Consider the following 72,089-nt stretch of genomic DNA (forward strand, 5'->3'; position numbering starts at 1 on the left):
TTTTTATTTTTAAAATTATAAATTTAATAAAATAATTTTATAAATTTAAAATAAGTAATATTTAAAATTAAATATAAAAATTTATAAATTATTTAAATTTTGGAACATATAAAATTTATAAATTTAAATTAAATAAAATATTAAAAAATTTATTATATTATTATTATGTGTAACAAAATTAAAATAAATATTTATAAAATAATTATTTATAAATATTATATAAATTTATTTACTTATTTTTTTAATAATTAAGATTGAGACTCCAATTCAAAACATTGAGTTTTATTTATTTTTGTTTAGCTTTATTTTTAGACTTTATTTATTTATTTTTTTAACAATAAACTATAATTCAAATGCATAACCTCTTCATACATAGATCGTGGATTCGAGTCTCCCAATTTTTGGTAAAAAAAAATGTGTAACAAAAAATCTCACGTTGGCCCATAAATAAGTACTTATTCTACTATTTCCCACAATTTTTAACAATTTGTGGACGGACCCCTCTAAAAAACTGAAACTCACAAAACTCCCCATTGCAAAAATATTTATTTTTATTTTTATTTTCCTTTATTTTTTTTATACAATTCTACAATGACCAAAGCTTTCTAATGAAAATATAAATTTACGAAAATGGCCAAACCTCCAAATAAAGAGCAAAGACCTTTCTCCCTCTATACTCACACACCCTTCTGGTGATCTCGTTTTCTCTCACACTGCGCTCTCTTTCTTTCTCTCTCTTCTTTCTCTCTCCTCCATTGTTGTGCAGCGCGAGGTTCAATTGGCACTATCCACCATGACCGTGATGACTCCCGCTCCCATTGACGTGCGTTTTTTCATTCCTAACCTCTCTCATCACTCTTTTACGCACGCACTCACGCGCGCAACACACACAAAACACAACACTATTTTCTTCTCGAACTTTCGTGACCTTGCTCGTGTTCGCGGTTCAATCACTCGCGAGTTTCTAAGTTTTCTCTTGCGTCTGCATGATTTAGTTTTAAATTTTGTCGTTTTGTTTTTGCGTGCTGAATGGTTGTGTTTTGGGTGGGTAGGGAAGTGATTGGGGGTTTCGTCTAGGTCGTGGGTTTCTGATCTGGCAAGGTTGAATTCGCTTCGATTGTTGTGGCTAGGGTGCATTCCACGTTCGGAATTTTAGGGCTTTGTTAGGGGATTTTAATTGGTCTTTGGTTCTCCGGGGATCCGAAGTAAGGTGACGATTTCTTTGTTTGGATTTTTGGTTTTTGCAGCAGCAGGACGACGAGGAGATGCTTGTTCCGCACACTGATTTGGCTGAGAACAATCACCAACCTATGGAAGGTAGCTGAACTAGTTATTTTTGCTTTTGCCCTCTTTTTGATCCGTAGTGAAAGCCGACTTGTTTTGTTTCTTTAGCTTCATTTATTGCCATATATATGATCTAATCGAATTGCACTAGTAGTTCAGGGAACCTGCTTAAGCATTGTTTGGTTGCCAGAGAGAGAGAGAGAGAGAGAGGGAGTAAGGGAAAAAGATAGAAGAACTTTTAAGTGATTAACGTGTTTAGACTTGCTTTTTATTCAAATCAGTATACTTATCTAAAACTTTGCTAGGCAGATTTGATCAAAATTGATCCCCCTCCTTAAATTAATCAATTCCAAACATGTAAGAATTCTAGGTTTCCTGTAGTAACTAATAACTTTCCTGATAAAAATGTGATTTCTTGTTAGTTTGCATTTTGGAAATTCTTTATGTTCAATGTCTTTGTTGATTGTGCATTTATATCACTCCCTGAGCTATATTTGTGTTTCTTGATCTATTTCGGTTATCAGTTGTCCGGCTTATTTAAGGTGTAACACTTAATTGTTTCCTCATTTATTTGATGATCACTAGTTGTAGCTCAACCTGAAGCTGCTAACACTGTGGAGAGTCAGCCTGTTGAGGACCCTCAATCATCGAGATTCACCTGGAAAATTCCTGAATTTTCTAGGATGAATACAAAAAAGCTCTATTCAGATGTATTTATTGTTGGTGGTTATAAATGGTATCATGCTTGCACGTTCGCTGATTGGATTCATGACGTTAATGCTTTTTAAATGTTTGTTTCTGAAGTTTGTTTTGTACTGGCAGGCGTGTGCTCATCTTCCCTAAAGGGAACAACGTGGACTATTTGTCCATGTATTTGGATGTTGCAGATTCATCTAATTTGCCGTATGGTTGGAGTAGATATGCACAATTTAGCTTGGCAGTTATTAATCAAGTCCATAATAAGTACTCTGTGAGAAAAGGTGGTCTACTTGTACCTTGTATTGCTTTCCTTTAACACGTCAAAATTCACAGTTTTTTGGGCCTAGGGATGGGCCTTATCATGAACTTTTTTTTTAATTTTTTATTTATTCAATGGTATAAATTTGTAACCTCATCTTATTCATGCTATACAGACACGCAGCACCAATTCAATGCACGAGAAAGTGATTGGGGTTTCACGTCCTTCATGCCACTTGGTGAATTGTATGATGCCAGTAGAGGCTATCTTGTGAATGATACTCTCGTAGTTGAAGCTGAGGTTCTTGTTCGTAGAATCGTTGATTATTGGACTTACGATTCAAAGAAAGAGACAGGTTATGTTGGGCTTAAGAACCAGGGAGCCACATGTTATATGAATTCTCTTCTCCAAACACTCTACCATATTCCTTACTTTCGAAAGGTTAGCCACCATCTCTTATTTTTTAACTCATCTTGCCTGAAGCTCACTTGCTTGATTGGAAAGTGATGAGAAAGCTCGATCTTTAATTTCATTTTCAGGCAGTGTACCATATGCCAACAACAGAAAATGATATGCCGTCTGGAAGCATCCCTTTGGCTCTGCAGAGTCTATTCTACAAGCTCCAGTATAGTGATACCAGTGTTGCAACAAAGGAACTGACAAAATCTTTTGGATGGGATACCTATGATTCTTTCATGCAGCATGATGTTCAAGAACTAAATAGAGTCCTTTGTGAAAAACTTGAAGACAAAATGAAGGTAACAGAAAGATCTTTCCTGGGTTTGTTAATGATGTCTGATGTCTCTGCAGTGAATCTGGAATCTCAAATGCCCATTATGGATTTGTTTTATTTGATCTTTAGGGAACTGTTGTGGAGGGAACTATCCAGAAGTTATTTGAAGGGCATCATATGAACTATATTGAGTGCATCAACGTGGACTATAAATCAACTAGAAAGGAGTCATTTTATGGTACTACGTTATGCACTCAGAAAGTTTTGTTTACTGTATGTTGTCACTTGATGCTAATTTAGTTTTACATATGCATGGCAGACCTTCAGCTTGATGTCAAGGGCTGTCGTGACGTTTATGCTTCCTTTGATAAGTATGTTGAAGTTGAACCTCTTGAGGGTGACAACAAATACCATGCTGAACAATTTGGTTTGCAGGTTGGTTGTATTTTTATTTCTGAATATACTTGGAATAAATACATTTTGGAGGAGCTAACCTCCCTTGAAGATAAAGTACTCTTCTGTTTCTCATGTATTCAAGTTTTGTGACTTATTGTTACTTGTTCTGTGAATGTTGCCTTAACTAAAAAACGGAATGAGGCAGTTTAGTCCTAGATTTCATTTTTTCAAGCTGCATACCATATAGCAACTACAGAGAATCATTTCCCTCAGGTTTTGTGTTGGCTGCAATATGATACAGCGATGTAAATGAAGTGCGCTGATATATGCATGCTTAATTAAGTTGTGGGTCTCCAGGAGTGATTATAAATTGACTGTTTTCTCCCAACTCTCTTTCATTTACAGCTGTAGGATGTCAAATTGTTAGACCTCATTGGAAATTCGTAGTTATTGCACCTTTTTCTAAGCACGACAGTATCGGTTTCATGATTTTATTGACTTTAATATTCGTTTTATTATATTATTTTAAAACAATGTGTTTCTAATTATTTGAATTTTTCTTGGGAGAATTTATTGAAATTTCCTTAAATTTCTCTGATTTACTAATTAATGCCAGAGTGGTATCATATAAGCATTTTATTAATTTCTTAGTTGGTGTGTACACTGATTTATTTTTTACAATATTTTCAGGATGCTAAGAAGGGTGTCCTATTTATTGATTTCCCTCCTGTTCTTCAGCTTCAGCTGAAAAGATTTGAATACGACTTTATGAGGGACACTATGGTAAAGGTTGGTACTTGAGTACACATTACTTTTTATCATATTGCCTTTTGTTGGCATTATATTTCTTGGCATGTGGAAAGTTAATAGTTACTTCTATTTAGAATTTCTATTACTTTGTGTATTGACATTTAGTTGCAATAGGTCCCACTATTTTATTGGGTTACAAGTGTAAGAGTTATATGATTTCCTGTACTACTTAAAACTGCCTTTGAAATTTGCATTCAGTCAAAGTAAGATTGTCCTCGCAAGTAATTTTGACTGCATATTCTCTTTTGAGGATGATAGTGTCTTCTGGTATTGAGAACCACAGGATTTAAACTGGGAACATAATATTTTTATTTAAAAATTGCTTTTTGTTGATTTCTTCCCCTTCAGTTCAACTTACTAGGGAGGCTTGTTCTTTTTAATTTATATGTATTTTTAAAATGTTCTGCATAATTTGCAATGAAGATTGTCTGCTACATGGAGCAATGGCATCAGCTATCAACATGAGATAATATTTCTGTTTAATGCTATCATCAGATATAGGAGTGAACCTTTTTTGCCCATATACATACACACAGAATTTTAATCTCTCTCTCTCTCTCTCAGATTAATGACCGTTATGAGTTTCCTTTGCAACTTGACCTTGATCGTGAGGATGGGAAGTATTTATCACCTGAGGCTGATAGGACAGTTCGCAATCTTTACACACTCCACAGGTAAATGTAATGGTAGAGCAAGCGTGTTTCCAATATTTATGTTTCCCTTGCCTTTATTTCTTTGGATCGATCTGTTAGTTATTGTTCTGCTTTGTGTGATCTCTTCATGACTTCTTAAGCAGTTATGTCTGTTTTTGATATTTTATCTGGCACGAATTGGTGCATGAACTTCAACTGTAATTGATTTGTTTAAAGGATGGCTTCATTTGCTGAACTGTGGAAATTTTATAAGCCTTTATTGCTATATATGCTTGTTTGTGTTCTGTCACCTCGTGCTTTGCTGTATTGCAATCAATTAAAGCCTTCTATATCTGCATGAAACAAGAAGTCTGTATTTATTGTCTTCGTATTGCGAAATAATTTCATATATCTGTAACTATATATTGTCTTTGGAAATTGTAATCCAATCAAGGTCATGTTAAACATTCATTGGTAAGCTTCCTGTGGAGTGTTCTCAACTACAGTATTAGAAAAAGGATGGTTAGAGGAAGAGTGTGTGTAGCAAAATAGTGAGAAAGTGGCGCACGGGGATAGATAATGCAAAGAAAAAGATTTAATTTCTGTTTCTCCAAGTGCAGCTAGTTTATTTATTTATCTTTTAGTTTTTTGTTATTATTAATCTTAAATAATCCAGATTTTAAATGATGTTTGGTATTTGACAGTGTTGGATTTCTTTTTCAGTGTTTTGGTTCACAGTGGTGGTGTGCATGGCGGACATTATTATGCGTTTATAAGGCCAACTCTGTCTGAGCAATGGTATGTATCATGTTGTTTAGAGCTCTGAATTCATTGCCTTTTGAGCTACATGAATGAGAATGCAAAGTGCTACATAATATCAACACTCCCCCCCTTTCTCGCCGGGGCTCTTGAATTATTTTGAGACAATAATAATATATATAATTAGCTAAGCAACACTTTCGGTGAGAGTTGTTTACTTGTTTCAAGTTTGATGTTCAAGATAATATAGATGACCTAAGAGTGGCCTTTGCGTTTTAGCCATGTTGAATTGCTTTTCTTGCTGACTGTCTGGCTCTTTGACTATATGATTGGTTTTCTATCTGTCTGTTCCTAAGGTACAAATTTGATGATGAGAGAGTGACAAAAGAAGATACTAAGCGGGCATTAGAGGAGCAATATGGTGGTGAGGAGGAGGTAATTGTTTTATTGCTCTAGCCCGTGGTATTTGATGATTTGATCCCTTCAAACACTAGAATGTACGTGTTAATGCTTCAACCACTTGTATTTTTGCAGTTACCTCAGACAAATCCTGGATTCAATAATACTCCGTTCAAATTCACCAAATATTCAAATGCTTACATGCTGGTGTACATACGTGAATCCGACAAGGACAAAATAATATGCAATGTTGATGAGAAAGACATTGCTGAACATTTAAGGGTAAACTCTGGCCGTGTACTACTTGATCCCAAAGTAACACAAGCCAAGTCAATAACTTCTTTTCTGCTTGCAAGTTTTAACTTCTGAAAAGCAATCAGATGGACAGTTATTTTTATGATGGATATGAGAATATTATGTCATAATTAGCCTTTGCATCCGATGTGAATGGTCCCAATTGAGCCTTCTTTACAAGTCTCGTTCTTTCCAGCTAATAAATGTTTCTTTTTTTTCTCTTGGAAAGTTCCTTATGACAAGTATGTGGAGTCAAATGTGAACTCAAACTCAGTTTGTTGCTGTTGGTTAAGCTTCTATTGTGTAATCTTAGTTACTCTATTCTTGAAAAATTTGCACTGAGCATGTAAAATGGATAATTTGCAGGAGAGGTTGAAGAAAGAGCAGGAGGAAAAAGAACACAAAAAGAAAGAAAAGGCTGAGGCCCACCTTTATACTATTATAAAGGTTCTTTGTTGTTAACTTATTGTGTGTCCTTTTAAGTTTGCTATGAGTTGCTACATTAAATTGCACGTAGCTATTACTTAATAGAATACGATGCTTCTTAGGTGGCACGGGATGAAGATCTTTCTGAGCAGATTGGAAAGGACATATATTTTGATCTTGTAGACCATGACAAAGTTAGGAGTTTCCGTGTCCAAAAGCAGTTGTCTTTTAACACATTTAAGGTATCGCATCCATGAGTTTTAGCTATCCTGCAAGAAGTGTTTTTTTGACTTTTGAGCTGACATTTGCCAGCTATTTGGTACTCTCACTAGTAAATGTTTTCTCTGTTCTTCCATAGATGATTGTTAGTTTAATTCTTGTCTGTTGACTTATCTTTGATGTTCAGGAAGAGGTCGCTAAAGAGTTTGGTATACCAGTTCAATTTCAGCGATTTTGGCTATGGGCGAAGCGACAGAACCATACCTATCGTCCTAACCGGCCATTGACACACATCGAGGAAGCACAGTCTGTAAGTAGTCATGTTTATGTTTCCTGAAGAATCTGTTTTTTACTTGCCATTTCAAATGGCAACCTGCTTGTTTGATGATTCTTTTGTCTGGTTGATCTTCTATGTTTCATTTTTTGGTCTTCAGCAGTAGTTAATTTCTTGTGATGGCTTTGCTGTTGTTTATTTTATTTATGCTATTGCTTATTTAAGCAAGATAAAGTTGCAACTTAGATAAACGCTTTCATTTTTTCCATTGTGTTTTTAGTTGTGCTGTTAGAGGTTATCAGTTTGGTGTTCTTAATTCACACATTAGCTTGTCTATGATCTGAAGTAGTTCATTATTTTTTCTCTATCTGTTTCATATTGCAGGTTGGACAATTGAGAGAGGTGTCAAACAAGGTTCACAATGCAGAATTAAAATTATTTTTGGAAGTGGAGCTTGGACCGGTGAGATTTGTAGTATGACAGTTGTATTACTGTTTTATAGCATTGAACACTACAGTCTATTAACAATTCTCATTATTGTCTAGGATTTACGTCCCATAGCACCACCTGAAAAGACAAAGGATGATATATTACTTTTCTTCAAGTTATATGATCCTGAAAAAGAGGAGCTACGGTAATATCTTTATCTTAATTTTAATATATTTTGGGGCTGTAAAATGCACTGTGGTTGACATTGGGATATTTTTACCCATGATGGCAGTTATGTTGGAAGGTTATTTGTGAAGAGTACTGGCAAGCCGTCAGAAATCTTAACAAAGTTGAATGAAATGGCTGGTTATGATCCTGATGAAGATATTGGACTTTATGAGGTTAGTCTATGGTGTCTCCTCTGTTATACATAAGTTGTAACTTATTGGAAGTCTCAGAATTGTACCTTTTCTTGTGAGGCCTAAAGTATGCGCTTCTTTACCTGCTAAGCTTGAGTCAAAGTAGTCATGCTGTCATTTAGTGTCTAAGTTTGTTGGTGGGTTAACAACAAATAAGGTGCATTATGCTCCACAAACTATCTTTACTGCATATGCCTTACTCCATAAGCCTGACCAAAAGGGCTAGGACTTTTAATTGTCTTTACATTTTGCTGGTTCTAATATCAAGAAATGGCTTTAATAATGCAGAATTAGTTAATTGATTGGTGTTTGCTTTTTTGGCAGGAAATCAAGTTTGAACCAAATGTCATGTGTGAGCCTATTGATAAGAAATTAACATTTCGAGCAAGCCAGGTAGATTGTATGCATAATTGATGCGCATATATTTACTGTATCTGGGTTGGCCTATTAAGTTGTTTTTCGACATTTGCAGCTAGAGGATGGAGATATTGTATGCTTTCAAAAAGGTCCTGTAACTGTAATGGATAGCGAGGATCATATCCGCTATCCAGATGTGCCTTCGTACTTGGAATATGTGCACAACCGCCAGGTAATTGACTTTTGTTCATCAGCTAATTTTGTGTTTAATTTGATATGATGCAAACGTCTTGCCTACTACCTACCCAACTATTCCATGGTGTTTTGTCTGAACTATTCTACTCATCTTTTCCAATGTGCACATGCATGCATGTCTTTTTAATGTAAAAACAGCCTAAGCCTAGTTCCATTATGTTTGTTTTACAATATTAGCTGAGGTTTTTCTTTAATGTTGTGTTTTTAGGTTGTTCACTTTCGATCTCTTGATAAACCTAAAGAAGATGACTTCTGCCTGGAGATGTAAGCAATGTGGAATTTCTTGCAGTATATCAATATTTATATTAATTAAGTATTTAACTTGAGAGATGACGAAAATATTTATGTATTACTATGGTTAGAATTGCATTCTTATTAATAACCATGTATACTAATTTCTAGGTCAAGGCTTTATACATATGATGATGTGGTGGAAAAAGTTGCTCAACAGCTTGGTTTGGAAGATCCATCCAAGATTAGGCTTACTCCACACAACTGCTACTCTCAGCAACCAAAACCCCAACCCATTAAGTATAGAGGAGTTGAACATTTGTCTGACATGCTGGTACACTACAACCAGGTAGTTATTTTCTAGTCGATCATGATAAATCTCATTGTGAAAAGAAAACAGCTTATGTCTTTCCTGAATGCCAGACGTCAGATATATTGTACTATGAAGTACTTGACATCCCTCTGCCGGAATTACAAGGTTTGAAAACTCTGAAAGTTGCATTTCACCATGCAACCAAGGATGAAGTGAGTATGATGCTGATTCTGAAGATTTTGACTTCGTTTTGTTTATTTGTATGTATCATTGTTTTTGATTGTGGATGGCTGCTCATGGCGGTAAGCCAAAAGTCTGCCATAAAATTATGGCGGATGGCATTGTGGGAAATGGCAGAAATGACGGACTACCTAAAAGATACATGTATATGTACAAAAAAGCATGTAGAAAAACTCCGAAGGTAATAAATTATAAAATCTAATCAATTTAAGCAACTTTCTACTCATAAGGCATCCAATTAATTCAGCAAATGCAGTAGCAAATGAAACAAATAAACATAACATCAAGTCATAATACCCCATAGAATATAAGGGGCAGGGGCAGGGACAATAGAGTCGGGGGCTGTGTTGAACCTATGTAAATTGGAAAAAAAATGGAAATAGAGAGGTTTATAATATAATTTATAGCATCAAACCTATGTAAATAAAGGGAAACGGGTAAGTAAAAAAGGGGTAGGAAGGCCAGAAGTCTGAAACAGAAACTAAGTTACAAAGCACATAGAGAGAACCTGTGGCTTGCAGCAGTAGCGAGCGGCGAGGGTGACGAGCGGCAGCGAGCGGCGAGTCAATGGCGGCTTGCAACGGCTTCGCCAGAACGCAGAGAGAACGACAGAAAGGGAAGACAGAGAAGGAGGAACTGGAGCTGGACGGTGTTGCCTGGCGTGCCGCTGGTGGTTCTTCCGGAGAGAGGAGAGATAGAAGAGTTTTTGGAAAGGAGGCTGAGCAAGGCGAGTTGTAGCATTTTAGGGTTTCTTAAATGACCCTAATAACCCTCATTTTTTTAAATGGTGAATGCTATAGTGCCTATATATAGTTGCCTAGTTTACTAAAGAGATAGAAATTAATATTTAATTTACAAAATATAAAACTTAATAATTTTTAAATATTTAAAACTTACCATAAAAGGAGGCCGAGGAAGGCGAATTGTAGCATTTTAGGGTTTTCTAAATGACCATAATAATCCTCATTTTTTTTAAATGGTGCATGCTATGGTGCCTATATATAGTTGCCTAATTTACTAAAAAGTGATGGAAATTAATATTTAATTTAAAAATATAAGAATAAATAATTTTTAAATATTTAAAACTTACCATAAAAGGTAAGTTTGGCAAATTCGGCACCAAAGAATTGCCTTTTAAAAATCCAAAAAACCCGCAATTTCTGCCATTTCTATTGCGGTCCGCCATGGCGCAGCCACAATTGCAGCCGCCATTTGGCCCTCCATGAAAATCTCATTGCGGCGACCACTGTATGGCGGCAAGGAAGAGATCCGCCACGCCATAATGTTATGGCGCCGCCATAACCGCTTTTGTTAGAACACAGTAATTTTCAGGCTTTTCTAAACATTTAATTGCTTACTCAGGTTGTTATTCATACCATCAGACTTCCAAAGCAGAGCACTGTGGGGGATGTCCTCGATGACCTCAAAACTAAGGTGGCCTTGGGTGATTTATTCTTTTGGTTTATCAGTTTGTCCGTGTTATTTGACGTTTATCTATACAACACTATAATGTCTTCCCACTATTAGCACACGTGGCTTCATCCGAGTTTCACAGGGAAACAAAAAGTACAACTGCAGTGTTGTAAGCTGCAGTTTTTTCAGAAAAAAGTTGCTTATTGTTTATCCGTGCATGTATAATTTTTCACATTAGTTAGTTACTGTTTTATTGTTATTACAGGTGGAACTGTCTCATCCTAATGCTGAGCTTAGGTTGCTTGAAGTCTTCTATCACAAGATATACAAGGTTTGGATTTATTATTATTCTCTGTAATTTTTAATGTAATGTTGAAAGGTGATTATGCGTACTAAATTTGGTGTTGATTATAATCCCCTAATTTCTTGTTACTGAGAATGCTGTTTAACTATTGGATGAAAGCATTATTTTAACCGAAATATGTGTATTTCATTGTGTCTCTGCTTGTGCAGGTCTTCCCTCCCAATGAAAAGATTGAAAACATTAATGACCAATATTGGACATTACGAGCCGAGGAGGTAGCAATCTCTCCCTGTGACTAGGGCTGGAAGGACTGTGAAATCTTCCTGATTTTATTCATTAAAATAGTAGCATATGTAGATGTTTTTATGTATCATATAATTTCCTTTTATAAAAATGTTACAGATTCCAGAAGAAGAGAAAAATCTTGGTCCGCATGACCGCCTAATTCATGTCTATCATTTTACAAAAGACACAGCTCAGAATCAAATGGTAAATTTTTTGATTGATTTGTTCTGTTGATGCGCTTAATACTTTGTGCTGACAATTAATTGTTTATCTAACCTTTGTGGTTTTGTTTTGATATATGTATACAGCAAATTCAGAACTTTGGGGAACCTTTTTTCTTGGTCATTCATGAAGGTGAGACTTTGACTGAAATTAAGGACAGAATAAAAAAGAAACTTCAAGTTCCTGATGATGAGTTTGCGAAGGTATTTTTCTTTCCTCTTTTTATTTTATCTTATGTTCTCAGTTTCAGCAAGGCTTGTGTGTTATCACTAATTTAGTTTTGAGTGATGTATATGTTGTCCAATATCGGTTAGTATATTTGATGTCTAGTTTATCTGACTTGTTTTTTGTTTCTTGTTTGGCCAGTGGAAGTTTGCATTTTTCTCATTAGGGCGTCCTGAGTATCTTCAAGACTCTGACATTGTATCCAGTCGTTTTCAGGTGATTTTCATTTATAGTTCAACTCTTCCTTCTGTTCTGTTAATTCAGTTTTTTAGTACCCTCTTCATACGTTTGAATTTATGTTTACCTTATCCCGTTATTTTATAATAGAGAAGAGATGTTTATGGTGCATGGGAGCAGTATCTTGGATTGGAGCATACTGACAATGCTCCTAAAAGAGCATATGCAGTTAACCAGGTTGGTTTCTTTGATGGCAAGAATAGATTTGTAAAACACATTTTGTTATTTGATTGTTGCTCAGAGGCTGAGAAAGCTTGGTTGGTTATACAGTTCCAAATTATGCGGGTTTGTTTTGCAGAATCGCCACACGTTTGAGAAGCCAGTAAAGATCTACAATTAGAAAACTGGTATTTGAGGCGGTATCTCTCGACATTGGGTGAATTTGGCATTCTTCTACTACATCTATGGGATTGTAAAAACAGGGAAAATAGCGAAAGGCTGCTCTGTATAGGCAACTAGTGAAATCAGCAAATTGAGGTGGTGTCTGCAGGTTTTAAATTAGAATTGTGGTTATGTAATTCTTTATGTCGACGGAGTGACATTGCTCTCAGCACTTTGTATCTGCCGACCACAGCCCCTTGAGCGTTTTTACAACTTCCATTTTTGTATGGAGGTTCTTCAAGTTGAGGTCATTGATCATCATCACTGCACTGTATCAGTACATAAGATTTTTGGATTAGTGAGTGTATACAGGGTATAGTTGGTTGACTCTTTTTATTTGGTCATTTTCTTGATTGCTTCCAGATTTTGTTCAGTCAGTCTAGAAATGTTAATTGAGGGCTGCAAAATGGTGTAGCAGAATTTATGTAATGTTGTACAAGAGACATCTCAGCCTCCTCCATATAACTCTCCTTATTAGCATAAAAATTAGTATTCTGCTGCACCACCATTCGGTCCTTCTATTTTCCTGTTTTAACCCCCCACCTCCTTTTTTGTCTGTCATCTAATGTCTAGGATGATGATATCATAGGAAACCAATGTCCATTACCACGTTTTCTGATTAATTATAACGATGGCTTTGTATTTTGTTTGGCCAGCTTTTTTCATTCTCTTTTCTACTTTCTTCTCAATGATCTAACTTGGGAGCCAGCCTGCGCCAGAAGAAGATAAAAAAGAAAGATGCTGCTTGCTTGTGTAGTGTGGCAGAGAAATAGAAATTTAGTGAAGAAACATCAATTACTGCCAAGAAAACAAGAAACTACACGAGAGCATCATCTCATGTGGAAGCACTAATTAATTCGCCATGGCAGTGTAGATAGCTGCTATTGCGTTTAAAGGATAAAACTCAAAATAGATTAAAGCTAGATGACAAAAAAAAGAGACTTGAATTTCCGAAGTTACAGAATTTTTATTCTGTTCGAGGTCACATGTATCAAGTGCATTTTACGGGAGATTTCTTAAATGCAAGGATTAGTGTAAAAAGTAACTAATTTGAATTTAGCTTTAAATGTCTCTCATACAACTATAATATATTTTTTTAAAGGATGAATTGAAAACATTTACATTTCTTTTATATGATATGTACAGAAGTCAATGTTCAAATAACATAATTTTTCTATATTTATTAAAAAGGTTGCGAATTTGAATTTTCCTATTTTTAATAAAAAAAATGACATGTACAGAAGTGATTTTTTGTGGGATAAAAAGATATTGCACATTAACGATTAAGATTAACGTATAAAATCATTTAAATAATTTTTAATTTTGACTTATTGATTTTTTTTGTTTAAATATCAGCAATGATATTTGAATTAAGAGCCTTGTATATATTACTCAAACTCCTCATATTTTTAATATTTAATCTAAACTCTTTATAGATGTGTTTATATAATTAAGACTTAAAAGAATTATTTCTCACTCTCATGGTCTCATATAATTCTCATTGGTTAATTATATTTATGCATATGTATAGTAATATTTGATTAATCAAAAGTGTGAAACCCTTTTGTTCCCTTGTAAAATTAAAGCTTTTGGTTCCGACAAAATACGTTTTTTATTTTGTTTTTCTTTTAGTTTTTTGACCCAATAAATTTTAAAAGATTTTGATTTTAATAGATCAAAAATATTTTTTTTTTTATAAAAGACCAAAAGCTAGAAATAAATATTTTATAAACACAAATTTATTGGGTAAAGTATTATTTTGATCTTCTGTTTAAGGAAAATCTTAATTTGGCCCTAAAGTTTTAAATGTTCTATTTTAATCCTAAAAATTTTTAAATGTCCTATTTTAATCCTAAAAAAATTTTTAAGCAGGTTTAATGTTATTTCACTATTAAATTTGACACAAACAATTCGCATATTGAAGAGCCAATTGCATTCAATTCTTGTATGTAAGTAAAATCAACCCACTAATAATCACTAATATGAAAATTTTTTCTTTGATTTTGGAGAGTTGTTGATTGATTGCTAGAATATGAGATTTTGTACAAAAAAGAAATTGAAAAAAATATTACAAGAATGTTTTAGTTATGTTTGTGTAACACATGAAAGAAAATATCACTTAACTAATAACGTTATTAACTTTTATGTCACTTGTTCCATTAGTTTTTTGTGTCAAATTTAATGATAGAATAATATTAAATCTATTTAAAGTTTTTTAGAATAAAAATAAAAAATAAAATATTAAAAATTAAATTAAAATTTAATTCAAATATTCAAGACTGAAATAGTACTTTACACAAATTTATTTAAGCCAAATTAACCGTCAAAAAGTAGTTCAAATAATGTCTATCTAGTATCTACAATTAAAAAAAAAAAGATATTGCAGTAATTATTTAGCTGCAACAAAAACAAAGAAAATGGGGTGGAGTAGGGCTGGCAATATATATCTTACCTGTGGGTACTCAACCCGAATTAATCCGATCGGGTAGGATTGTCTATTCTAGGGTAGGGGCTTAGGGTATACCCTATTCTACCCTACCCGCACCTTTATAATATATATGTAAAAGTTATGTATATAGTGAAGAAAGTGAGTGTTATCCTCATAATCTTCTTTTTATAAAAACTTGAAATAATCACTAAACTAGTTAATGATAATATTATTTGTAATTTTATGTTGAATTTTTTTAATATTTTATTATTTTTAATTTTAATTTTAACTTAATTTTTTATTTTATTAATATGTGTGAAATTTGGAATAGTTGAATTTTATATTTATTTAAAAAATTTTTTGTTTTTGTGGTAAGATCAGATAGGGTAGGGTTTAAAATTTTAGGGTGCGGGTAGGGTTAGGGTTGAAAAATTTTCAATCTGTGAGTAGGATAAGATAAAGTTTTAAGAAAGTTTTCAACTCGCAAGTAGAGTTAGGGTAGAGTCTAAACCATACTCTACTTTACTAATTGCCAGCCTTAGAGTGGAGCAAGGACAATGGATGTGACATGTGGCGGCTAATTTTTTTAGAAATAAAAAATGATGATATGTCATCTAATTGATATGTTTTTTTCTAGTATGAATTTAAAATTTTTATTTTATTTTAAATAATAAATTAGACTCTCAGATTTTTTAAATTCGAGGATCAGATTGATTTTTATACTGCACAAATTGAAAAGTTTAATTTGTAGTGAGATAAAAAAATTTTGTTCTCAAATAAATTGGAGGATTCGATTTATATGTTTAAAATTTTTCAATACTAAAATGTAAATATGTCTCTTGAATTTGTATTTTTTTTAAATTTAAAAATCACAAATCTAACCCTCAAATTTATGACATCAAACAAATAAAAAATGAAAAACCACACATTTAAAAATCAAATTTGTGACATTCCCATAAAAGCCACACTAACTCTCTATATTATTAAAAAGAGAGTAATACTACCTGTACATTAAAATTAGTCACCAGTATAAAATATATGTTAAAATACAAATATAAATACACATTAAAAATAAATTAAATTATATATATATTTATACATAAATATATTGGTGACTAATTTTAGTGGTTAATTTTAGTGTACAAATAGTATTTTTGTATTATAAAAAATACCACCAAAATCCCAAACACTAAAATTAAAAACCACATGTAGACTGTAAAGTGAAAAAAAAAAAAAAAAGCTGAGAGGCTGAGCTCCACATACTAACAATACTTTTTGGTTTTTTAAGATTTTTTTTCCCCATTTTTTTCAATGGCCACTCTCTCTTACTGTACTCTTCATGCTTTATCTTCTTTTTCTTCTTCATCAAGCTTGGTTCACCTTTCTCACTCTTCTTCTTCTTCTTCTTCCTCTTCCATACTCCTCCATCTACCTTCAAATCCCAGGTTCACGTTCAAATGCAAAACCAAACCAATAACAAAGCCAAGGCTTTTGATGATCATTGACCCTATTTTGCTCTTTAATGGAATTGGAAGCACTTTGTATTTTGACACCCAAACCCTTTTAGCCACCGTTAGTGTTTTGGCTGCCATTGCTCTTTCTCTCTTCCTTGGTCTTAAGGTAACATTTTCAATTCTCAGTTAACCAAAATATTCTTATTGCATAAAAGATTAAAACATGATAAAAATGTTATTTTTTATTGTAATTTTTAATAGTTTTTATATCCTTTAGTTTATGACTCGTGTACTTTTGCATTCAGATTAGTGTACCTATGGAAAATATAATAGTTATTTTTTAAAAAAACAATTTTTCACAAATAAAATATTGGGTTGTATTATATCTTTAGATTTTTCTTTGTTCTAGATATATTAATAGCGTTTTCTCATTCTTAAGATAACAAGTGATGCTACTTTCTGTTGATTCTTCAGGGAGATCCTGTGCCTTGTGAGCGTTGTGGAGGCAATGGTAATTAATCTTTCTACATTTCTGTAACTCTATGGAAAGTTGGAAACTATTGTAAATTTATATTTTATACAAAGAATATTAGTAATAATTTAGGAAGTGGGAAAATGTTACAATTCACATGATTAGCAACAAAAACTAAGTTGACTTAGATAGCTGTAGTTAAAGGTAATGTGATGAGTTGTATATGATACATGTACTTATACTTATCCTTCTTTGTGTATCGAGCCGATTAATTTTCCTCATCATTGAATGCGGTGTGAGACCAAGTTGATTTGGATCACACCTCGTTCATTGATAGAAGAGAATTAGTCGACCCAACATACGAAGATGGATGAGTATAGACTAACATTTTTCCTATGTAATACTGCACAAAATGTGGAGTGATTATGAACTGTTAGTTTAGAAATTGTAGTTTCCGATTTTGGCCATCTATTAAACAGAAGCATACTTGTTCTCACCATTATCCAATATCTAGAGTTGTTGTGAATCAACTATGATATGTGTACATAAAAAATTCAGCCACAAAATTAGTCTCTCGTATAGAATATATGTTGAAATATAAATACATATTGAAAATAAGTAAAACAATACATGTATTTATATACAAATATATAATGACTAATTTGGTGGTTGATTTTTAGTATGCACGTAGCATTTTTTGCTGTGAATTTTGTTTCTGCTGAAGAAATCGAAAGAAGAAAGAACCAACATAATATCGATGATGAATCAGTGTCACCTATTACATGTTAGAGTCTAGCAGATAATGTTTTGACTGAAATTAGGCTTTATTGAGAGAAATTGCAACTTGAGCACCATTTTTTCTTACAATTAGGTGGGACAAAATGTGTTTTCTGTGACAATGGAAAGATGAAGAAAGATGCAGGGTTAATTAACTGTAAAGTGTGCAAGGGTTCAGGTATCTCTCTGTCATCATGCATCAAAATATACTTTCTCTGTTCCCTTTTATATGTTATTGTCATTTTTTAGTACATCTTTGAATTAATATATCTGAATACAATTTATATCTAAATACAGAGATTAAGAATTGTACCAAAAGATCTCAAGTAAAGGAGAATCATTATACCTATCCTATTAGCAAATCTTTCAGTTGATATATATCTATATATCTTTATTTGTTCTCTTTTTAGGATTGATACTCTGCAAGAAATGTGGGGGTTCTGGCTATTCTCGGAGGCTATGAGCTGTGAATATATCCTTTCATATCCAATATCTAATATCTAATATCTTTCTCTTCTGAATAATTTGTAGTTCAATTTTTCTTTCATATGTAAATCTTTTTAATCCATTTAAATTGTTACTGTCACTTTCTTTGAAGTCCTTACTATCTCATAAAATTCAAATATAAAAGTTTTGATCTTAAATATCTCCTTTTCATCATATCATATTATCATATACTTGTTTGATGATTTTGTCATTTGTATATCCATTGGAAAAATGATGCTAATTTACTTTATTTTTCCCTTCTAATTATGGCACTACAATCCGGAATTTGACAAGTTTTTGCTAAATTAGTCTTATAGTTATATGGATTTTTAGTAAGCTTCTATAGTTTAGAAGGGGGCTCTATTTTTCTCAATTCTTTTTGTTAAAGAGCTCCTTACTTGTTACTAGGCATAATAAATTTCAAGGACTTAATTATGAAGTTTAAGAATGAGTAGGGCCTTAGTTAAAAATTAAATTAAATTACAACTCCCACTTAAAACAACAAATTCCTATTTTTATTATTTTCAATTTTTATTCACAAAATCTTAAATACGAAAAACATTAAAAATAAAAATAAATACCAATCAAACCCTTATAACAACTTACAAAGTGAATCAAATATTTTTCAATTTTTTTATTGATGATTTACTTTGATCTGTTTTTTGTTTGAGTGATTTAATTTCAACTAGTGCAAACGTTTTATACATTTCTCTTAAACTACAAGATTATACTAATGTTAAAAATCTTATGAGCATATCAAAAATCAACTATTATGTATTTTAAATATATTTGTTGATTAACACATTTTCAATATACACTTAACATGATTGGCAATTCTGTAACCAAAATTTTTAGATTAGCTATTATAGAAAATTACCTTGTGCTCTCCCACAGTCAAATATGTTAGTACATTTGAAAACAAGTTTAGCACTTGAACTCAAAATGTTGGTAAAATTTAGTTCTTGTTAGTAAATATTTGCTGTACCAACTACTAAACCAGCATAAGATTAAAATAAAAAAAGTAAGTAAAAAATTAGACCTGGATTATCTACCCATCCACCATGTTATATACACTTTCAACTTTGCAACAAATAAATATAACAGTGAATTCTTTTTTACTTTTTTCTCCTCCCAAACTCCAACTCCAATATCATTCTCAAATTAAGGCCGCAAATGTTTATCAGCAGATTCATGGAGGGGGGATGACAATGAACTGCTATGTTTGCTAGGTGCCGGTGTGTTCTTCCGAGACTGTCGTTTCGTTTGGACAAGCACCGGTTCCTGCTCACCCTCTTCACTCATTGCTTCGCTCTCACTGTCTTCGTCGCCACCCTTGAAAACAGGATGGATATAAGCACTCTGTAGGAACTCTTTCAAATTGAAGTTCGGCTCTCGGGCACGCTCCAACGTGTCCTTCATCATTGCTTCCTGAAGTTCATATACACAACATGAGAATTCACATAAATTTGATAGAAGAATGAACTAAAATGTCACCAAATAATGGCATGAAAGATTCAAATTCAGTTTGTGTCGCGAGTTCTTTGTGTTTCTGTCTTGAGACAGTTACCAAACAGAATCTTTAAGTATGTCTCAAACATTGTATTTTACTTTGCTTATTTCTCAAGGCAGACATGAAAACTAGTATGTCTTAATATCAAGACTAACCTGTAATGGATGCCGAATGAAAGCAGGTTCATATCGCCCTTTGCAGAAGCGATGAAACCAAATGGTTAAAACAGGGAGAGTGATGAGCAATGGAGTTGAGTTAGACGCTTCTTTTGTACTCAGTAATCCCATTAATAGAAGCTGTGAGATCACTAAAGCAAATATAATGCGGCCATGTACATCAGGCCAGAAAGCTGCAGCACTCTCATATTCTTGGTTGTACACATTTATAATCTGCCATTCAATTTGATTCATTAGCCTTATATAAGACATGCATAAAGAATGACATGCAAACAAACATGATTTTAGTTCGGAATTGTTACTAAAAACTAAACTGAATACAATAGTGTTATAGTGCAAATACATCAAAATGATAAAAAGCATCAAAAGAGAAGAACAGTTAAATTTTCTTACCTGATGACGATAGACAACATATGCAAAACCGAAGAAGACGATGATGTATGGAAGTAGAAAAGGGGTGACCACAGCATAAACAAGGCCAAGTAAGAAATAAAGTTGAATTTGTGGTTCTCCTGTATTGAAACCAATGGTTCCCGGATCCATTGCTTCTTCGCGGTCCTTTTCAGTCTTCACCAAGAAGGTGTTTTTCAAGTGATAGAATATCAACGGCTTCAACCTTAGAATCTCACCAGCACAACCAGCCCAACCATCAACCATTATATAGGTTATGAAGAAAGTTGCCTTCATTGGAATTGAGACACCAATAGTCTTTGGAATTCTACATACATAGCAAATGTAAATATTATTTAGAAATTTTTTACATTGTGGTTTATGGTTAATAGGCGTAAGGCTGCACGGAGGACTTACTCATTCGCAGACTGGTGGATAAACTTATCCAGTTGCTGGAAGGCAGTCCCAGTAATTATGCTCCCAAGAAATACATTTATGAACTGAAAGATATAATATCTTGTTGCTGATCTCCTTTCGAGAGCAGACGTGCTTATAAACCCTTCAAACTTTGACATTATCATCAATATTGTTGGCAGAAAAATGAGGAATATCTTCAAAGCAATCCCAGGAAGGAAACCTTGTATAAAAGATTTTATAAACGGTCTGCAATAAAAAAAAAAGTTAGCATAAGATTAGAAATTCCAACACATTTTGGGAGAGTAATTAAACTCAGTTGCAATAATAAGAGAGAATTATTTTGATGCATTGTTGGTGTAAAATATATTACACTATCAACTAATCAAAAGAATTTAATGATGTATCAACAGTACACTCTAATTATGATTACTAAATCAACAAAAAATAAGAAATATGCATTAATCTTTTAAGAAAAAAGATGGCATTGATGGAAAACAATGCTTACATCTCAATAAAGGCCCTCAAGAAAGGAGCTGCTTTTTCAATGCCTTCAATGTTAGCAAGTGACTGCACGAATGCGATAGGAATCATGAAAAAGAATGTCAGAAAGAAGAAAGCCACTGCAACTATAAGCCTCCTTATTGTGAGGGAAACATATGGTATGGCCATGTTATTCCAATACACATCACGAGGTTCCGGAGCCCATTCAGTCAGCCATGTGGTTGGATTTCTGGACTGCTGAGTTTGGGCACAAACTGCTGCACCCCAACGAGTTCGGAAAGAAACAAAAGCTGCTGGCATTATGGATTTAGGATCTTTTATGACTTTCTCTCTCTCCAATTCAATCTGGAAATTCATTGATAGAAAGATACAATCAAATTATGAAATGAAGAAGTATTATTAAATGTTTACATTGATGGCATAAGATCATGTGATCCACCAAGTACATAAGAAATTATGAAGTACATGAAATTGTAAAAGAAGGCTTGGTAGTACTAACTTCTTTTGAAAGTTTATCGATTTCGTCTGTGTAAAAATCAATTGCGTCCACCCTATTGCCGCAAAGTCCTAAAAATCCAGTCTGCTGACACAATGTTAGCCATGTGCAAAGAAAGAAAGGAAATGGATGCATTGAAAAATAGCATGAGAAAACATACACTGAAGCCAAATTCAAAATGGACAAATAATTCGTAGTGCATAATTGGATTGTTGAAGGCATACCTTCTTAGTTGGCCTTTCGGTCTGATTTCTAGAATATTTAAGTTGGTAGTAGTCAAGCCAATTCTGCTTTTTCTTCTTCTTAGCAACTAGGCTAGAGAGTTTCTTTGCATTGTAAATAACCTGCATATAAATATAATTGCACTGTAAGTGAAAAGAATAACAAAGCAATTTGGATATAAATATAAATTGTTGAAGCCACACTGCAATTATGGTGTGACAATCCTGTAACATAAATTGACTGAAATTGTTGCAAACTTTAAGATTATCATCATATCTATCTCTTTTATAAATATCTTAATATTGCTAGGCATGAACAATTCATTTAAACACAAGTAATAATAATTATGATGTCATTTTGACACCTTACCTAATGATTCATTCAATTTTCACAAAATTATCAAAAACCAAAACAATTAAGATATATAATGAAAATTTGGGATCGGACCTGATGAGTGAGATAGTGGTCTGGATGGTTGACCAAGAAGAAATGCTCCACTAGCTCACTAACTGATTCATCAGGATCAGGTGGTACATTCCTAACAAGTACCTGCACAAGTAAAGAGTAATTTCTTTAAGAAGAAGTAGGAAGGAACCAAAAGTAAAATAATTCAAGAGCACTGTGACTTTTGAAATAAAAACAAATAGGATACACTTTTTGAGTATAAACTTTGAATTATGAGTTAAACAATCCTAGTACATAAATCCTTATCCAGAAGCATTGTTACTGTTATTAAAACATATCATAAGTCATGGAACATGATCTTACTGTGAACTGGTCAGGACGGCGTCGTTCTGAAGCAAGAAAATGCAACCTCATTGTTGCAATAATCTGATACTCCCTTTTCAAGATATAGCATGTCCAAAAGGTAAAAGCATAGGCCATTACCAAATGGGTCCAAAATCTGCAATACATTTAAAACGTTACTTGTGTGAAAAAATAACTTCAATTACAATGGAATGTTTGAAATACCAATAAAAATATTTGCTTACCTGTTTGATCCTAATGGAATGTTTGAAATGGAAAGCTTATCTATGCTGCTGTAAACCAAATTTGAACGCTTCAAGGTGTCGTTGGTCCAATTGACAGGTACCATAACAGAAAATGCAAGGAGTGCAATGGGGACAAATATTTTTAGCCTGAGAATAAATAGTTATTCAACAAGAAAGAAAGAAGCAATGTGATCAATGCCTGCTTCAAATTAATATATAAATTTAATATCAGATACACAACCATAGTTACTGCAAATAATATTTTAGGAGCATACCCGAGCAAGTATATCCTCAAGTACACGGCGGAATCCAGGCCTGCATGGTCAATTAGTTCCGGTTCCGGCATTTGCAATGCTGCCGGCATCCAATTCAAGAACCTTATATAAGAATTGAAGTCTAAATTGACAAACTTGCTCACAAATGCTCCTGAGTGCAAAGGACTGGTCCTTAAACCCTTCAAATACCATTTCGGAAAGTACACTCTATCATTTATAGGTTGTATCCGGAGCACAGCAAATGCAATTAAGAAAGTTAATGCACTGAGGAGGTTTATTGCTGCTGCAAGCCCTATATCACCAAGTGAAGCCATTTGCACACTTCAACAAACTAGAGAATAAGCTATTCCCTGCAAAATATATATACAAGAACTATGTCAAAATTCCACTGCATTTATAAAATTGGAATTTAAAATTGCACTTCAGGTACTGCATTGAAAGAGAAAAGGACTAGTTTGACAAATTTTTTTTTTTGTACTAAGCTTTATTTTTGCCTCCCCCTAAACTCATTCCCAATTTTTTATTATTTATCCTTTTTTTTTGGTGAGCCATGGAAGTGAAAATTAGCCAAGTGGCAAAACCATCCTTCATAAACTTGTAAAATGTATGAACTACCAAACCGTGTGTAGAGGACATGTTTTTTTGGTGTCCACAACCGAAACTGAATGACGAATCTACCTGTTCTTACAACACAACAAGAACTAAAATCCAAAACTTCAAAACATGTCAAATTCTTCCAAAATTTCTATTTCGTCTAAGCTATCGATGAACATAGAAGAAAAGGGTCTGTAAAATAAAAAAACAAACTCGTAAAAATTCTACATTTGCAGAGCTGAAAGGTGAAAACTTTCATGATCAAATACCTCTTTAGAAACTGCTACTCTCAGCTGAAACAAAAAACGAAAATTGAGCACAACAAAAAACGAAATTGAGCACTTCTTCTTCTACCCAATTGAGATGATCACAGAAAAATAACAAACAGAAAGAGATAGTAGTGTTAGTTCAAGCGACCAAAAGGGGAACAGCCAGAGGCAAAAACGTCACGAATCAGCTAAAGTTGAAAACTTTATGGTATTTCATTGCAGAAAATGGCAAGTAGATATTGAAAATGAAGTTCCGTAAGGGGATGTCTCAGTCAAGAATATGAGGCAAGATTTGTGTGCCTACTGAGTAGTACAAAAAAGAGCAGGTAGACCCATTGATCATGTGTGAGTGATATTGATTCAGATAAAGCGATGTGAATATTAAAATATTGAAAAACGGAGAAGAGAGTGAGAACTGTGTATGACTCAGAAACACAAGAGAAAAGAAACCAGGTGGCAGAGGAACAGTGCCTACCGTTACTATTTTTCTGTCGTCTTCCTCATGTCCTGTGTCTATGCAATCAAACAAAATTATTTTTATATCAAATTCAGTCTTATTTTTAATAAGAAAAAATCTCAAACTAGTATTTTTATTAAAATTCGATTAATATTTAACTCAGTAAAAAAATAAATAATTTAAAATTATTAGATATAATTTTATATTATTAAAAATATTAATAATAAATAATTAATAATTATAAATTATAAAATCTGTTGGTCTTCTAACGCTTTTTCAATAATATTGCTTCATATATAATTTTGTTGCATTATTTATTTGTATAAATTTATAAAAAAATGATATTATTAAAATTGGAATGATAATATATTCTATATAAATAAATTTAATTTTAGATAAATTATAATAATATCTTAATATTTTACTAATATCAATATATTTAAATATATTTAAAAAATATTTGTATTTTTATTAAAATAATATTTAGATAAGCGTCATATCTAATATGTATTTGATATCAAATAAGACACTTCAACAAAATATTTTTGCTTCATGGGTATATATATTGTCTTTCGTATTCCATGTAAAACTCTTAAATTTGTTATGCATTGAAAAAAAAAATTCACTAATCTCTTACCAGATTATTGCAGATATATTACGTAGTTAACACAAATGTTTTATTTTTTTTAAGACGAGATTAAACTCTTAACAAACTATTAGTATAAGATTATTTAAGTTAAAAAACTGTTAAACATGAAAATTTATTTACATTTTAAAACTTGCATAACTTTTTATTTAATAATTTTAATAATTTAAATAAAACAAATGTTTTAATATCCTTATAAAATCTGTTAACAAGATTTTTATTACAAATTCATTATTATTATTATTATTATTATTATTATTATTATTATTATTATTGTCCAAATCTGAACACATGTAAGAGATGTTACCGGAAAATCACACGTAAGAAACGTTGTGATTATCTATTAAATATTAATCTCGTGAAAAATTTATTTGGTCAACCTTATTCGACATATAGAAGATACATATATAGAAAAAATAAATTGAATTTTGAATACTACTCAAGACTTCTTTATACTAATAAATAAATTTTCCAAATTTTATATTTATTAGTAAATAGTACTTACAAATACAAATGCAAATACAAATAATTATAATTACTTATTTTAAGCTTTCCATAATAACGATAAATATTAAAAAATGGACATTATAAATACTCTGAAATTAAAATCATACAAAATTCATCCATAGATGATGAATGTGACGATATAAATTACAAATTGCAAGGGATCAATCAATGAATAAATAATATAGAAGACATTATAATAATTTATGGGTTGGCAGCATGTGGAGTTTGAAGTCACTTGCCGACGTTTCTCTCTTTATTCATTACCTAATAATCTAACGGCTCTATTTGAAATCAATGATAATAATAAAGTCAATAATAACAGTTCAATGTCATAAAAGCCAGGAAACTGATCGAATAAAACGTTCATATCTAGCAGAATTTCTCATTCATTCTTGCTTTTTTCTTTTCTTTTTTTTTATTCTATTTTTTTATTATAACTTGTTTAAGAAAAACATCCTCTATATATGTGTTTTAGATAGTACTTTGAAAAAAAAAAGGAAAATCATTATTTAGATTTGATTAAAGAGGGGTACTTTATGACAATGACGAAAAGGCACGTTTAATTTATTGACATTTTAAAGTGTATCGGATTCGAAATCTTCAAATATGTTGAATTTGAGAATTTCACAGTCACTAATTTTAATTTTCCTTATTTGAAATAAATGATAGTTTAAATATATGAGATTTTAACATTAACGTATGAAAAAGTATATGAAACCAACTAATAATCAGCCAAGAATGGAATAATATAATTAATTATAATTAGTTTTATTAATTTATAATTTAATTTGTTTTTTAAATTATTGTTGACCACATTCAAAACACGAGGAAAGATACACATTTAATTTATAACAATATTTGGTTAAAGTTGGCTTATATAGAATTGGTTCTTAGCATTGTTGTTAACGTATTTATTTGAATATAATGTGAATATGTGATGTGTAGTCATTTGGAAAAAGGTTATCAATTAGTTGTAAGAAATTTGGGTTAGTTTACGTTATAATGTTATATATATTCTAAGTTTAAACATCATTATCATGATGATGTTAAAATACACAAATAAATATCAAAGTCAACTACTTTTTTTTTTTTACTTGAATTTAATTGGTAAATATATCACTATTTCAAATGTGAGTTTGATTTTTTTACTCATCTTGTTAAACTTTTATATTAAGTTATTAACAGTTTAGTACACTGAGAAATTAACGTCATATATGTTGATTTGTCAATGTACCAAAAATGAAAGCCATATTTAAAATAGAGTAAGTAAAAGCATAATTTTAATATAATTTCATAAAAAATACTACATGCACATAAGATATCACTATCATATATTTAATTTATATATATACATGTGATATTTAACACATTTTTAATTAATATATATTTTATATTAATAATTAATTTGACAATTAATTTTTAATTTAGACTAACATAATTAAATATTAATATATAGAGTTAAATACAGTACAGTGTAAGTGTATACTCTCTTATTTTAAAGTCATCAAAAAACACTCTTATTTTAAAATACAATTCCGTTACTCATACATTTGTTATGGTGGACATTATTTTAGCAATAATATTTTTTAACAATCAATACACATTTCTTTTATTTTGTTAATTAAAGAATAATATAAATATACAGTTAATTAAAAGCAACATATTTTTATATGAATATTAGAAATGTTTGGTATATGAATATTATCATTCTTCAAAATAAGTGTGACGTTTTTTATATTTTAAATACATTAATTTTTCAATAAATATAAAAGCTAAAAGAAATTTTTATTTTAAAATAGAGGGACTAACATATAATAATACATAACCATAATTAAATTATTTGAAAAAATATGCTGGATCCAAAGAGAGCAATTAGAAATAAAAGATGTTATGTTGTTAACCCAACTCCCACCCCACTTTCCCAACACACAAAAGAAAAATAACTAAAGATGTTCTTTCCTAATTTCCTCTGATTTCTTAATTGATTATGACGCTGAAACGTCCGCTTGGGCCATCAATCTTGGCGAGATTAACAATTAGGGATGGCAAAGCGGGCCGGTTTGTCTCAATTCGTCCCACCCTGCCTAAGTCTGTCCCATAAATGGGGCGGACCGCCCCGCTCCGCCAACTAAAATAGGTTCAAAATGCTAGCCCGTCCTGCTTTATGGCGGATTGGCGGGTTGGCGGACTAGCCCACTTGACTTTTTTTTATTTTTCTGAAAAATAAAATTCATTAAAATGAACCAAAAAATAATAATTAAAAAATCAAATACAAATAAAAATAGTCAAATTATAATATAATATTTTTATTATTATTTTTTAATTTTTAACTTCAATAAAATTGTTCAAAATAATATTTGTCAATAGAATCATCTTTATTTTAAAAAATAAGTCACATAATTTGAGCATATATACGAAATTGTAAAATAAAAAATAAAGTTAATAACTAAAAGAAGAATAAAAACAAAAAATGAAAAAAATGTTTAAAAATTTTATAATTATTAATTTTATAACAGTAATCACTCTTTTATTTAATAAAAAAAGAAAAATAAAAATCTTCGGCCCGGCGGACCAGTCCGTCCCGCCCCGCCAAAACCCGCCAATTTGGCGGTGCGGGTTTGGTGGGTTTTTTTAATTTGCCGGGCTCCAAATCCTAACTCGACCCGCCTTTTTGAGCGGGTTTAACGGATCAACCCGACGGGCTCGACCCGTTTTGTCACCCCTATTAACAACCCCACTATGGTGAAAATAGCAAAGAACTCATCTTGGTTGGCTAAGCCAAGGATGCACCTCTTACTTTCAAAGAGCTTAGAGAAAAATAAGCACACAGCTTATTTAAATATATACTAAATCAATTCAATTATGATGAATAAAAGAGGTACATACGCACATTTATACTAGTAGAAAAGGGGGAGCCTTCATGACTCGGGCGATGTGGAACTAACTCATAACACAATATAATAATATATACTAAACTATACTACTTTAATTAATATTTCTAATAACCTAATAGATGCTCTTGCATCATTCTCCTTGGGTTGGAAGGGGCTCGATCTTATCTTCTATTGATTTTGCATCTTCTTCATAGTAAGGTAATAGATCAGCCACGTTAAAAGTGTGAGATACTCCATAATCTGTTGGAAGCTCAATCTTGTAAGCATTATCATTAATGCGCTCCAAGACTCTGAATGGTCCATCTGCTCAAGGAGATAATTTCCCGCGAGACTTAGGAAATCGTTCCTTTCCCAAATGAATCCATACCAAATTTCCGACATTGAAAATATTTGGTCTCCTATGTTTGTTGGCTTGGGCCTCATACCGAGCAGTCTGACGCAATATCTTCTATCGTACCTCCTCGTGAAGCTTCTTGATTTGTTTAGCATGTTCATCGGCATTTGCACTATACTTTCGAGGAGTTGGTAGCGGCAGAAGGTATAAGGACTCAGGGGTCGCTTGCTATATACCACCTCGAACGGACACCTCCCTGTTGTTTGACTAATGGAATTGTTGTAGGAGAACTCGGCTTGTGGCAAAACAAGATCCCATTGGAGAGGGTGTTTGCCCACAAAACTTCGTAGCAGATTTTCCAGGCTTCTGTTGACCACCTCTGTTTGACCATCCGTTTGCGGATGACTAGCAGAGCTAAACTGTAGGTGAGTCCCCATTTTTCTCCACAAAATCTTCTAGAAGTGGCTCATGAACTTCACGTCTCGATCTGAAGTGATTGTTTGAGGGATACCATACAAGCGCACGACCTCTTTAAAGTATAGATATGATACGTGGGAAGCATCATCTGTCTTATGACAAGGTACAAAATGAGCCATCTTTGAGAATCAGTCAACAACCACCATAACAAAATCCTTTTGCCTCTATGTCCTAGGTAATCCCACAACGAAGTCCATGCTAACATCTTTCCATGGGGCCTTTGGAACAGGCAACGACTTGTACAAACCAGTGTTTTGATTCCCACCTTTAGCAATGTGACAAATGTGGTATCTCTGAATGTGTCGAATGACATTCCGCTCAAGTTTTGGCCAATAAAATTTTTCTTTTATGAGAGTCAACGTTTTGTCCCTTCCAAAGTGTCCTGCTAATCCTCCATTATGGGTCTCCCAGATAATTGATTGGCGTAGTGAATAACGGAGAATTCACAACTGATTGCCCTTGAAAAGATAACCTTTTTGAATGAAGAATTATTGATAGGGTTGTTACAAGCAACATGTCCAGATTTTTCCGAAATCTTGATCTCCCTCATATAACTCCCTTACAACCTCAAAAACCAACAACATTAATTTGTAAAGTGGAAAGGAGAGTGTGTCGTCGGCTTAAGGCATCGACAACCTTATTTTGAGTCCCAAATTTGTGCTTAAAGAGAAATAAAAAAGATTGTAGAAACTCACTTCAAGTTGCATGACGTCGATTCAACTTTTGTTGGGAGTTAATATGTTTAAAAGCCTTGTAATCAGTATACAAGATGAACTCCTTAAGTAATAGATAATTGCTCCAGTGGCTTAATGCTCGTATGATCACATAAAACTCCTTGTCATAAGTGGAATACTTTATTTTAGCGTCATTAAACTTTTCACTGAAAAAAGCAATTGGTCGACCTTCTTGAAAAAGTATAGCACGAATACCAATTTGAAGCATTACAATCAATCTCGAATTATAGACTGAAAAACAAGAAAAACTTATAATGAGAATATATGTATGTATGTATATAGAATACTTTCATAAGGAAAATAATTTGTACGCATTTAATATAACTAAAAACTTTAAATTTTATATTTTCTATAAAATATTTCACTTTTATATTTAGCGAAACCCAATACTTTTATATGGAAAAATGCATAAAAAATAAAATTCATCATTAACCCCAAATAAAGAAACTAAATCTATCCTTTAATTGAATCAAGTAATATATTATTATTATTATTATTATTATTATTATTATTATTATTATTATTATTATTATTATTATTATTATTATTATTATTATTATTATATGTAACTTTATTAAATTAATATAAGTGTTTTTTTAAAAAAAGAAAAACACTTTTCTTTGGGTAGAAGGTTTTTTTATGGAATATATAATATATACTTGAATACTAGTTGACATAACCATATATATATATATATATATGTGTGTGTGTTTAGATTACAGTTTGTAAACGAGAGTTTGCATAAAATTGATTTTACAAATTTGATTTTGATAAAAAGTAAGTTTGTGTTAAAGTGATTTATGTTTGGTAATTTTTGTATCAAAATTAATTATAGTAAAATAAATGTTGTTTGGCTTATACTATTTAAAATCACTTTTAGATAAAAAATTACTAAAATAGACCTCAACTTAAATAATTTTTTCATATTATCCTATCATTTTAATTTAGATATTTAAATAGATCTTATTAGTTAATTTTATAATAAAATTAATATTTACTTACTAAAATAAAAATAACATATAAAAATAAATAAAATTTATTTTTAAATAAAAATAAAATAATATAAATTTTAGATATATATATAAAAGAATATTTAATCAAATATGTTACATTTTTTTAAGTATTAACTAAGAATGTACTTTATTTTTTTTTATCGTACTCTTATTCTAGTACTCTCAATAATCTTATTCTTAATATTAATTTGGAATCTAACGTTTATGATTTTATTATTATCTATGATTAATTTTTTATTTAATTTATTTTTTTAATGAAAGCATAATCTATATTATAAAAAATTACACTAAAACATAGTATATGAGAATTACAATTATAAAAGAGAGTACTAAAAATAATAAAAAATTAAATATTTATTTTATAGTAATTGAAACAAATCTAAAAATTCTTGATGATCTTTTTATATAGTATATTTTTAGTATTTTTAGTACTCTTTTTTTAGTATGTTATAATTTTTTACTATTATTATTTATAGTTAAATTTTTGTTTAATTTACTTTACCTAATAGAATCAATAAATCATATTATAAAAAGATAATAACAAACATAATACAAAAAAAAATCACAATTATAAAAGTGTATAATATCAAACAAACAGTTGAAAAAAATAAAAAATAGAAAAATAGAACTCATATAAATAGAAATAACAAGAATTTTATAAATAATATAATAACATACATGAAGAATAAAGTTGATAAAAGATAAATAAATGGTTAGTATTTATGGCTAAAAACTCGTTAGGAAAACACAAAAGTTAAAAATAGTTGCTTCTTATAAACGTTAGTTTTGGTAACAAAATCACTTCTGCGTTCATAAAAAAAATTGCCAAACCAAAAATTAAAACTTTCAAAAAGTCTAAACGTACTTCTTCTCTTCCAACGAGTTTCCAAACACATACTCTCTTGAGTCAAAGAGTAATTAGAAGTTAAAGATATTGACTGTTTTAATTTTGAAGACAAGGAAACTTATCATGAGTGTAGATTTTGATGATAACATTGTGAAAGTGAAATCCGTTTATGATGTGTTATGTCTATCCTCTAAAATGCTTTTATTTTGAAACTGTATCAAAATTATTTCTATTACGAGACCTGATGAGGAAGTAAAAGATCGCAAATTAATTTTTATATTAGGGTGAGAATAATATTTTTTAATATTATAGACCATAAGAATATTAATCTTAGGCGTGGATTTAGAGGGTAAAAATCGGACCATTCAGTTTTTAAAGAATAAAAATCAAACTCTTTGGATTTTTAAAAACAAAAATCAGATCATCTAATTTGTGAACTTAAAAAAAAAATCACAAAAAATTAGATCTATCGATTTAATATTAAAATATTTTAAAATTTTCATTGCAAAATAATTGAACCAATCGATTACACATTTTCGTACCACAAAAGAAATACTAACATTGTCAACATAATTGGATTGCACACAATCCTCATTTATTATTAAAAAAATATTTATTTCTTTATAAAACTTTAGTTGTAGGGATCAAACACGTGAACTATTAGGATTTTATTCCTAAAAGATTTGCTAGTCTATATAAGTTTTGATTGGCCTATAAGCTAGCTAGGAATTGATTTATTGTTTTTAGAAATAATTGATTTCTCCATGAATTCAAGCATCTAGAGTTTTGTAAGATATAAGTGAAGTGATTCATTGAGAAGGGAATAACAGATATCCAAACCAAGGAGACACCATAAATAAAGGAGTGTACAAGAAAAAAGATCCATCATTTTATGTGACCAAAGTTGGTCCTACGTTGTGTGAGAGACATATGTAACGAATCAAGATGAGGGGTATGGTATCAATATGTATTAATAATTTAATATTATATGCTTAGAAGTTATTACAAGACATTAATTGTTTTATAGGAGCCTCTCAATGAAAGGAAAGAAAAAATCACATGCACATATCTATAATTGCCTCATTAATTTGTATCCACAAAAAAGGAAAAATAAGAGTTAAATTTGGTATAACAAACTATAAACGCACCAACACCCGGTGATGTCTGTTACGCAACTTTAATTTTTTTTTTTGGTAAACTAATCTCTTTTTTTCCCATGTGTATAGTGTAAACTTTATACATATATATTTCTGGACGTAAGTCACCAAAAGAAAACATATATTTGGACGGATTCTTTGGGTTTGGCTTGGGCTGGTAACTAGCTCAGACTATAACAGATTGGTTAAAAACTCACAGCCCAAATCATACGTGATCCAAAAATTTTAAATAAGAACCTTAAGCATATAAAAAAAAAAAAAACTCAATGACATGTTAATTTGACTTTCACCATATTTAAATTTTATTTACTTATTACCAAAAATAAAATATTTATTTACTGAACATAAAAAAATAATTCATTTCAAGTTATTCAACTTTTCTAAAAACTTTAAAATGAGTAAGATCAAAAACTAAATTCTGGTAGTGATTTTGAGATTTACGACATGCATCAATTTGATCCCGATGTATCAAGTGTATTATTATCATCGCCAAAACTAAGTTTTAGATATTACAATAGTCTCTCGATCTTATTCGACAAAGACTCAGTAAATAAAATGATAATATAATACTCTTTTATCACAGCTAAATAATTTATTTTTGGCGTCCAATTAAAATATGTGTACAAATCGATTTGCATGCTCACAACTATCAAAACACGTCGCTTATGCTTTGATTAGTTTCTATAAAAACAATCATACACAGTGTCATATACTCATATGTAATTTTATTGAGTTTTCAATCAAAGTGTCACTCGATCCTATTAAAAATCTAAAATTAAACATATAATATCAAATGAGAATTAGTTCTATTCCCAATCCAATTTCAGTTCATATTTTTTTTACCAATATATGATGCATTTTATTAAAAATTTGCACATAACACATAAGCGAATTTCAAAGATCCATTATTTTATGCGAGCCAACTTGGTCCTACATATGTTGTTCGTTTTATGTGCATAGATTTGTAGTATTATAATGAAGTAGTTAAAATTTTAAGTTAACTAAAATCTCTTATTTTTTTTATATTAGAATCTGAATACATTTGTATTAAATCAGGTGATCATTTTTATGATTTAAATTATATTATTATTTTATATTTCACTTATTTAATTTATTCTTTTAATTTTATAAAGAATCTCAATTTTCACTTATATTTGTCAAGAATAGGACACCAAATTATTTTTGTATTGATCATATAAATTAAATTTAAGCCGTGGTTGCTTTTTGTAAATCGAAAATAACATTCTAAATCTAACCCATTTGAGATTTGACAAATTCAAAATTTATAGAATGATCCTATGTTGTACATTCAATTAAGTTTAGCTTCGATTCTTTTTAATTGGAAAATTTTGATATGATTGAGATCTGAATGTATGAGTAGTCTAATACATTTGTAAGCTATGTATAACTGAAGCAAGCTATGACAAATCATTTTAAATCAAAACAAAAGCAAATTAAACAGATCAATAATTAGGTTTTCTTATCTCTAATTCACAAGAAGTTGAAATAATAGATGATGACTCATGTAGAATTTATTTATTAATAGAAATAGCATATTTTATTCAAAAAACAGAGTAGTTCACATCATTATAGAAAAAAAAGAAAAAAGAAAAAAGAAAAACACAAGCAGCTAACACAGTCTCATACAATTTGCATGGCCTCTCATCTCCTGTGCATTCTTTTGTTAATCATATCCACAAAGAAGTCTGGCAAGCCACAAGGGTTTTGCAGTCTTGATAAACAACCTTCCAAGGAACATCCCAAATACCACTCCGCATCCATATCCCACTGCAACTGACTTCCACCCAAATAATGATTCTTTTGCCTCAGGAAACACTGAAGGTGGTTGTTCTTCATCATTGCTGCATGACTTTGACAAAGGGAATCCACAAAGCAATGGATTATCTTTGTAGGAATCATTTTGAAATGTATTGAACTGTTTCCCTGTTGGTATCACTCCCTCCAACTGGTTTTCAGAAAGGTTCAAGACAGACAGAAAATTCAAATTTGTCAAAGACAGAGGTATTTCACCTTTCAGTTGGTTGCATGAGAGGTCTAACCATTCTAAACTTGTCAAATTACCTAAAGTTTGTGGAATGTTACCACTGATTTTATTGTGAGAAAGGTTAAGCCCTCTGAGAAAATTCAATTCTCCAAGAATTTGTGGAATTTTTTCTTCAAACAAGTTATTTGACAAATCTATGGTTGTGAAAATAGTTAATATCCTTTTCATTTCTCTCACTTGACCTTTCATAACGATCACAACAGAGTAATTATATCGGACATCCGATATAATAGAATGGGTTCTCATATACTCCATTCCATCAGCTTGAGTATTATCATTTGGAGTCATCATTCCTTGAAACTCTTGAAAGTATTGCATTGGCAAAGGGCCACTAAACTTGTTATTAGACACATCAAAAATTCTCAACCTTGGAAATGGATGTTTCGTACTCAAACAAGTGATGGTACCATGAAATTTGTTATTTCGTAAACTGAGTACCTGTAATTCCTGAAGAGCTTCTAGCCTACTGGGAAATACATCTTCTATGTTATTGTCACTCAGGTCTAGAACTTCTAGATATGTGCAATGAGCCAACGATTGTGGTATTGGTCCCTCTAATTGGTTGCCATTCAACTTTATAGTCTCAAAAGCATTATTCTTGGAGAAGTTTCCAGGTATGCTTCCATAAAAGTTTTTGATTTGCAAATCCAAAACCACGAGCCAAGGAAAGGATCCCAAACATTGTGGAATCTTGCCAGTCAAATTGTTGTGAGACAGGATTAGCACATTGAGGGACCTTGCATTGCATATTGTTGAAGAAACGCCTCCTGTGAACTTGTTGTTTGAAACTGAAAAGTACTCGGTGCCATGTGGTGGAATTGGAAGATCTCCTTGCAACTGGTTGAAACTGAGGTCAATAAAGTCCATGCTCTTCCATGTGTGCAAGAGATTATCACCAAACCAATTGGGAATATTTCCATGGATTTTATTGTTAGAAAGATCTAAATTTCTTAGATTTTGTAGTCTAGGTAGGAATGAAGGAAAAACAGTAACACTACAAAAAGATAAATCTAAATTTTTAAGTTTGGGTAAGGTATATTCAACACTATTATTACTATCAACAGAGAGAAGTTTATTGTTAGAAAGACGAAGAAAAGCTAAATTTTCCAACTTTGAAAAATGAGAAAAGTCCACAAGACCACTCAAGTCATTTGATGACATATCCAAATCAGTGAGATTTTTTTGAAATTCAAATATGGAATTTGAAAAATTACCTTGAAATTTGTTATGAGAGAGAGATAAAGAAGTCAATGAATAAGTGGAGAATTTCCTAATTGGCCCTGTGAGTTGGTTCATGCTAAGATCTAGCCTTGTCAATGAAGACAAAGAATAGCACCAGTCTGGAATTGTCCCATTTATAGAGTTATTAAACAAAAGGAGTGTTTCTAGTTTTGGAAGTGTGGCATTTTTGCTTGGAATTGGGCCGATTAATTGATTAGAAGACATATCTAAGTAAGAAAGTTGAGTTAGATCAAGTAATGATGATGGCAGTTGGCCTCCTAGACTGTTAAAAGAAAGATCCAAGTAATCTAATTTAGTGAAGTTGGCGAACACATCTGGGATGTGACCACTGAACGCATTACGACTAAGATCTAAGAAGGTGAGATGTTTGAGGTTTGAAAGCAAAGATGGAATCTCACCATGAAGTAGTCTATTTCCTGAAAGGTCCAAATGAGTTAGTTGAGTGAGGTTCCACAAAGACACAGGAATTCCATCAATTTGGCAATGCCATAGCCTTAGTTGGTTAAGAGACTTCAGGTGGCCTATGGAATCAGGTATTTCTTCCGAGAAAGTTATCCCAGAGAGGTCCAAGATCCTTAGAGGAGTGCTCCAATTGGACTTTGGAAGTTCAACCGTCAGCTCTTCAGTGCCAGACAAACTTAGTTCTTCAAGATTAGTTAAACCAAGTATACGAGTGGGAAATTCTCCATGCAATCCAGTGTCCTGAAGACTCAGGATCAGCAAAGAGGATGAGAAATTCATGAGCAAAGACAATGAAGTTTCTCTAAGGGAAGACATCTCTACGTCATCTAGAATCAGCTCTTCCAAGTTAGTGGTGTTACCAATGAGTTTGCTCCATGTGGATTCATCAAGTCTCAGTTCATTCCTCGAGAGATCAAGTGAGAGTAATTTAGACAAGCGAGAGATTGTGGACGGAATATGACTTACAAATGATGAGGATGATAAATTGAGATGCGTGAGACTCACAAGATTACCAATTCCAGGATATATTGGAGACTCAGAGAAGTTATTGAAGGCAAGGTTGAGTTGTTGAAGATGCGTCAGATGGAACAGTGTGCTGTTGGGATAAAACTCACCTTCAAGCATGCTGCAACTCAGGTCAAGCCCAATCACGTGACCTGATGTGGTGTCGCACGTGACACCATCCCACTCGCAACAATCAGTATTGTTGTTCCAGGATGCTGTCTTGGGATAAGATGAACAATAAAGCCCCGTCATCTCACTCCACCACCACAACAAGTATTTCTTCAAAGAAGTGTTGATGGCAAATGAGTTCTTGAATTGGAGCAGGTTTGAGTTGTCATGGTGGTTGCATAGTGGCAACACCGATGAACAAGTGGGAGATGGAGTATCAACAAGAAGAAGAAGCAGCAGCAACAAGAGAGTATAACACCTCATCATCATGTCACAATGTTAAGATTTATTTTGTATGTAAATGTGTGTGGTGCATGGCAAGTCATGAATGCAAATATATATAGGTCATGCCGTGCGTGGAATATGCTCCAAACTCTGTTAATAGTGTGCTGTGCGCTACTATTTTTTCCACAACATAACCTCACTGCATATTTGCATTATTGCATCTATTAATCAAAGTAACACGTCATATTTCCCTTCTTCCTCAAAGTTAAATATAATATTTTCTATCTTAATTATATATGCCTCTGTATATAACTTAAGCTTAAATAAAAATAATAAGGTTAATAAACTATGTGTATTTATCTAGTTATATACGATGATGTATATTTTCTCATAAGATACGAGATAGATAAACAACCTATCATTGTCAGTCTATCTTATTTTTGGGTATATGATTCTTATTAGTTATTACATACAAATTTGGCCAAAGATTTTGATTTAAAATATTTGTTTGAGAGTATATAAGTACCATCTAATATATTAAAATCAGCTACTAAAATTAATTATTATAACTTTGATAGTATACTAAAATAATTTATATCAATATTCAATCTTATAGTATAATTTAAAATTATACATATATTAAGTTTAAATATATTATTCCAAAATTATATTACAAACTCTATTTATAATCAAATATTTAAAGTAATAATTAAATTTAAAAATATAAATTTAAACATAAATTTATACTATAATATAATCAACTTAGAAATCCATGTTAAAGAGAATTTTATACATGATTTTCATGAAGAACAAAACTAGAATCAACAATTCTGTTTCCTCACACAAAATATAGTTTAAATTTAATCCAATTTTATTTGTTTATTTTTTCGATAACTTATATAGTATGTGGAATTCAATATTCGGTGAGTTGGAGCTGAGACTTGAGTTTTCATTTTCTAATGAAGTAACTAAGTTATCATATGATAATAAATTAGAAAAGAAAACTGCGGTTCTAATAAAAAAGTTCAGTTGCATATTTATATTATAATGTTTGAATTTACCGTCAAAGCTATTGAAAAAAGTAATAAAATAAAAGGGAGTGAATAGAATTGAATGCATATCTTTGAATTTGTTGTGTAAGCAGAAATAAAAGAATGTGCAGAAGAAAGATTGTGATGGTCATGATGAGAGAAAAAGAAAACAATAAAAAATATTCAATAAGAATAGTGAAAAAATTATTAATAATTAATTTTAATATATACAGTATTTTTATATAAACATGTACTGTGATTTGTGGAAGTAGGCAGAAAATGAATTTTCTACAAAGCGCGCATTGCATAACACTGTATATAAATATCGAAAATATGTGATAATCAAATCACTTAAAGAAAAACGGAAAAGCTCTGCATACAAGCCATTAGGGTTTGTATGCTTTACAAGTTTATTAAATAATAAATTTAAAATACTCGCTCCTCCAGCTACGTTGATTACACGCGCTATATAATATGCCGCGTATATCTAACTTCCAAATTTAAAATATTTGTTTCCTTCTTCGTTTTCGTTATTTTGAGATTTGGTTGTTCTTCTTCTCGCGCGTTTTTCCTCATTCTTCTCCATCGATCTTTTCCTCTTCTTTTCTCACTGGTATGTTCTTCGTTTACGTTCTCTTTTTCTCTCTCTGCAACTCGAGCTTCGTTTTCTCTCTTGATTTGTTGTTTTCTGAAATCAAAGTTCGAACTCGTTTTGAAGATAATAGATCCTTCAAGCTCAGATTCTGCGCTGAATCCAGGCGATGTGGATTATGAATTTGAATCTAACGAAGTTCCTGAGGTTTGATTTACAGTCATTTGTATAGCATTGTGTAGTTTAAAAATTGCTGAACATTGTTTAATTACCTGGAATTTATAGCAGACGCTCGGGTGTAGATCAATTTCTTCTTTGGGTGTATTTTAGCTATAAGTGTGGGTGTATATACACTTTACTGGTTTTTTGTTATTTTTAATTGAGTTGTTGTTGTTCAGGTGTATTATATCAGACATGATTGTGTGTGTTTTTAGTTTTTGACATGGTGTATTCTGCAGTCTGTGTATTGACAGTTTATGGCTTTAAAGGTCATTCTGTAGTTGAGTTGTTTCGGTTCGGGTGTATCATATAAAACATGATTGGGTGTATTTGTATCATATCTATGGGTGTATTCACAGTTCTGACACGGTTTATTGTGCAGCCTCTCTCTGTTGTTGATGACGAGCTTGTTCCGAAGGTCGGAATGACCTTTACGACCCTTGAAGATGCCGGAAAATTTTACAGGAACTACGCCAAGGCTGCAGGTTTCTCTACAAGAGTTCGGTGCACAAATAGGAAGGGAAACGAGATTAAGAATCAACTGATTACATGTAGCAGAGAGGGAAAATGGAAATCTAAAATATCTCCAACCGAGAAGACCAATCCGACAGCCGGTTTAAACTGTCCTGCAAGAATTTATATACACACATTGAAGGATGTCGGTGCTTGGATCATTTCAAAGGTTGTGCTGGATCATTCACACCCCTGCTGTCCAAGCAAAGCAGAGATGCTCAAACAGCACAGGGAACTAAGCATGTCCATTCGTCGTACGATAGAGAATAACGACGAGGCCGGTATCAGACCTAGCAAAACCTACCAATCATTTGTTGCGGCTGCCGGGGGTCACCGCGAGTTAAATTTCATCGAAAAGGACGTGAGGAATTACATTACCAAGGAAGTGCGGAATGTTTCCGAACAAGAAGATGCAAAGGAATTCGGGAAATATTTGTTAAGGATGAAAGAGAAGAATCCGAATTTCTTTTTTGAGCTCGAACTCGAGGAGGATCAATCGATTAAGCTGGCCTTTTGGGCCGACGCAAGAAGCAGAGCCGCCTGTGAGTATTTCGGAGACGTCATTTCATTCGACACCACCTACAATACAAACAGGTAACAAGCTGTCCCTTTTTATGATGCTAAATTAATTTATTTTTACTAATCCGCAGCAGAGGTGTATATTGGCTGTGTCATTGGGTGTATTCTAAGCATTTGTTGGGGTGTACCTAATGATTTTGCATTCTGGACCATGGTAATTCGTTTCAGGTATAATTTGGTCTGTGGTTCTTTTGTCGGGGTGAATCACCACGGTCAGTCAACACTTCTCGGATGCTCTTTGATGAAGAACGAAGAAATTGAATCATTCAAATGGTTATTTCAATGCTGGCTTCGTTGCATGGGAGGAAACGCTCCGAAAGGGTTTCTCACCGATCAGTGCGCATCAATGAAAAGGGCTTTAGAGGCCTGTATGCCAACAACAGTTCACCGCTGGTGTATTTGGCACATCATGAAGAAGATTCCAAGCAAACTAAACGGGTACAAGGGACACGCCGATATCGAACAACAAATGAGCCATGTTGTTTGGAACTCTCACAGCAAAGACTCATTCGATAGGAATTGGAACGATTTTCTGGTGAATTTTGGTCTTGCGGACAACAAGTGGCTCTCAGGTAATGTGTTTTTAAATTCTGCAGCAGAGGTGTAAATTGTACGATCTCTCGGGTGTATTTTACTGTGTGTGTTTGGGTGTATTATGCAGATCTGTACGAAGACCGTCACATATGGGTTCCTATCTATCTGGACCACCACTTCTGGGCAGGGATGAGAAGCACACAAAGGAGCGAGAGCATGCATTCATTTTTTAACAAGTACATCACCCGTAACAGCTCGCTCATTCAGTTCGTCAAACAGTACGATAATTGCCTCGGAAGCAGGGAGCAAGCAGAGAGAGAATCAGATGCTGCAGATTTTCATACGGTCATACCATGTGCAACCAAATCCTCCATCGAAACTCAGTTTCAAGATGCGTACACCCAAGCAAAGTTTAGGGAAGTCCAAGCCCAATTCAGAGGAAAGGCGAATTGCATCACCAGATTAAAGAATTCTGCTCTAGGCTATTCAGTATACGAAGTCGGAGAACAAGTTTCTAGCTCAATATTGGACAAGTTCGCGGTTACCTACGACTCATTTGCAGCCGAGGTAAAATGCCAATGCTTATTATTCGAGTCGAGAGGGATACTGTGCCGTCACGCACTAAGCGTGTTAAGCTTCGAACAAGTAAGCCAAGTGTCCCCTAGGTACATACTGGAACGATGGAGCAAGAAGGTAAAGAGGCGACACACATACATCAAGAGCAGCCACGACGAGCCACTAATTGAGCCAAGAAGCAAGAGATTTGACCAACTGGTTTTTCGTTCGCAAAATATTTGCGAATTTGCCTCCGAATCGGAGGAGCTGACTGCAATTCTGCACCGTGCGTACGATAACGTCATGGCCGAGATGGAAGCAGTAAAAGCCAAAAGGAAGGGGACATCTTCTTTATCCCACGAAGACGCCAACTTGGAATCCGTTAACGAGCTTCAAAGCCCGCCAAGGATTCGAACAAGAGGACGTCCAAAAAACAGGCTAGGTTCAAAGCTGGAGAAACAGATTGCAAATGCCACAAAGAAGAAGAAGACAAAAGTTTTAAGCGAGGTAAATGTAATGTTCTTTAAATCTGTGGCGATTGAGTTTATTTTTCTAGTTAATTGTTTAGCTAATGCGTGAGTGTTATATTCAGATAAACCTGTTTGATGCTGCATCAGCGGCGCATTCAAGTAGCAGCCAATACCAGGGACAAGTTTTAAATTATCAGTTCAGGGTACCAGCAGCAGGGGATAACTCTTTGGGTGTATAGTTATAGGGAGTATGGGTGTAAAATCCCTGTTACCTTTGGGTGTATTTTTGTTAATAGACAATTTACATATAGACACATATATAGATACATATAGAACAAAAGCTGTAAAAATTCACAGGTTATGGGCGTATATTTCAGTTGATGTTTTTTTTTCATATTTTAGTAGATGTAATTCATTCATTTTGAATACAGCACAGACAATTGGGTGTATATTTTTACTCAATCTCGGGTGTATTATTAGACTAGCGTTGGGTGTAACAATTTATAATATGCGTATGCTTTGATTTTTTGCTTTATGTTTTACCACCTGTAATACAGTTTTTGAATACATCACAGACAGTTTATCAGCACAGATAGTTTAACTATGGGAAAAAATATACATGGAATAGAAGTTGTTGATGAATGGCAAACATTTACATCATTTGTTCAATTTACAAACTACCCAGTTTCTATATCAGCAGAATTAATCTGACAAAACGGACTCAATAATACAGAGGATGGCTTCGACAGTCTTATAGCACTACTCTCTCTAATTGCCCGATCTCTCTGTCTATTCAACTCACTGAATAGTATCCGGGAAGCATACTCCACTCTATAGTGGTCCACCTCCTCCTACAATTAAAAAGTATGTTATGTTTAAACAGAAATATTAATTCAGATAAGTAATACAGAGTTATATAGTTCTAAAGATAGTTACCTGTGTCCAATTATCCCATTCATACTTCCCCTTTTTAATGTTTTCCGGCTCTATTAACTCAAGCCACTTCATTACGTAAATAGCGCAGTCATAGCTGAAAACGAAGAAAATAAATTACAAATCTCATTTAGGAAAGTTTAAGGTTCAGAGTCACAAATCTATACCTTGTTTTTTGGCCTGAAATTTTAACATATGGCGCTTTAATTTCCTTCTCCTTCTCGCCTTTCTCGAGAGGTTTCCCGTCGGCATATGCTATCAATCTTGAAAATACATATCCCTTAAATACCAAAACAAGTCAGTAATACACCCGAATCAATTGACAAGACACACCCAACTTAATATGGAATATACACCCAACTCAAATTTCAAAATAGACCTATCTATTAAAGTAAAGAAGACAGAGGGAACTTACAGTGAATTTATTAATTTCCTTTCTCTCAGGGCTTGGAGCTTTTTTGTGTAGCGGGTCAAGTATTTGACATTTCCGCGTTCTTGTATTTATTAGCCATAACCACCAATGTCCCGAGTGGCAAACAGGAGCAAAAATCTGAAGGATTGCCATATTTCAACAGTCTGTTATTTTATTTGGCATATAGGTAAATAAGCGTACTAACAAATTTACGAAACAAAAACTTACATATGGATGCGAACTTAATTTTCTTCTATCTATGAAGGGAATGAAACTGGGGTAGGCTTCCACCCTGAATTCTCTGTTCGTTTTCGGAGATATGAATTCCCCCCTTGGGTGATCCGAAAGTGCCATGCTCTGCAAGAATTGCAATACAAGAAATGAAAACATGAAAATAAACAACTTACACCCAATCTAAGCTAAAAAATACACCCAAACCAAATCATAAAATACACCCAAAGTTCATAGAAGTAACACTTACTACAATATCGGGGGGGAGACAGTATATTTGTGCATGAAACCTCTTTTCCTTTTTCTGGTTTAGGATGAGGCAGATGGCAGATACAACCTAGAAATCAATTTTAAATTAATAAACATTGCAGTTGACTTTGGTGTAAAAACATTAATGTTAGTCTAAAATTACCTGAGATTCTATATCACTGTTTGCCTAGAGGGATGCTAGGTGCGTTCTCATCAAAATGTATTCTCCTTGGCCAGTCAGAGTGCATATCTCCTCAAACTCGTTAGTATCGCCCTTTGCATCTTCCTTCAGTCTCGTCCCCCAGATGTAGCACTTTTCTTTCATATCATCCGGAATTTGATTTATTCCCCCCGGGGTTTCAAACTTAGCAGAACTTTCTCCCCCAGTCTCCGTCCGAATTTGTGGACTTTCGTCTTTTCCCTTTGACGCACTGCTTGCTAACTTTTGGACCAAACTGTCCAATTGTTCTAGCATAGTTGCAGTTTCTGGAGATTTTTCCCTTTCATTCTCCTGCGTTGACGCCCCCTCCTGGCTTGAATCTGTCAATCCGAGGCTGAATGATGGCATCCCCGGATCTGTTTTAGGAACATAGCTTGCTGTCCGTGCCATCATCAACAGGGCAACAGCTTCCTCGGCGTCTGGATGACTGCATCATTATGTATAAGAATAAGAGTAAGAATATACGGATGACAAGCAAAGATTGATTCTAGTCTAATTAACTTACATTTTTGTTGGAGCTGGGGGAAGCTTGGGTGTTGTTTCTTGATGTTGGTTGGGGGTTTCAGGAGTGCTGCACAGTTACAAAAAATCGATCAGGAAGAGTATACACCCAAGCTATTAGCAAATATACACCCAAACCCTAAACAAATATACACCAAATACTATTTTCTTACGTTTCTCTAGCCCCTTCAATCTGTAGCATAGGGGTTGGTTCGGAATCTGCGTCAGTGGTTGTTTGCTGGGATGGCGGCACAAAAAACTGGATCGGGACTCTAAACAAGAATAAAAATGAAAGGTTAACAACGTATTTGAAAATAATAAGGTTATAAGGTTGAAATATTCTTGGATAACTCACATTGCAAGCGCTTCCGACGGCGTTTGTTCCCTAACAACCATCACATTCGAATCATCCGGAGTCAACCTAAAATACACCCAAAGAAGTTCAACAAATACACCCGAACAATTCAAAAAGAAGACGGGCTTTGTTTTTTGAGAACTTACATAATTGCAGTTTTTACTTTTTTTTGCTGCCTTTTTTTTCTTGAATAAAATAATAAAGAGCTTTTTTTTCTAAAAAAAATACATACAGAATTAGAAGTAGAAGTTATTAGAAGAACAAAAGTAACGGTTATTTGAAAGAGAAATTACATGCTCTGAGACGGCTGGTTTACACTACTCTGTTCTGTGCGTCCTTGAGAGGAAGGATCATCACTTCCCAAGTTCACAACCGGTAGTCTAAACAGATTTCATGTTATTCAAACGAAATATACATCCAACTTAGTAAACAAGATACATCCAACTTAGTAAACAAGATTTTATTAAATAATAAAGCTTCTTACGTTTCAGAGGACACATAGCGACCTTCTGTCGATCGCAGGTCAGCCTGGTTGTTCCTGCTAAACAAGATACAATTATTAGCAAACAAAAGACACCAAAATCTGAAATACACAGCCCAGCAAGACATACCCCTCTGCAGCAGATTTATGAACGTTTTCCCCTAGCCATTCATCGAGTTCGTCACTCGATATTTCATATCTCTCACTACATTCATAAAATAAGACGTTAACAAAAATAATTACAATGATAGACCGTAGTATAGCTTACGAGGTACTGTACCCGTCAAAGTATTGATCTTCTTCAGGAGGTGAATCCTCCACAACTACTTTTTTCTTTTTTTGTGGTGTTCTGGGTGGAAAAAAAAACAGTACCGATCAGAAATAAAAAATTAATTTTATCACAGAATATTAATGAAAGAAGTGCTTACTCTTTTGGTGTTGTTTTTGTTTCTTTCTTTTTCTTCTCCTTCTCCGCAGGCGATGATTCTTCGCTCCTATAAGTTAATAATAGACACTTCAGTTAATACACGAAATCTTTATAAAGAAGCCAAAAGAGAGGAGTAATAATTTCAGGACATTACTCATCACTTGGTTCAGATTCAGATTCTGAATCAGAATCTGACTCCTCTTCCCTCTGCTTTCTTTTTCTTGAGTCCATTCTGCAAGGCAAACAATTGTCATTTAGAACATACTAAAAATACACCCAATTGGATTCACGAGACACACCCAACTAAATATACAATATACACCCAAAACAGCAAACGAAACACACTCTGCTTAATAAGCTACATACACCCAACAAAAACACACTCTGCTTACTTTTTCCCCTTTTTGCCGGGGTGTTTAATTCCCGAATCCTCCGAGTCTTCTTGAGCCTCAGACTCAGAGGTAGAAGTGTCACTGTCGGTAGTTTCTGTCTCCGAAGACGATGTTGAGCTCGCCTTCCTTTTTTTTGTTTTTTTTATTTCTTCTTCTTTTTGTTTTTTTTTTCTTTTTTTCTCATTTTTTCTTTTGTCTCTGCCAAATTCAGAATCCCCTGAAACATGAGATATTTTAGTTAGCACCATTCAGGTAAATAAAGTACACCAACTTATTATGATTACTCACCAAAATTTCCTCTCTCTCTTCATTCATTCTTTTCACCAACTGCTCCTTAGTCCAGTTGGCAATCCATGGCTTTGGTGGTCTTTGAACCCTGTTCTTGCATTTGTTTTTTGAAAGGTGAAAGTAGATTATCATCAGGGCGAAGAGGCAGCCATTGATTGCCTTCTTCTTCTTCTCCTGGTAGTCTGTTATGCCCCTGATCATGAAGGTCAAAATATGCCCCCCCCAGTTTCTCTCCTCTATGCCGTCCATCTTAAAAATCGGGACCAGGTGCACGGGCGATATTTTGTTTATCGTCGTTGGCAAAAGGAACGCCATCTGTATGTAGAGGATGAATATCCTCTTGAACATCAGGCGTTCCTCTTCGTTGCCAACGCCGATTTCCATCATTTCATCGGTAAGACTTTTGAGGGTCTTACCCTGGAATCTTCTATAAATTATTTTGTCATCATCAGAAAGTTTCTTATAGTCAACTTTCTCAGGAAATAGATCTCCTACAAAAAGGAAGACAACAAATCATCCAAGTCGGTTCAAATACACCCAAGCATCAGGTTAATATACACCCAAGCAACAACTTAATATACATCTATAATTTTGAGCTAATTACCTGTTGCATTGATGTCAAGTGCATCACCTATTTTTTTTGGGGTTATATGGAAAGAACCATATCCTGTCTTCAGTTTGTTCTCTCTAAGTTTGAAGTTTTTTGCCAGCTCCCTTAAGAGTTGGTGATCCACCCTCAGTGGTGGGATGTGCATCAACCCACCGAATCCAAGATCCCTCACAATTGCCTTCTTCTCCTCAGTCATGTTTCTGAACTTATCATTCAGGAGATGTGTGGCACATTTCAGGTCTTTGGTTTGGTTTCTTGCTGCCATTTTCTCTTAAACTAAAAATACACCCAAAGATATCAGTAATATACACCCATATATATATGACTCAGATACACCCATTGATAACAATTAAGATACACCCATTGATAACAGTAAGATACACCCATATATATGAGTCAGATACAGCCAAAGATATTCGCAAGATACACCCATTCATAATAGTGAGATACACCCATAGATATTATTCAGATACACCCAACAATGTCAAACAAGATACACCCATTGATTACAGTGAGATACACCCATAGATATTATTCAGATACATCCATATAGATATCAGACAGATATCACTCAGCCATGCTTCAATATAAAGCCACATTACAAGGTTAAGCAGTTTACACCCCCGAATCTACGGAATAAACCCCCAAAAATCAACAAAAATAGCAGGAGAACTTAGAATAACAATGTAGAACGACGTAGAATTTAGAAGAACGACGTATAACTTAGAAGAACGACGTATAACAAAGAAGCAACAGTAATAGTAAACCCTAGCAGAACGACGTAGAAGAAAAGTAAAATATACAGTATTTTAATGGACTTACGTTGAGTATTCTTGGTTTGTTTTTTCTTCAGATTCTTCACAGAGAGGTTGATGGTGTTTTGATGCAGTTTTCGAACTACGATTTCTATATTTTGAAAGTTGATTTTCGCTCGAAAATGAGAGGGTTTCGTTGTTTTGAAAGTGCCTTGAGAAATGGAAGAAGTGGAAGAAGTGGAAGAGTCTCCCATACGTAACCGTTCGAATGCTGAGCGCGTGATTTGGACGCGGCATCTTATCTCTCTTTCATGCGCGTGATTCGTGTTTGGGCTGGGCCAACTTGGTTGCTTGTATGCTTGTATGTGTAGCAGGCCCGTAAGAAAAAATACCCATAATTTATCTTATTTAATATTCATTAATTGTTACGATAATTAATGGATATTAAATAAAAAAATTTTAGTTAATTTTTTTTCTAACATTATCAATAAATATAATATATCCATTACTTAAATATTATTAATGTATGTTCTTATATTTTGTATGGAAATTATATAAATTTTTTTATTAAAATTTAAATAAAAAATATTTATAGTAATTATTATTATAAATATTTTACTACTTAAAAATATTAAAAGTAATTAATATTTGTTTTAATTAATTTGGATTGATTGAATGGTCATCTTATTTGTCTGCTTAAGCAAGTATTTGGAGTTCGAATCTCGCATTGTGTGTATAACAATCCATTAGTTAGCGATAGACCTTTAATAAATAGAGCATCAATATGTGGTAGATTAGTCATCGATTTGCCGAGTTAGGAATTCCGTAGAAAAAAAATTGTCTTTATCTTTAAAATAGATTAATTTTTTATTAATAGCAATACTTATGAACTTTTGTTTTTGTTAAAATTTATATGAGACAATTTTGTTTGTTGGTATCATATTTATTCTTGAAGTCAAAACAATATCATCAACATTGTTACTTGTTAAAACTTCACATTTTATTAAATAAGTTTTAAATTTTTAAATTCATAAACTTATATCACTACAAAAGTTATTAAATTGATTAATATTTTTTGGTAACATGGTGTACCAAAACACCACCGTTGAATATTAGTTAGTGTGAAGAGAAACCAATAACAACTTTTGTTATTCAATATAGAATTTATTCTATTAAAAAATAAATTAATATTTTCAAAACTTGTAAATATATTTTCTTCTAATTTTTTACACCATTTTATTTGACAATATTTACCATTAAAAAATAGCAAATGACCATACTATCCTACAATATATATGATATATAAAGTAATTTTTTATCTTGAAATTAATTCTGATTAGTGAGATAAAATTTAAAATATTTTTTTATTTTCTTACTTAAATTTAAATTTAAATTTAGAATTGATTAATAATTCATCTTTTTTTAATTTTAATAAAAAATAAATTGGTTAGAAGTAAAATATTCAACATTTAATAATTTCAATCATTTAAATTTTAATTACCAAAAATTGAGTTAAAAATTAATTAAAAACTTAATAATCAATAATATATTATATTAGTACGTAATAATAATATCCAATGTATTGATTTTTTTTATAGAACTAATGTATAATCTATTGAGGATTGATTTATTATCCAAAATATTTTTTCATAAACTTTGTAATATATGAAAATAGTGATTTTATTTTTTATTATTATTTAAGAAATTCTTCATAATTTTTTAATTATATAATTAACTTATTAATAACCTTTATTATTATTTTTATAGTAACAAAATATCAATTTATATTATTTAAATAGTTTTTTACTACTAATAAATAAATAAGTATTGTACTATTATACTTATTGTCTTAGATGATGACTTAAGTTAATTATTTTGTATGTTAAATTTATTAAATATTAAGATAAAAAAATTGTTCAATAAATTATATAAATAGTTATTACAGAAAAGAAAAAACATTATATATCATGTATAATAATCCTTAATAAAGTGTCATGTATATATTGAGAATATCTATTTTAATTATGTGAGTGATTATTGTTATTTTCACTTTTTTGTTACATTAAAAATTAATATTTAAAACTAAAAAAGAGATAATTAATTTTTTAATTTGAATTAAAAAAATATCTTATAAATATATCCAATTTTTACGTATATTAAGTGTTATAATATTAAATAATATAGTATTTACTATAATAATGATTCAAAATATCAATCCAAGATATATTTGGACCTAGTAAGACCTCAATGCAAGCAAGATCAACTAAAATTTATTGTTAGTGTCCCAAATCCGACTTAGGTTCATTACCTTAAAGGCTCAATGCAGATGAAGTCCACGCGTCCCCTCTTAAATCGGCTCAGATTGGATCTTCGTTGCTAGTTAGATATGGTAATGAATATTCACGGGAGTGTGAGAAGCCCCCTTCCCATCCCTCACTCCTATTTTAAAAAAATACCCATATTCCTTCTCCGTTATTGCAAGTTTCTGTTTAATTACTGATAAATCCCTTAGGGATCACAGATCTCCTTGAGTATCTACAAATATTCTTTAAAAATTTTTGAAAAAAAAAATACAAAAAGACATAATATAATAATCATAGAATAATCAATTCAATATAATTCAACAAAATTTATAACATATTCGTTATGAAAAATAACATTTTAAAAGGAGAAAATATAAAAACATATTCCAACATAATAACATAACATAAATTTTTAGGACGATACTGAGCGACATAGTGACGGGCTTGAGAGGTAGAGAAAGTGAGTTAGAGAGAGAGAGGACTGAGGCTGATAATGTGTTTGAAAGAAAACGGAAGTATTCAAATTGGAGACAAAAATTAGGGTTACTAAATTCAAGAAATGAATTTATATATATATATATTAGAATAAATTAATAATTTTATATTCGCGTATATTTAATAAGTTCTATGGGACAGGTACTTATGTCTATGTCCCTATTAGAGGGTGACAAATGGGAAAGTCCACCTTATCTCGACAAAAACCCGCCATCTAGTGGGTTGTCTCGCCCTGCCCGGCCTAGTAAGGCGGTCCTGAATTTCTCTCTCGCCCCGCCTAATGGTAGGCTAGCAGGTTGGCGGGCTCTCCTTTTTTTTTTATAAACCATTAAATATTAAACAATATATATACTTTCACAACAATTTCAATAAATTTATAATTTCTAAAAACATAAAAAATATAATTTTTAAATTCACACACATTAAAGTTTTTATAATTATAAATATGTAATAAGTATAATTATAAACCAAATTTTTTGAAACAAAATAATAAAACCAACATTGTCCAAAACAAAATAAGTATTATCCAAAATATATAATTAAACATCTTCAAGTTTATAATCAATCAAACATAAAACATAATCCAAAATATAACTTAGAACGTCTTCAATTATCATCTTCATCCTCTTGTTAATCAATAACATCATAAAAATTTGTAAAAAAATGACCCTGACAAAATAAAAGCCTGGTCCTGCAGAAAAGCCTGCCCCGCTCTGTCTCTGCCCTGCCGAAGTCCGCCAAATCTCATGGATTAGGAAGTGCGGGATAGGCAGGCTTTTTAAGTTTGGCGGTCTCAAATTTTCAGCCCAACCCGCTTTTTTTGGCGGATTATGCGGGCTAGCCCTATAGATTTTGGGTCATTATTTGCCACCTCTAGTCCCCATCCATTTTTGCGTGGCAGGTCGTGAGGATTTCACGAGTCCTCATCTAGCCCCAAAACGCGAATAATCCCTGCAAATACCCGTTTTGGCTTTTTTTGTGATCATCCCTATTGCTAGCATTCATTGGTTCATGACGTGGAGCTATTTTAACCACTCAATAAATTCTCAGATAATCAAAGTTTAGATTATATTATTTTTATAAAGTCACATATATCCTTGTCATAACAATATTAATAGAAGATAAATGGATAAACACTAAGCTATTGTTTGGATATAAGATGGAAAATAAAAAGAAAGAAAATGGAAAAAAAGAAAATGAGAAGAAATAAAATAGAAAGAAAAATATATTTTTGTGTGTGTTGTTTAGATGAAAAAAAATGAATAGAAAAAAAATAGAGAAAAAAATTTATTTTGCTTGGATGGAAAGAAAAGTAAGGAGAGAAAAAATTATAATAAAGTATAATTATATTAATGTTTTTATATATTATATATAAATTATAATTCAAATGATAACTCTGTATTTTTATTCATGTTTGCACTTCTGCATCAGTTTTTTTTTGCAACTTTAAAGAGAAAAAAATTAATCAAATTAAATAATTAGTACACACAATAAATTTGGTTTAATAAATTAAAAGAAATAAATTAAAAAATACTAACAAAATATTAAAATAAATAAATTAAGAAATACTACTAAATCAAATTGATATAAATTATAATAAATTATATGATATTTAAATATCTAATCAAATTAATTAGTTGATATAGTTAGTTTATCGTAATAATTTGTATTTAATGAGTTAAAAAAAATAAATTAAGAAACACTCTATTTTAAAAACATGCCATATAAATTTCATCATCATTAAGTGCAGAAATTTAATTTTTATATAATAGAATAGATAGATTTGCATAACTTATCACTCTTAATTCGAAATACACGTGGCAAATTTATGTATGATAGATGAAGAATGAAGAAGCAACAAGAATAAACAATGGACCTTTTGATAAATAATACTACTAATTTATAGAGACAATAAACTGTAACAAGCTTCAATTATATTTCTTGAATTTTATAAGTGTAGTTTTTTTGGGAAGATTTATAAGCTTAATATTTAACTAAGCGCACAATATTAGATTATTTATTATTCGAACTTTGTAAGATTATATTTCGATATACATACCTTGTACCAGACCAAACAAAATACTTAATTACCTTGTAAAGGGAAAAATTTATAATTCTCAGATTAGGGAGGATTCCAACTTATTAGTGGCATAATTAGGATTATTAGAAGTTGAAGTCGGTTGTAATTTTGTAAAGATTTCTATTGTTGTTGTGTTCCTCTCAAATTTCCTATCCCACTTATCTTAATCAACATGGATGCTCAAGTGGTACCACTAATTTGTAATAACATGCCAAATGAACAAAATTCTTCATAAGTTGAGTGTGCAACGAAATGAAAATTAATAAATGAGTAAAGTAATAATTTAAGTCTTGAAAATTTTGATTTCGTATTCATAGTTAAAAAAATAAAAGTATTAATTTGGTCTTTATTTAAAATAATAAACGATGGATACCTAACCTTTTTTTTATTAATTTATCAACTAAAACTTAATGATTATATTTATATGTACTGTTAATTATTTAGACGTGTCTATCTATAAATATAGTCATATAAATAATTTTTGGAATAAAATTTTATTTGTTTTGATAAGATTTATGATAAATAAAAAATAATTAATAAATAATATATAAAAAATCAAAAAATAATAAATAATTCACAATTCAAAATTATATCATTTTTTTACTAATGTAATATTACTGAAAGATGTACCATTATAAATAACAAAACACATAAATAATTTTATTTCGTTTTACACCATTTATTAACAAAATAACATTCATATCTACCGTATCTACCTTTACGATTTTAGAAGATCTAATTATTATTCTTTTAAAAATTAATTAATTCAAAATTATTATATTCAAAGATTTAATTATCATTTACTTTTAATAAATAATTGTAAACAAATAGCACATCTTTATCACGACGAGTCGACGACGACCTGAAAAGGGTTTTGATTGGGCGTATACAGCAGTACAGCACTCAATGCAATAAGTTGACGAAGACGTTTATAAGGTAAATATCTTTTTTATTTTAGATTTATAAGTCCCAATAAACATATTAGGTATATATATAAAATTAGTTACTAACATATATAAAATATATATTAAATAAATAAAATATTATATATAATTATATATATATATAAATATAATAACTAATTTAATAATTATTTTTTTATATATACATAATATTTTTGTTATAAATCTAATACTTAAATTTACGCATACCATACCAGAATATTAAAATCTAATTCTTAAATTTGATAAAATTATATTTAAATAAGATTTTAATTAAAAAAATAAATATTTTTCAGTTAATATTCATTAATTTTTTAAATTATTTTTTATTATAAATTTTAAATTCTAAATTTTAAATTTTTAAATCCTAAAAATTCTAATCTTAAATCCCCCAAAAATGAAGATTACCATACGTAATTTTATAATAAAAATAATTATTTAATAATAATTAATCAAAAATTGATTTTCTATACTTATTCTTTGAAGTAATTACATATATGACGAATAAATCATCAGAAATATTTTGGATTATCTAATATGCTCAGAAAAATATTTTTGATTATGTTAACAACAAAAATACTTTTAAAATGTGATAAAAATACCTGCGTATAAAAAAATTTTGTCTCCATTAATAGATACAACTTAGGTGATAACGATAATGCTTATGCGAATTCAAATACTTTTGTTATGTTTTAAAATAATATTTTATATTTTTTTCTTTTAACATAAATTGAGACAATTTTATCAGCGATTACATAATTTTTTAAAAGGTTCAATCTTTTTTTATCGTCATCGTATATATGAGAATGTTGTAAATTTAAAAACATATCATTGTCATTCTACGTTATTTTTGAGGATATATATGATTCTTACATGCTAGCTACGTATAATTGAGCTGAAACTTATCATGATATGCTTAATAAATACCTGTAGAGTAAGAATATCCAGATTAGGGGGTTCGTGTTTAGTGGCATAAGTATTATTACAAATTGAAATCTATTTTAAGACTATATGCCATCATATGCAACTAAACAAATGAAGAAATTAAAAGTCATCAAACTTGAGTGATACACGAGAGTTGAAGTCCAAGTCTTCCTCAATCAACGTGTGGAAAAAAAAAAGGAAGACATTAAACGTGTGTAAATTTTCATATAGTCTGCTATTTCTGTTCAACCGCTTTTTGCAGGGTGTAGAAAGACTTTGTTATTACTACGTGTTTTACAATTTATCACTTTAATGCTTTTCAATTTTCATAGACTGCGAAAGCAAAAAAAAAAAAAAAAAAAATAATAATAATAAAAAAAATTACTTCTCGCACTCTTGGGAATTCTTTTTTTTCTCGTATCCTGCAGAAGCTCATTCTCATTCCTGAATTTTACTTAAAAGCTCTATTTTAGGATATTACACCAAAAACTAAACCATATAAAGATTTCTAAGGCTAGCAAACCACTCCATATAATGTTTAATTTTTTTTTCTTTTGGCCTTTGTAAAATTTTTGGAAACAAGTGATGAAGTGTTAATTAAAAAATTACACTAAAATCAGCCATTAATATATTTTTGTATAAATACATATATAATTTAATTTATTTTTAATGAATATTTATATTTAATATATTTTATACTGATAATTGATTTTAGTAACTAATTTAATTTTAGTATATACGTAATATAATAATATAGTTGGTGTTAATTTATACAGACAATAACAACTTGCGGAAAGCTTTATTGAACTAAAAACTTTTCTTTAAAATTTTGTTTCTGTTCATTTCTATTATTCCAACTTAGGTAGCATGAAATTAAAGAATTTGATTTAAAATTCATTCATTTGTTTGATAATGTAGTGTAGGCAGTCGCCTTGTTTGTAATAAAGAGAATAATTTTCACATGCACGGCCGCATTGCACAACACGTAATTAGTGCTCAAAATCTGCATTATTGTTACATACTTTTTTGACTTGGTCTATCAAATAGACGAAGCTAAGGAAGACTTCAATATCTTTGAGCGTATAGAGCAATCTAGTTAAAAGTCTTTTAAGTCAATTTAGGTTTATGTAGTAATTAATTTACTAATTTATTTAAGTAATAGTGGTTTAAATTATGTCTTTTATATATACAACAACTTATTAACCGATAAAGTTTTAAATAAAATTTAAATTCGTGTCGAATTAGTTATTAACTAAACTAGATATATAGAAAATACCGTAAAAAAAAAAATTAAAAGAGTTCTAGTAGCTATAATAAGAGTTTTCTTTTTTCTCGTAGATATAAATATATAATGTTAATATATAGGTTTAAATATTTTCTACGTGAATTGTTACAGCTCAAAAATTTATAATTTGATCTCTAGCTATATCAAGTCAAAAGAGATAATAAAATCTTACTAGTAATTGTATTTTAAAAAAATAGGGTCAAGTATATTTTTTGTCTTTAAAGTTTGACAAAAATTTTAAAAATACTACTAAATTTTATTTTATTTTCATTTTATCCTAAAAGTTTTTTAATTTGCATCAAATATATCTTTGGTCGTTAATTTTTCAAAAAATTTAGAACCAATTCAATAACAATTTCATAAGACCAACTTTCAATACAAGCAAATCAAACATAATTTTTATGTATTTTTGTTGAATTGGTCTTAAATTTTTGAAAAATTTAGCTATTGGAAGTATATTTGATACAAATCGAAAATTTTTGGGACAAAATTAAAACAAAATAAAACTTAAGAGTATTTTTGAAACTTTTACTAAACTTCAAAGACAAACAATATACTTTACCCAAAAAAATATAATAATTTTAGACTATTCACTTGTAAGATATTTCATAGTTTTTTGTATATCAAACTTAAAAATAAATATTTCATAAATACTTTGTATTTTTTAAAAATAATAAGTAATAATTTAATAGAGAAATTTTATCTAATAATATACAAATTTAGTTACAAATATAAAAATGAATATTTCATAAATACTTTGCATTTTTAATTCAGAAAATTATATTATATCTGATTAGAGAGTTATAGAAGACTCCAATATAAAGTTAATAATATTTAAACAATTCTTATTAAATAAATTTTACCCGTTATATTATTTTACATCGATTGTTCATAAATCATGCTTAAAGAAATAACTGGCTAAGTGTTTTTTTTTTTTTTTTGGGTAAGATTATAAAAATAAAAATTAAAAACTTTGTAATTTATTTGTTACCTGTTAGGTCAATTTTTTTAAAAGACATTATATTTCTTCTTTTTTTTTTCAATATCCATTAAAATTTATCTTTAAACACTCTTTATTAGGTAAAGAATATTGTATTTTTTGTTAATTAAATAAATTTTAATTTTTTGTTTATTATATTTTGTATCATAGCTCATATTTAGAGTGATTCAAAGTTTATCATTTATAATTTAAAGTTCAAATTTAAAATTTAAAATTTAAAATTCTAAATTTATGATTTAAATTTTAGAATTCAGAAAGTGTTACACTTTCGATATTTTTTTGGAGCACATTAGCATTTGCAATATAATATCATAAGTATTACAGAAAACATTTTTGTAAAAAGTTAAGTTGAAGTCGATTATAATGTATAAGACTATTATTTTTATTTGTAAGACAATTTGTGCAATTTCTCCCTAAACTTGTCATTTACTTATTTGAAAAAAATCTGCATGTAGTTAATATGGTTGCTTCCAATAGATTGTTCATTTGGAGGTCCAAAATATTGAGAGAAGGACATGCTACCGGCAAGTGGTTCTGAGACACAATTGCTGCATTAAGGGGCCTTGCATTAGAAAGTGCTAAAAATGTATTTTTATTTTTTTATACTAACAAATACATACAAATTATTTTATGGAAAGTACTAGTTTGACAATAATTTAAAATTAACTTAGTCAATGAGAAGAATGGTTTTTTCACCGTAAAATTAGCTTACAAAGTAGGCCTAATTAAATATACAGATCGAAGGCAAGTAATTAGCTAATGGAATTAACAGTTATGCATCCTTTCTGAACCTCAAGAACCAGAACATACTTTGGTCTACTACTCTACTATGTTGTTGTGTGTAATAAGTAAAAGGTCTATAATTAATTGGAGCAAGATAGCTATATATATCTCAATAACAATATACAACATAATCTTAATATAATTTTTTTTTTTCAATAATAGCATAATAATATTCTAAGAAAAAGAACAACACGATAACAACAAGACATATCTCTATTTTCTATTAACTCTCGTAACAGAAAAGTGAAGACTCTCACTCAAAATCCATACTAATTTATAATTTTACTCAAAAGCTATATCATATGCAAACTTTTATTTACAGACAAATAACCTAATGACTAATATCCTTCATGCTTAAGAATAGAATTGGTGGTGGACAACTTGCCCTTAATTTGTTACTTTCTTTCTAATTCTTGAAAATTACATATTTTTTAAGGAAAAGTATAAGGAACCAAAAGTTTATCGGCCAAAAATTAAACAAAACTATATTAATTTATATCAATAATTAATTAATTTTAAATTTTTTAAATTCAAAATTTAAAAAATTTTAAATTGATTAAGTAAACCTAATTAAAACCTATAAAAACCTTCCTCTTTTTTCTCACATTAATCTATCCACTTTTAACAATCACAAATTCGAAAAATATATAAAAGAACATCCATTTAATATGAAAAAGAAACATTCTAATACTTAGTAGAAGAAACATCCATATATATTAACTCGTAAAAATTTTGAATTTATCCAAATGTATTTGTCTGAGTTTTGGCTGATATGCTTTTGGTTCCCTAGCTTTACTCATTTTTTAATGTTGATCAAAATTTACAACTCATATTTGACTTTAATTCAAGTGATTTTTTTTCACTTAATTTTTGCTTTTAGTATGCATAAGACGATACTTCTCAGTTGTAATAATAAGATTTAAATGATTGAAATTTTGAGTAGGTGACAATTGGATATACTTTAACTTGTCAAATATATCAACTTCTATAATCTTCTTCTTATAAATATTGATGAATTCAGTTTGCACTTCTTTTAAATACTTGAATATGAGTTGTCATATTAAACTTCTATAATCTTCTAAAAACTTGATTATTGATGATTGATAAGATTAGTTTAGTTCCTAACATTGTAGGAGTTGAAAATTCAATCAAAAGTCAAGATTTCCACCGAGTATCTAAACAAATGGTGTTGCATGAAAAAAAGGACTAAACCAGGGGTTGGATCTATAAAAATGAATACTGCAACTAAAACAAAAGCAACTGATCAGTAGGCTGAAATAATAAATCACTCAAATATAGTTTGTTCATTAGCTAACAGAAATCATACATTTTATTCCACAAACAGAGAAGCTCACATCTTTTTAGGAAAATGAAAGGGAAAAAAAAAGGAAAAAGAGAAAAACACTTGAAGCTAACAGAGTCTTTTAAGATTTCATGGTATATCCTGTGGCTACAAAGAAGTCTAACAAGCCACAAGGGTCTCTTAGTGAAGATAAACAACCTTAGCTTCCAAGGAACATTCTAAACACCACAAGGATGATGATGAGTACTATCTCTCAAATCCTTCATTCCCTGGAAATTTTGGAAGAATGAGGTTGGCAAAGGGCTGTTAAATTTATTGTTGGAAATATAAAAAAATCTCAACTTTGGAAATGGATGTTCGACACTGAAACTAGTGTTGGTACCATAAAGCTTATTTTTGCTCGTAAACTGAGTACCTTCAACTCCTGAAGCGTTTCTATCCAACTGGGAAACGCATCCTCTATATTACTATGTGCAAGATCCAAAACTTTCAACAATAATGTGCAATTAGCCAAAGACTGTGTAAAAATTGGTGGAACTCTAGCTGACTACTCAAGTGATGAGTTGATGATAAATATAAAGCAGTAAGATTTTCAAATTCAAATAGTGAGTTTGGAAAGAGTTTGTTATTAGAAAGAGACAAATATTACATAGAATAAGTAGAGAATTCACACCTATTGGTCCTACAAGCTTGTTGTCACTAAGATCCATTCTTATCAATGAAGGCAAAGAATTGTCCCATTGAATCAATTATTATTCAAATATAGAAATTTTAATTTTGAGAGTTTAGTGACTTTACTTGGAATTTGACATTCCAAATTATTATAGATTGAGATGAGTGTTTAGAATATTACTCTATATACGAAGCACAAATAACACTTGCTTATTAGTTATTACGAAGACAACGGGGCTAGCATGCATGTATACAAAAAGTTGTTGTTATAGTGTTTAAAAATTTAGCGTTTAATTATCAAAAAATATTAAATAATTAAATATTTAATTTAAAAATATAAAAGCTTACAGATTTTAAATATTTTAAATTTATTATAAAAAATAAGTTAAACAAAAATTAAACACTAAGTATAAAGTACTATAGAATTTGTCGGATTTCAAATTATTTCTTTTGAAACATTATTATTTTACGGTGGATACTACAATGAAGATTTTATAATTATCTTTATGTGAAAATATTTTCTTTTGATCCTTGGATGATGTACTGGATAGTTAGATTTTGATATTTATAAAAGTATTGTCTTTATTTAAAGTGTGGCTAAATAAATAAATTATATTTTAAAACAAAACATCTTTATTAGAAGATATTTTTGTCATCTTCATTTGAATAGTTGCCTTATTTTATAGTGTTGAGTTTAAAAAATTTATATTCAATTAAAATGATAAACAAACATTATTAAAGTATTGTTAAAATATTTTATTAAAATATTTCTAATTATTTATTTGATGTATTTGATCAATTGTGCAGGAAATGAAATAAAACAAGTTGGCCCAAAGAACAAATGTTTAAAGCCCATCTTAAGCAATAAACAAATTCAATCTTGTACAAAATTTGATTAAATTTTAATAGCTGAACCTTGATATTAAAAAAGAAAAGACAAGTCCAATCACAAACCCAAGAGACCAAGCTTTATATGCTTCTGTTATTCATTGGTAACTAAAACTTGAAATTCAATTCACTTTAATTTGATTGAAGCTTCTACCAAAAGTTATTCTCTCCTCTCTCTTGCTTCAGGCACATCATTCATTTATCCAAGAAGAAGAAAGAAGAAAATGAAAAACTCAGAGGTTAGATTGTGAATGATGGCAAAAAAATTTTTGCCAAATCAAAACAAAGAAAAGAAGGCTACAACCCAGTAGCTAATCTTTCTCGGTCAAGTATCACAAAAAATTTATTTCTCCATTTGTGCTTCATGGAGAATCCAAGAAGAAAGTTTCAAGGTCTCAAGTATGGAAATAGTAACAATGGAGAACATAAAGTCATGCATCTTGGATCAGAACTACATTAACGCTCAAAATCAAAACTTGGGGCCAAAGTCAAGTTTAATGGTCAAGATTGAAGAAGTTTGAAGAAAAAGGATGAGAGAGATATGGTGATATGCATGCAACAAATTCGGGCCTCTCTCTCTCTCTCTCTCTCTCTCTCTCTCTCTCTCTCTCTCTCTCTCTCTCTCCTCTCTCTCTCTCTCTCTCTCTCTCTCTCTCTCTTCTCTCTCTCTCTCTCTTTCTCTCTCTCTCTCTCTCTTCTCTCTCTCTCTCTCTCTCTCTCTGTATGTGTGTGTTGAAGCCGCTGCTACTCTGATATTGGAGAAGAAGACACTGTGAGGGTTGAACTTGTTTCAACCTTGGAAGCTTCACTCTTCTATATTAAGGGTAAACGGCCAATGGTTGAAGGTAAGGAGAGTAAGTGAAAAGCACATAGTCACTCTCATAGCTACCCAAACTGTTTGAGTTCTTCTCCTTCAATGAAGTTCATTTAGTATTTCTTTTTCTTAGTTTTGTCTGTCTGAGTCTCATGGTAAAAGGTAAACATGATGAAGTTTGTAAGAAAAAGCCAATGAGAGGTAAAAGGCAGTGAGCAAAAGTAGAGAAAAAGCCAAAAGATGTTTTGCAAGTTAGGTTAACACTTTGCTGTTGAAAGTTAGGTTTGAGTCCTAGTCAAATTTGGATTGGGTTAGAATCTGAATTTGTCCTTGATAGGATTGGGTAGATCCTAGGGAAGCATTGGTGTTTGTAATCTTGAAAAAGATAGTGAAATTCCATTATAGTTATGATGGAGACTGGATGTAGGTTACATTGCACTAAGTAGCTGAACCAGGATATATCTGATGTTATTTCTTCTTCTCTGCTTCGTTTCTCTTTCTGTTACTCTGGAGACAAAATGAAAAATGTCTCTCAACTTGTTACGAGACAAAAGTGAAAATATCTCCTGAAGTTTCCTTGAAAAAGCAAAAGTGATACTCAGCAAAAAAGGAAGCTAAGATTCAACCCCTAATTCTCTTAGCCACTGATAACCATCAATTGGTATCAAAGTTCGGTCTCTAAGAGATCAAGTTTTGTAGCTTGGAAGAAAGATCCTGATGGCGAACAACAATGGTTCAAATCTGGTGGCCTATAATCTGACTGAAGGGCAATCCAACAGCATACCACCGTTCTTCAATGGAAAGAACTATAGTTATTGGAAGGAGAGAATGAAGATCTTTGCACAATCAGTGGACTACGAAATATGGAAGATAATCTTAAATGGTCCACAAGTTCCAACCACAATAGGGGCTGATAGTGTAGCTGTTCCTAAGGCTAAGACTGATTGGAATGATGATGACAAAAAGAAGATACATCTCAATGCTAAAGCTATCAACATGCTCAACTGTGTAATCAGTTTCGAGGAATAACAAATGGTATATCTGGATGATGAATCCAGTGATAATTTATCTGACGATGAGTTTGTTTTGTTTGCTAAGAAATTTAGGAAAATGATGAAGTTGAAGGAACGAAACAAAGGAGGCACTTCAAGAATACTAAGAGGGACTTAAGCAAAATCATCTGCTACAACTGCAGAGAAGCTAGACATTACAAGTTTGACTGTCCAAAACTGAAGAAAGATGACAAGCCAAAAGAGAAAAAGAAGAAGGCCTTCATGGCATCTTGGAAAGATCTGGAAAATGATTCTAATGAAGTAGACGAATCAGAAACTAAGTCCCAAACTTGTCTCATGGCCGATCAAACTGATGAGATAATTTTCATTGAACCTTCTACTGAAGACCTTCATCTTATGATCGATCATCTCATTGAAAAACTCAGATGCTTCTTGAATGAAAATTATGAACTTGAATCTTAAAATGACATTTTTAAGGCAGAAAATGGTTTTCTCAAAGATAAATTAAGGGAAGCTGAAATTGTTATTGATCTTGTTGAAGAAAACAAGTGGTTAAAGGCTGAACTTAAAGGTTGTGAGAAATAGTACTCTGTAATTGCATATTTAAACTGTTTTGAAGAAAATGAAAGATTGCACAAGGAGGTAAAAAGTCTAAAAGAGGATCTAGCTAACTTTGTTCAATGATCTGCAAATTTGAATCAACTTTTGACTAGTCAAAAATCTCTCTATGATAAAACTAGTTTGGATTTTCACAAAAAATATAAAATATTTATTGAAAATTTTTCTTTTTTTAATAAGGCTTCCACCTTGGATGACATAATATTTCAAAACCCAACAAATTTAAAAAAATAGCAACCTAAAAGATTTTGCAGATTATACAATCGAAATGAGAATTTTCTTATTTCATAAGTGAGAAAATTAAAATAGTATTTTTTAAAATGATAGATTATAAGAATATTAATTTTAGATATAGATTTAAAGTATAAAAATTGGTCCATCCGATTTCTAAGAAATAAAAATCGGATCCTTTTAATTTTTAGAAAAAAATCCACCTGATTTGTAAATTTAAAAAAAATCACAAAAAAACAGATCCTTCGATTTAATATTAAAATATTTTAAAAATTTCATTGCAAAATAATTGAACCAATCGATTACACATTTTGGTACCACAAAAGAAACACTAACATTGTCAACATAATTGGATTGTGCACAATCCTCATTTATTATTAAAAAAAAATATTTCTTTATAAAATTTTAGTTTTATCCAACAAATGATGTCTATATATAAACAAACCTGCAGGGATCAAACACGTGAACTATTAGGATTTTATTCCTAAAAGATTTGCTAGTCTATATAAGTTTTGATTGGCCTATAAGCTAGCTAGGTATTGATTTATTGTTTTTAGAAATAATTGATTTCTCCATGAATTCAAGCATCTAGAGTTTTGTAAGATATAAGTGAAGTGATTCATTGAGAAGGGAATAACAGATATCCAAACCAAGGAGACACCATAAATAAAGGAGTGTACAAGAAAAAAGATCCATCATTTTATGTGACCAAAGTTGGTCCTACGTTGTGTGAGAGACATATGTAACGAATCAAGATGAGGGGTTTGGTATCAATATGTATTAATAATTTAATATTATATGCTTAGAAGTTATTACAAGACATTAATTGTTTTATAGGAGCCTCTCAATGAGAGGAAAGAAAAAATCACATGCACATATCTATAATTGCCTCATTAATTTGTATCCACAAAAAAGGAAAAATAAGAGTGAAATTTGGTATAACAAACTATAAACGCACCAACACCCGGTGATGTCTGTTACGCAACTTTAATTTTTTTTTTTGGTATACTAATCTTTTTTTTCCATGTGTATAGTGTAAACTTTATACATATATATTTCTGGACGTGAGTCACCAAAAGAAAAAATATTTCTGGACCGATTTTTTGGGCTTGGCCTGGGCTGGTAACTAGCTTAGACTATAACAGATTGCTTAATAACTCACAGCCCAAATCATACTTGATCCAGAAATTTTAAATAAGAACCTTAAGCATATAAAAAATTAAAACAAAAAACTTAATGATATGTTAATTTGATTTTCACCATATTTAAATTTTATTTACTTATTACCAAAAATAAAATATTTATTTACTGAACATAAAAAATAATTCATTTCAAGTTATTCAACTTTTCTAAAAACTTTAAAATGAGTAAGATCAAAAACTAAACTCTCGTAATGATTTTGAGATTTATGACATGCATCAATTTGATCCGATGTATCAAGTGTATTATTATCATCACCAAAATTAAGTTTTAGATATTATAATAGTCTTTCGATCTTATCCTGACAATGACTCAGTAAATAAAATAATAAATTAATACTCTTTTATCACGTTAGATAATTTAATGAAAAAGCGATGTTTATTTTTAGCGTCCAATTAAAATATGTGTACAAATCGATTTGCATGCTCACAACTATGAAAACACGTCGCTTATGCTTTGATTAGTTTCAATAAAAACAATCATACACAATGTCATATACTCATATGTAATTTTAATATTTTATTGTGTTTTCAATTAAATTGTCACTCCATCCTATTAAAAATCTAAAATTATACATATAATATCAAATGAGAATTAGTTCTATTGCCAACCCAATTTCATTTCATATTTTTTTTACCAATATATGATGCATTTTATTAAAAATTTGCACATAACACATAAGCAAATTTCAAAGATCCATTATTTTATGCGAGCCAACTTGGTCCTACATATGTTGTTCGTTTTATGTGCATAGATTTGTAGTATTATAATGAAGTAGTTAAAATTTTAAGTTAACTAAAATCTCTTCTTTTTTTTATATTAGAATCTGAATACATTTGTATTAAATCAGGTGATCATTTTTATAATTTAAATTATATTATTATTTTATATTTCACTTATTTAATTTATTCTTTTAATTTTATAAAGAATCTCAATTTTCACTTATATTTGTCAAGAATAGGACACTAAATTGTTTTTGTATTGATCATATAAAATAAATTTAAGCCGTGGTTGCTTTTTGTAAATCGAAAATAACATTCTAAATCTAACCCATTTGACAAATTCAAAATTTATAGAATGATCCTATGTTGTATATTCAATTAAGTTTAGCTTCGATTCTTTATAATTTGAAAATTTTGATATGATTGAGATCTGAATGTATGAATAGTCTAATACATTTGTAAGCTATATATAACTGAAGAAATCTATGACAAATCATTTTAAATAAAAACAAAAGCAAATTAAACAGATCAATGATTAGGTTTTCTTATCTCTAATTTACAAGAAGTTGAAATAATAGATGATGACTCATGTAGAATTTATTTATTAATAGAAATAGCATATTTTATTCAAAAAACAGAGTAGTTCACATCATTACAGAAAAAAAAGAAGAAGAAAAACACAAGAAGCTAACACAGTCTCATACAATTTGCATGGCCTCTTATCTGCTGTGCATGTTTTGTTTAAGTATAGCCACAAATAAGTCTGGCAAGCCACAAGGGTTTCGCTGTCTTTATAAACAACCTTCCAAGGAACATCCCAAACACCACTCCACATCCATATCCCACTACTACTTGCTTCCACCCAAATAATGATTCTTTTGCCTCAGCAAATACTACAGAAGGTGGTTGTTCTTCATGATTGCCGCATGACTTTGACAAAGGGAATCCACAAAGCATTGGGTTTCCTCTGTAGGAATCATTTTGGAATGTATTGAACTGTTTTCCTGTTGGTATCATTCCCTCCAACTGGTTTTCCGAAAGGTTCAAGACAGAGAGAAAATTCAAATTTGTCAAAGACATAGGTATTTCACCTTTCAGTTGGTTGCATGAGAGGTCTAACCATTCTAAACTCGTCAAATTACCCAAAGTTTGTGGAATGTTACCACTGATTTTATTGTGAGAAAGGTTAAGCCCTCTTAGAAAATTCAATTCTCCAAGAATTTGTGAAATTTTTCCTTCAAACAAGTTATTTGACAAATCTATGGTTGTGAAAATAGTTAATATCCTTTTCATTTCTCTCACTTGACCTTTCATAATGATCACAACAGAGTCATTATATCGTATATTATCATGGTTGCTCATATACTCCAACCCATCAGCTTGAACTATCATTCAGAGTCATCATTCCTTGAAACTCTTCGAAGTATTGCATTGGCAAAGGACCACTAAACTTGTTATTAGACACATCAAAAATTCTCAACTTTGAAAATGGGTGCTTCCTACTCAAACAAGTGATGGTACCATAAAATTTGTTATTTCGTAAACTGAGTACCTGTAATTCCTGAAGAGCTTCTAGCCTACTGGGAAATACATCTTCTATGTTGTTGTCACTCAGGTCTAGAACTTCCAGTTTTTTGCAATGAGCCAACGATTGTGGTATTGGTCCCTCTAATTGGTTGCCATTCAACTTTATAGTCTCAAAATCATTATTCTTGGAGAAGTTTTCAGGTATGCTTCCATAAAAGTTGTTGATTTGCAAATCCAAAACCTGGAGCGAAAGAAAGGATCCCAAACATTGTGGAATCTTGCCAGTCAAATTGTTGTGAGACAGGATTAGCATATTGAGGGATCTTGCATTGCATATTGTTGAAGAAATGCCTCCTGTGAAGTTGTTGTTTGAAACTGAAAAGTAATAGATGCCATTTGGTGGAATTGGAAGATCTCCTTGCAGCTGGTTGAAACTGAGGTCAATAAAGAACATGTTCGTCCATGTGTGCAAGAGATTATCACTAAACCAATTGGGAATCTTTCCATGGATTTTATTGTTAGAAAGATCTAAACTTCCTAGATTTTGTAGTCTAGGTAGGAATGAAGGAAAAACAGTAACACTACAAGAAGAAAAAGTTAAATATTCAAGTTGCGGTAAGACGTAGTCCACCCTACTATTACTATCAACAGAGAGAAATTTATTGTTAGAAAGATCAAGATAATTTAATTTTTCCAACTTTGAAAAATAAGAAAAGTCCAAAAGACCACTCAAGTAATTAGATGACACATCCAAATATTCAAGGTTTTTTAGAAATTCAAAGATCGAATTTGGAAAATCACCTTGAAATTTGTTATTAGAGAGAACTAAATTTTCCAATGAATAAGTGGAGAATTTGCTAATTGGCCCTGTGAGCTGGTTCATGCTAAGATCTAGGTATTTCAATGAAGACAAAGAATAGCACCAGTCTGGAATTGTCCCATTTATAGAGTTATTACCCAAATCTAGTGTTTCTAGTTTTGGAAGTGTGGTATTTTTGCTTGGAATTGGGCCGATTAATTGATTAGAAGACAGACTTAAGTCAGAAAGTTGAGTTAGATCAAATAATGATGATGGCAGCTGGCCTCCTAATTTATTAGATGACAAATCTAAAACAGAAAGTTGGGTTAGACGAAACAATGATGGCGGTACTTGACCTCCTAGACTGTTAGAAGAAAGTTGCAAGGTATGTAATTTAGTGAAGTTGTGGAACACATCTGGGATGTGACCACTGAACGTATTACCACTAAGATATAAGTAGGTGAGATGTTTGAGGTTTGAAAGCAAAGATGGAATCTCACCATGAAGTCTATTTCCTGAAAGGTCTAACTGTGTTAGTTGAGTGAGGTTCCACAAAGACACAGGAATTAATCCATCAAATTGGCAAGACTGTAGCCATAGTTGGTTAAGAGACTTCAAGTGGCCTATGGAATCAGGTATTTCTTCCGAGAAAGCTATGAAAGAGAGGTCCAAGAACCTTAGAGGAGTGCTCCAATTGGACTTTGGAAGTTCAACCTTCAGCTCTTCATTGCCATACAAACTTAGTTCTTCAAGATTAGTTAAACCAAGTATACGAGTTGAAAATTTTCCATGCAATCTAGTCTCATCAAGACTCAGAATCAACAAAGAGGATGACAAATTCATCAACAAAGACAATGAAGTTTCTCTGATAGAAGACATGTCTACGCCATCTAGAACCAGCTCTTCCAAGTTAGTGGTGTTACCAATGAGTCTGCTCCATGTGGATTCATCAAGTCTCAGTTCATTATACGAGAGATCAAGTGAGAGTAATTTAGACAAGTGTGAGATTGTGGACGGAATATGACTGCTAAATGATGAGCCTGATAGATTGAGATGGGTGAGACTCACAAGATTACCAATTCCAGGACATATCGGAGACTCAGAGAAGTCATTGAAGGCAAGGTTGAGTTGTTGAAGATGCGTCAGATGGAAGAGTGTGCTGTTCGGATGAAACTGGCCTTGAAGCATGCTGCAACTCATGTCAAGCCCAATCACGTGTCCTAACGTGGTGTCGCACGTGACCCCATCCCACTCGCAACAATCAGAACCGTTTTTCCATGATGCTATCTTGGGATAAGAGGAGAAGCACCAATCTTTGTACAATGAAGGGTTGATGGAAAATGATTTCTTGAATTGGAGCAGGTTTGAGTTGTCATGGTGGTTGCATAGTGGCAACACCGATGAGCAAGTGGAAGATGAAGTATAAAGAAGAAGCAACAAGAGAGTATAACACCTCATCATTATCATGTCACAATAATAATGTTTAGATCTTTAATGTATAATGTGTGTGGTGCATGGTATCCAATGCAACTCATGAATGCAAATATATATAGGTCATGCCCTGCGTGGAATATGCTCCAAACTCTGTTAATAGTGTGCTGTGTGCTACTATTTTTTCCACAATTAACCTCATTGCATTTTTGCATTATTGCATTATTGCAGGTACTAAAAGTAACACGTCAACTATTGCTATCATAATCGGGATTATTAGATGCTTTTTAGATGCTTTCCTTATTTATTTGTAGGAAAAAGTTTAGTAACAAAAAAATTTTCGGTAGCAATCATAATTAGCTAAAATTTTTTATAATTTACTTCATTTATATTACTTAATAATAGTTTTATTTTTTATTCTACTTTCTTATCATTTCATTTATTATATTCTTATTAACTCCACTTATTAATGATATTAATTATAATATCATATTTTTTATTATTAGGCATTCTTATAATCAATACTTAATATTCTTTTATAATTTAATTTTTATATTTAATAATAATAATAATAATAATAATAATAATAATAATAATAATAATGATAATATATATTAATTGAGTTAATTGCACTTGATTTTTTGTTTTTTTAAGGCATTTAATATCAATCAATGGAAATACGAAAAAATTATTAATTTTTTGTTTCTGTTACGGCATTTAATTACACTTGATTCTTTGTAATATATAGATTCCATTAATTCGATTACGATCATTCAAAAATCATGACTCTAATACCATTGCAAGTACAATAGTGTATAAGTCAAGAAATTTTACAAGAAGTTGCATTTATCATTACAAATAGTATGATATTTGAATTCGACCTTAGTACGGTACCTAGGGTAGAAAGTGCTGATGAAGAATTTGAACAACGGATTCACCCGACGAAATTATTGTCAGTCAACTAATTTTCGAGAATATGAAAAACCGCACTAATTTTGATGAGATATGATAATAAACTGATTTAATTTTTTTTGTACTTTTATGTGCATTTATAATTATATTGTACTAACTAAGTAATTCATACACATAATATTCATACGTTCTTATACATAACATCCATAATTAAACTAATATTTATAAGCTTAATATTTAACTAAGCGCACAATATTAAGATTTTTTATTATTCGAACTTTGTAAGATTATATTTCGATATACATACCTTGTACCAGACCAAACAAAATACTTAATTACCTTGTAAAGGGAAAAATTTATAATTCTCAGATTAGGAAGGATTCCAACTTATTAGTGGCATAATTAGGATTATTAGAAGTTGAAGTCGGTTGTAATTTTGTAAAGATTTCTATTGTTTTTGCAACTAAGATTATTCATGAATCGATTATTTTTTAATTTCTTAATAAATTAGAATAAAATCAATTTTTTTATAACAATAACAATAATTTATTTTTAAAAATTTAATTGTATTTTTAAATTTTTAGGAATTTAAATATCTGCAAAACAAAAAATTAAGAATATATTTATTTTTTTATCAAAAAATTAAAGATATTTAGTTTAAATTGTATAATTCGATTGGATTAAATCGGATCTAATAATTATAATGCAGACAATTATGTTTATTATTGTTGCTATAATAAACCGATTTTATTCTGATTTATTAAAAAATAAATTATTAATCAATTTAATAAAGATGTCCAATAATAACATAACACATATAAATATTTTAAAAAAAATTTTAATGTCTTTATTAAAGTGGTATCGACTAAAATCCCAAAGTGGTCCCTGAGATTGGGCGAATTACTCATACTTGTCCTTCACTTTTAAAATTTCCTAACAACATCCCTCACATTCAGCTCCGCGACCCATAGTTGCCCTGCAACCCTTTCCGGCGCCAAGTCAGCAAACGGAGGGATGATCTGGCACCTCCAATGCCACGCTGGAGCCAGCAACGGCTAGCTGATGTGGTAAATCTGAATTTTGTATCCCATGTGGTCCTTGGTTCCATTAAAATCCTAAAAGCTAAGAATCGTTATTATAACTAGTATCTCTTCTTCTCTCCTTCGTCCCATAATTCTGGTCCACCATTGAAGCTCTCAAGCAATGTTTGGAGGTGAAAGGCAGGCCAGTGGGAGCTTGATACGGTCAACAAGCAATGGATACAGGGCGAAGACCCAAAATCGTAGCAGGGCTACGCGTGTATCAGAATGGTGTGGTTGCGGCTGCCGACCTGTGCTCCAGTGGTCTGGGACATATTCCAACCCAAATAAGCCCTTTTTTGGATACCCAAATTATAATGTTAGCTGTAATTGTTGGTTTTTCCTAATTTTTCATTCTTTCTCCAACTTTTAATTTGGTTATTGAAACATTCGTTGATTGCAGATAATTGGTAAAAGATGGTGTGGTTTATTTGTTTGGGCAGATGTTGGTCAAGAGGTTGTGCCTGCAAAATCAGAAAGTCTTAACTATAATGATGAGCAGAAAATGACAGAAGGTTAGAGGCTGAAAAAATTAGAATCGGATGTTAGGAGTCAAAAGTTTATGATCAAATTATTGTTTGTGGTTGTTTCTGTAATGCTGTTGTTCTTACTAGTGGTATTTTGCAAACTTTGATCTCAATGTTGAGTAATGATGCGATTGAGTTCATATGTGTAATATTTGCATGAATGAAAAAAAGTTGCTCAACATGTAACTGTGTTAGCCAACCTGTTGGAGATACTAACTGTTTTTGTACCACTAAAGGAAATCTGGATATATAGCAATAGCAAAATATAGCAATAGCAAAATATATTAATCATTTTAAATTAACAAAGTCACGATTCATAAGTTTTGACTGCCTTATAAAGCCATAAGAAGGTGCTTCTAACAAAATAAACATAACCATATGTCTGGTAACAAAGTAAACCTAACCGAACAAGCATGTTATACAAAATTACTTTCAAATTGTCTTATACAAAATAACTCCCGATACAACAAGTAAGAGTCTTCAATTTTTCTTCCTAGGTGCCTTGAATC

The 72,089-nt window shown here is 31.3% G+C and overlaps 5 protein-coding genes and 1 pseudogene across 8 annotated transcripts; 3 read left to right on the top strand and 3 right to left on the bottom strand.

Moving 5' to 3' along the window:
- The first annotated feature begins 646 nt into the window (after window positions 1-646).
- LOC112702215 (ubiquitin C-terminal hydrolase 13) lies at window positions 647-13,137 on the top strand. 2 transcript variants are annotated; one of them, XM_025753165.2, is made up of 32 exons: window positions 647-823; window positions 1,248-1,317; window positions 1,870-2,020; window positions 2,107-2,264; window positions 2,418-2,683; window positions 2,782-3,000; window positions 3,105-3,213; window positions 3,295-3,410; window positions 4,062-4,160; window positions 4,746-4,855; window positions 5,537-5,611; window positions 5,929-6,007; window positions 6,107-6,253; window positions 6,632-6,712; window positions 6,814-6,933; window positions 7,098-7,220; window positions 7,569-7,646; window positions 7,730-7,818; window positions 7,906-8,014; window positions 8,357-8,425; window positions 8,505-8,621; window positions 8,853-8,908; window positions 9,047-9,224; window positions 9,299-9,400; window positions 10,791-10,862; window positions 11,107-11,172; window positions 11,355-11,420; window positions 11,548-11,634; window positions 11,739-11,855; window positions 12,019-12,093; window positions 12,205-12,291; window positions 12,413-13,137. In XM_025753165.2, the coding sequence occupies exons 1-32, from the start codon at window positions 794-796 to the stop codon at window positions 12,452-12,454; spliced, it is 3,363 nt and encodes a 1,120-aa protein (XP_025608950.1). In that variant the 5' UTR covers window positions 647-793; the 3' UTR covers window positions 12,455-13,137. The 2 variants fall into 2 exon arrangements, with proteins under 2 accessions (XP_025608950.1, XP_025608951.1); XM_025753166.3 differs by having other exon boundaries at window positions 1,251-1,317.
- Window positions 13,138-16,093: 2,956 nt separating this feature from the next.
- LOC112702216 (uncharacterized) lies at window positions 16,094-18,270 on the top strand. The gene is made up of 4 exons (XM_025753167.2): window positions 16,094-16,543; window positions 16,852-16,888; window positions 17,721-17,804; window positions 18,037-18,270. The coding sequence occupies exons 1-4, from the start codon at window positions 16,235-16,237 to the stop codon at window positions 18,087-18,089; spliced, it is 483 nt and encodes a 160-aa protein (XP_025608952.1). The 5' UTR covers window positions 16,094-16,234; the 3' UTR covers window positions 18,090-18,270.
- A 773-nt stretch (window positions 18,271-19,043) lies between these two features.
- Window positions 19,044-24,487, bottom strand: LOC112702217 (CSC1-like protein At3g21620). Of its 3 annotated transcripts, none has more exons than XM_025753169.3 (12): window positions 24,430-24,487; window positions 23,092-23,441; window positions 22,817-22,963; window positions 22,593-22,728; window positions 22,272-22,373; window positions 21,827-21,946; window positions 21,606-21,686; window positions 21,111-21,451; window positions 20,606-20,851; window positions 20,192-20,516; window positions 19,778-20,011; window positions 19,044-19,540 (listed from the first exon to the last, which is right to left on the bottom strand). In XM_025753169.3, the coding sequence occupies exons 2-12, from the start codon at window positions 23,403-23,405 to the stop codon at window positions 19,274-19,276; spliced, it is 2,313 nt and encodes a 770-aa protein (XP_025608954.1). In that variant the 5' UTR covers window positions 23,406-23,441; window positions 24,430-24,487; the 3' UTR covers window positions 19,044-19,273. The 3 variants fall into 3 exon arrangements, with proteins under 3 accessions (XP_025608954.1, XP_025608953.1, XP_072055117.1); XM_025753168.3 differs by having other exon boundaries at window positions 23,955-24,465; XM_072199016.1 differs by lacking the exon at window positions 24,430-24,487 and adding an exon at window positions 23,770-23,932.
- A 10,034-nt stretch (window positions 24,488-34,521) lies between these two features.
- On the bottom strand, window positions 34,522-37,774 carry LOC112702218 (receptor-like protein 6). Its single transcript, XM_025753171.3, has one exon. The coding sequence runs from the start codon at window positions 37,729-37,731 to the stop codon at window positions 34,705-34,707; it is 3,027 nt and encodes a 1,008-aa protein (XP_025608956.1). The 5' UTR covers window positions 37,732-37,774; the 3' UTR covers window positions 34,522-34,704.
- A 1,977-nt stretch (window positions 37,775-39,751) lies between these two features.
- On the top strand, window positions 39,752-42,560 carry LOC140174264 (protein FAR-RED IMPAIRED RESPONSE 1-like). The gene is made up of 6 exons (XM_072198655.1): window positions 39,752-39,797; window positions 40,305-40,635; window positions 40,789-41,192; window positions 41,282-41,499; window positions 42,302-42,382; window positions 42,537-42,560. Exons 1-6 carry the CDS (start codon window positions 39,752-39,754, stop codon window positions 42,558-42,560), a joined length of 1,104 nt encoding a protein of 367 aa, XP_072054756.1.
- A 23,341-nt stretch (window positions 42,561-65,901) lies between these two features.
- LOC112702219 (receptor-like protein 7) lies at window positions 65,902-69,158 on the bottom strand (annotated as a pseudogene).
- Window positions 69,159-72,089: the final 2,931 nt, after the last annotated feature.

This window comes from Arachis hypogaea, chromosome 7 (assembly GCF_003086295.3).
Source record: "Arachis hypogaea cultivar Tifrunner chromosome 7, arahy.Tifrunner.gnm2.J5K5, whole genome shotgun sequence".
Classification (NCBI taxonomy): Eukaryota; Viridiplantae; Streptophyta; class Magnoliopsida; order Fabales; family Fabaceae; genus Arachis; species Arachis hypogaea.

Bases quoted from the DNA above. Each gene is read 5' to 3' on its own strand.
- LOC140174264 (XM_072198655.1), top strand. From the start codon at position 39,752: ATGGTGTATTCTGCAGTCTGTGTATTGACAGTTTATGGCTTTAAAG. The intron at 41,193-41,281 runs GTAATGTGTTTT...TGTATTATGCAG, and splicing joins GGACAACAAGTGGCTCTCAG to ATCTGTACGAAGACCGTCAC. The intron at 41,500-42,301 runs GTCATACCATGT...TGTTATATTCAG, and splicing joins ATGCTGCAGATTTTCATACG to ATAAACCTGTTTGATGCTGC.
- LOC112702218 (XM_025753171.3), bottom strand. From the start codon at position 37,731: ATGATGATGAGGTGTTATACTCTCTTGTTGCTGCTGCTTCTTCTTCTT.
- LOC112702216 (XM_025753167.2), top strand. From the start codon at position 16,235: ATGGCCACTCTCTCTTACTGTACTCTTCATGCTTTATCTTCTTTTTCT. The intron at 16,889-17,720 runs GTAATTAATCTT...TCTTACAATTAG, and splicing joins TGAGCGTTGTGGAGGCAATG to GTGGGACAAAATGTGTTTTC. The intron at 17,805-18,036 runs GTATCTCTCTGT...TTCTCTTTTTAG, and splicing joins TAAAGTGTGCAAGGGTTCAG to GATTGATACTCTGCAAGAAA.
- LOC112702217 (XM_025753169.3), bottom strand. From the start codon at position 23,405: ATGGCTTCACTTGGTGATATAGGGCTTGCAGCAGCAATAAACCTCCTC. The intron at 22,964-23,091 runs GTATGCTCCTAA...ATTTATTCTCAG, and splicing joins TTGAGGATATACTTGCTCGG to GCTAAAAATATTTGTCCCCA. The intron at 21,947-22,271 runs GTCCGATCCCAA...ATTTATATGCAG, and splicing joins ACCACTATCTCACTCATCAG to GTTATTTACAATGCAAAGAA.
- LOC112702215 (XM_025753165.2), top strand. From the start codon at position 794: ATGACCGTGATGACTCCCGCTCCCATTGAC. The intron at 2,684-2,781 runs GTTAGCCACCAT...TTTCATTTTCAG, and splicing joins ATATTCCTTACTTTCGAAAG to GCAGTGTACCATATGCCAAC. The intron at 9,225-9,298 runs GTAGTTATTTTC...CCTGAATGCCAG, and splicing joins TGCTGGTACACTACAACCAG to ACGTCAGATATATTGTACTA.